General features: G+C 39.5%; 1 protein-coding gene across 2 annotated transcripts; it reads left to right on the top strand.

The window, feature by feature from the left end:
• Positions 1 to 47462: 47462 nt before the first annotated feature.
• On the top strand, positions 47463 to 71195 carry EDNRB (endothelin receptor type B). Of its 2 annotated transcripts, none has more exons than XM_028106126.2 (8): positions 47463 to 47734; positions 48529 to 49064; positions 64066 to 64178; positions 64313 to 64517; positions 65902 to 66051; positions 66638 to 66771; positions 67320 to 67428; positions 68907 to 71195. In XM_028106126.2, the coding sequence occupies exons 2-8, from the start codon at positions 48555 to 48557 to the stop codon at positions 69039 to 69041; spliced, it is 1356 nt and encodes a 451-aa protein (XP_027961927.1). In that variant the 5' UTR covers positions 47463 to 47734; positions 48529 to 48554; the 3' UTR covers positions 69042 to 71195. The 2 variants fall into 2 exon arrangements, with proteins under 2 accessions (XP_027961927.1, XP_027961928.1); XM_028106127.2 differs by having other exon boundaries at positions 47713 to 47801.
• Positions 71196 to 72089: the final 894 nt, after the last annotated feature.

The raw sequence follows: 72089 nt of genomic DNA, 5'->3' as shown, positions 1-72089 counted from the left end.
CTGCTATCCAGCCTCGCACATCATCGGTGCCTATTTACTTGTTGAAGTTGAAAAGGTCAACTTCTGGCCACTTTGAAGGCTTTCCTGACTCTGCGGGGATAATACCAGATCCCAAAAATGATTTTGTTAATTAAATCTTTGGGAAAACTCTCATTCGGGCAAAATTCCCATACTTATCACTCTGTAATCTCTTTTGGAGAGATTTATAAGAACACCTTGCCTTATAGGTTATCCAGCAAGGGAGAGGGCCAATCCATCTTCTGTGGACTTTAAAGGTGTGATTATTATTCTTATTTATTATCTGTAGAGTTCAGAAAATATGTATATATTTAGCGAGAACAAAATATTTGCTCTTGGCTCTAAACAGTTACAGCTTAAACTAGGAAAACAAAATATATCAGGCCCAAGACACAGCACCCGTGGGAGTGGTTAAATGTCAGAGGTGCAGGCCTAATTATTATTAATTTATTTTTCTGGCTTTGCTGTGGGAACCTTGGGTCTCGATTCCTCTGAGTCTTAGGATCACAGTATTCAGGAAGAGATTCCAGCCACGGCTCTCATCCTAATCCCTAATTTAGCTCAGGAAACCAACAAACTACAAATGGACACACCTGGATGTTTTCCTAACCCTCAGCAGGGACTCAAAGTGCAAGAGTGTTATTCATCCCTGTGCCTCTCCTTTCGCCCTTGTTGGGGTTAATACACTTCACAAGGTATCAATGTATCCACAGGAGAGGCCTGTTCTCATTGGGAACCAAATATGCTCTCTATTTTAATATAAAAGAGGAAAAATACTCTGTGAGTCAAGACAGGGAAGTTTAATATTCAGAGATGCTGGGACAGAGTTGGAAAGGGTTTTATAAACTAAAGGAAAGATCTTAAGGAGTCCCAGAAGTTGAAAAAGTACTTTTCTCTTAGGTCTTATTTCTCAAGCTGGAAAAAAAGAAGAAAGAAAGAAAGAGAGAAAGAAAGAAAGAGAGAAAGAGAGAAAGAGAGAAAGAGAGAGAGAGAGAGAGAGAGAGGAGAGAGAAAGAAAGAGAGAGAGAGAGAGAAAGAAAGAAAGAAAGAAAGAAAGAAAGAAAGAAAGAGAAAGAAAGGAAGAAAGAAAGGAAGGAAGGAAGGAAGGAAGGAAGGAAGGAAGGAAGGAAGGAAGAAAAGAAAAGAAAGAAAAAGTTTAATTTCTATGCCTCCTAGAATTCCAAAAAGAACACTTAAAATCTTCAACAATGAATCTATAAGCCATAAAATAGACTTTGCATTTAAGGCCCTAGGAAAATAATAGACTCTGTATTTCAACATTAGTCATTAAAAGAGATGATCTTTTTAAAATTACGAACCACTGACATTTAAGTGTTGGCACAATGTCCCACAAGTGTACTCTGAATATCTGAGAGGAGAGATGGTTGGCAGGGCTACACCTTCCCCTTAAGGCAAAACATATGTGCTTTTAAAATAAACTTGAGTTTTAAGTGTTTTTATTTACTTCTCCTTGGTCTAGATTTTATTTTATGAGTTATTTCATTTTTGCAATATTTTGAAACCCTTCTTTTTAAGCCAGGTGGTCAACTGTTCCAGAATGAAAAATATGCAGCTGAAATTTTAGGTTTGAAACCTCAAATCTATAAAGTTCAGCGATTTTTTTTGAAACTCAGAGGGTGTGTCCTTCTATGATATTCATTCTTCAAATTCTTAACTTTAGAGAAATGCTTTATTATGTGATTCTATGTACTATTCCACACACACAGGCATATACATCTCTAACTTCTATAGATATAAATATAGATATATATAAATGTGTAGATATAGTTGCCCAACTACTCTTACCTATAATCCAGATTTACTGTGATCAAAGTAGTTTTGGTCAAAAAGAAATTACCCAAAATTATTTCTTTCCATTTGCATCACTGATGTGTAAATTTGGTATCTGTATGTGAACAAGAAATCTAATTTTGGTCAGGTGATTATCAATCTGGCACTAAATCAAAATTGCATTTTTGGGAACAGGGGGGAGAGATGTTACAAATCATGTTCAAGAACAATTGCAATTATAATATGAGCTTTCTATATATGGGCAATCTGCTTATATTTTGACCAAGCTTTTGCTTAACAATTTTTTAAACATTTACTTATTTTTGTGTCTATTTAAAGAAGATAGAGAATATCTTTTTTATCCAAGATCTCTGAGTACAAAGAAGTCAACGGCTAATTGTCAGTCAGTTGCTTAGGAAAAGAAATAAAAGCAGCAAAGTAAACACAAAATTCTAATTTTTAATCAGTTGGAGCCATCTCCAAAATGTAGACAGGAATAAACATGTAATTTAAACATACTGATGGTACGGTGACAAAATAAATAAAAAATTTCCAGAGGACTTGGTCCATCTTTCAGTGTGTGTAGTAATTTCTAGTAGAGGCACAAATGTTGTTGTGGATTTGATTAAAAAAAAATAGAAAAATATGTTAATGTCAGAATAACAACAGCTTCTCATTTTTCTCCTTGTTAGAGAAATATCGTAAGTGACTTCTCCCTACTACTTTGAGTAATGAACCAATCCTGGAATGTCAGAGGGAGACTATAGCACAACATTCTAAGGAAATGTGGATGGGACTGATGTTCTATCAGATGCACTAAAAATATCCCTGTGCTAGGAATTCCTGTGTTATCAGACAACATGGGAGCCAGTTTCTTATCCTATGAACACCGGTGTGCTTTGTGGGAAATGGCCTACCCTTTTTATATTTAAAGCCTTTTTGTGCCTTGTCTGGAAATCCCAACAAGGAGTGCTGCTAAATTAAGAGATACGTGGCATCTTCTCTCCTTGAATAGAGAATATGCCTGTGATAAATACGGTCTAATATATTTTGAAGAAAACCAAACTGTGACACAGGAAGAGTGTATTTATACTCTCCTAGAGGAAAGAGGAAATAATTTCAAAACTTAACATATTTTGCAGGAGAAACTGGTCACAAATCTTATCACAGGTGATCTGGTAAGAATACTCTCCTTTTTCTTGCAGAGAGAAGATTATGATGATGACTTAAGTTGAAAGGAAACCTGAGTTTGGGCTGATGAAATAAGATGAACTGTGATAAAAGCTGATCTTATCCGATAAAATCTCTAGGGCAGGAAACCAGTTGCCTTATCCATTCTAAATTATAAGGAAAAGGCCCTCACACTGCAGACCATAAAATTAGGCAAAACATTTTGCATGTGAGAAGAGAATGTTTTAGACCTAGTCCCAAGGCAGATCTGTCATAACTCATAGATGTGTCAGTGATGAAATAAAATGCACTGGAATCTTCCTCACTGGTAATATTTACAGTCAGCATGAATGAACTTCCTGTGCAGACTCTTCACCTCATAGTGCAATAGCATCCTCTTTCAAAAGATAGCACAACATAGAAAGTATATCCTCATTTTGGGGGGAGGGTTTTTAATTCTGAAACATGGCTTATAGTAATATTCTAAGAGATTTATTAAATTTGGTTTCCAAATTGAAAATGGAATTCTTTATTAATTATTAATGAATGAAACTTTCAGAGGCTGGACACAATTATTCTTCATTGCAGGCCAGTCATTTTAAAATACTTTAAAATACTAGAGACTGAAGAATAGGAATAATAACACTTTTATTGAATCCTAGATGTTTTAGGCTTTTTTTAAAAACAAGTACCGGACGCCTGGGTGGCTCAGATGGTTAAGCGTCTGCCTTTGGCTCAGGTCATGATCCCGGGGTCCTGGGATCGAGTCCCGCATTGGGCTCCCTGCTCAGCGGGGAGTCTGCTTCTCCCTCTGCCTCTCCCCCTACTTGTTCTCTGTCTGTCTCTCTCGCAAATGAATAAATAAAATCTCTAAAAAAAAAAAAAAAAAAAAAACAAGTACCAACGATTTAACTCCTCAAATCATCAGTTAAAGAAAAAAATGAGAAAGTAGGTACAGTGAGTATTGGGGCTGTCATCTTGCAGATAAGAAAACTGAGGAAGCCTGCCCCAAGGTTGCAGGAGAGTTCAGGGGCAGTCAAGGTTTTAAAACAAGACAGTTTGAGTCTAACATCCATGCTCTCAACCACTGGGCTGGTTTGCTTAAGACCTTTTAAAAGATCATTAATTCTTCTTTTTTCTTCCTTGATGATAAGATCACACATTTGCTGTAAGCAATGGTTGTCAATTTTCTTTTTCAAAATGTTTCAGTTGAGTGTATATATCCTGTATTCCTCTTCTTCTTTTATTTTATGATTTTGTGTGCCTTTTTTTTAAATAGACATGCTAAAAAATTTACAATTTTTTTACCTAAAGAAAAAAGTTATGAAATGACCTATTGGGATCACATGTTAATACTTGCATTATTTTCAATTTTTTGGTAATGTGATTATCTTACTATTATAATGGGATTTTAAAAGTTGTAAGCTCCAAATGTTGCTTTGAAGACTGAGAAGAAAACCTCCATTCCTTGTCATTGCTCGTTCCCCTGAGTTCGCTTCCTCCTCTTCGCAGTGCTCACTCCTGCACTGACCGGAGTTTTAAAAAGAATTTTGATGGATTCCAAGTGATTCACAAAGGGGACCCCTGCATTTTTCCTATTCCCTGAATAACTTGAGGACTTCTGGGTGGGGACAACAGGAAAAATACTATCTGTGGAGCCTCACCCAGGCTTGCTGATGAGGAGAAAAGCTCCTACAGCTAAAACTAGAAACTGTGGTTCCTCCAGAAATGGAAGAACCTTCTGTCAACAACTGCAATGGGCTAGTATCTAGCTAGACCACCACAGAGGGTAGACATGGGGTAACAACATCAACACAGAGACCTGTCGTTAGTGGCATTTTAATCATTAAATTGAGCACAATTCAGTCACCGAAGTTATAGACTAATCCAATAAAAATTTTACATGTTATTATTGTTCCTTTCTGCTGAAAATTCGAGAAAGGGAGAGAAGAATGTGTTTGTGCTATAATGTTATGAATGTAAGAAAGTGTTGCAGATGGTTTCCATTTTCAATAGGTACAATATTATTTTTTGGTGTTTTGCTATTTGAATTCAACAGGCAATAGCTCTAATAAGTATATAAATAGTGGCCTTTAGAGCATAATAGATGTGACTAGTAGAGGTTTGTTCTCTCTGAAGCTAAGCTCCAGCAACTGAAAAACAAATTTTCTTTTTTTTTTTTTAAAGATTTTACTTATTTATTTGAGAGAGAGAGTGAGTGAGAGAGAGAACAAGAAGGGTGAAGGGCAGAGGGAGAAGCAGACCCCCGCTAAGCAGAGAGCCCGATGTAGGACTCGGTCCCAGGACCCTGGGATCATGACCTGAGCCGAAGGCAGACGCTTAACTGGCTGAGCCACCCAGGCGCCCAGCAAAACAAATTTTGCTGCATTCACTTTATTTCATAAATTTGAAAACGTCCCCTTCCCTTTTCACCTTGCCTGTCCCAAACCATTGATACCAATTTTGTTATTATGCCACATGAAGCAGCCTTTTAGGAAGGATGAATGAAGAGGCCCTTAAATGTACCTATTTTGTTGGAGTCGCACGCACCCACCACGTGTTCTGCTCATGTTCGTCTGAGTCTCCCTAGAGTGCTGGGAGTTTGGACACCGTGTGGCAAAAATGACAGGAGGGCCCACAGTCCACTGTGGCCTTGAACAGACCAGATCTGTTCCTGGGAGTAGAGCATTCACATTCACGCCTGAGGCAATGGACTGTCATCCAGTTATCACTCACGTACCCCCGCCCTGCCTTGGCAGCAGTCTGTACACTGGGGATGACCAGGGGGCCATGGTAGGGGGAGGGGTGACAATTCCACTCTTGTGGACACCTGTCTTTGGCATATCATGGGAGTTCGCTGGCTTTCAGAAAGTCCAACACGTGCCACAGTTGTTTCTGCTTCTAAGAGAAGGGCACTCTTCTCCAACTTAGCAGGAGCATGACAGAAGGGTGAGCAGTAGGAGCTCACAGTCATGGTAGCTTCCGTGAAGTGTCTAGAGACGAACCATAAAGATGGAGACCAATAAGCCCTACGTACGAGCACAGCGTAACCTTACCTTGGGAGGTTTTGTGTGCGTTTTAATAAGTTTTACCTTTTAAATCTCTTTTTCCAAGGCTAGCCTTCTTCCCAAGTTTCAAAACTAATGCTGAGAAGCAGGGTTTAGGGACATTTCTTCAGAAAACACGTCCTAAGCCCTTCTACATGACAGGCACTGAAGTAAGGAAGAGGGAAAGCCAGCTCCTGTCCAGGAAAGTTCAGTCTGGTGATATTTCAGCAACTGGAACTGAATTAAGGAGAGCAAATCAAGTTCCTCGTTTAACAACAGTGACAAGAACAAACAGATGAATTTAGTAATCAAGAAGGGATATAATTTTTGGCAATTTTTCAAACCCTGCAAGCAGCAGAGAACATCACTAAACCAGAACTGAAGTGAAGCCAAAGTGAGGTAAAGAACCACTAACTACTTTTCTAATCGGATAATACTCCAGGGTTAAAGCTTTTTGATACTATTAAACATTGGTCTAATCCTTAAATACAGGCTTTGGAAGTTAGTACTGGGCATGAATGAGATTCCCCCCGCCCCCACCCCACCCCACCCCGGCAATCCTGAAGATGGTGTTCGCATCTGTGTCTAGAAAAGAGAGCTGTGAGGCCATCCCTGGTTAGTATGGTTACACTCAATTGTCAGCTCTGGAAAATGTCTTTTAATTTGAAAAACATTCTTTTATGGATCCGTTGGTAGTTTCTGATGTTCAATAAAATGAAATTACTTTTAGTTGTTGTTTTTAAACAAACATGTTTGAAAATAGGCAAGCTTATGCACTCAGGGCTAAAATTCTGCACACTTTGGTAAAATACCATAACCCCAATTTCTGAAGGTGGTCAGCGTCTGGGAAGAACTCGGCTCCTTCCCACACAGTCTGCCAAGGCGGGAGAGCCAGAAAGGTGAGTACAGCGAGGCTGCTCAAAGCCGGGCCACACACAGCACACGTGTCCCTGCGGCCACCCATCCAAGGGACACCTCTCGGGGACTCTCTGATCCCGCCAGGCAGCGCTCAGGCCCGGAACCATAGGATCCCCCCGCCCCCACCATTGCCGCCACTTCCCACATGCCTGGAGGGCCCCCAAAGTGCCGTGGAAGGCCTTCTGGAAGTGGGTCCTTGAGATGGTGTCTGCCAAGCAGCGGGCGTCAGGAGCTTGCTGATCTCCCTGACCTGGATTTGAGAATCGGATCTGAACCAGGCTCGGATGCCAACCGTGTGTTTGTACGGTGCGGCGTCCCTTAGAGCCCGGAGCTGTGGCCATGAACCCCGAGCGTGTGGGATGCCAGCCGTGGCTGTGTGCTCTCCGAGAGGCTGCTGGGGCAGCTGGCCCACAGTTGTGCTCAGGCGGAAGGCGAAGGAAGCTGGACAACGGAGATCGCACCGCAGAACCCGCGTAAGATCTGTGCGTCCACCCCTGGGTCACGCGTCTCAAGGAAGAGAGAGCTGGGTCCCCCTCTCCTCCTAACAATTTCCATTCAGACCCGAGGTTACATTTTTTTCCTACTTCGCATGTAACATTTAAATTGCTCAGTCCCCTGCAAGTGGCACCTTGAGTGACGGGCAGAGTCAGATGTCACACCGCGGGCAGAAGGAGGATGCAGGGAGCCACCTCTCCCGGGGCTGGACTGCGGAACTCAGTCCTAGGATGCATGCCCCGTGAAGGCAGCTCGGGGGAGGGGAGGGGGGGTGCTCTGAGAACACAGATAGATGACTTCTGCGGTTCCACGCCAGTAACGCTTCTCACTTTGTTAGCTCTTATCTCAGTGCTAAGTCAAGAACAATTACAAGAGTAAACACTGACCTACTATTTATGATGTGCCAGGCCCATTCTAAGAGTTCTCATTTAATCCATCAGTAACACCATGAGGTACACTTTCTTGTGGTACCCATTTTACAGGTAAGAAACTGAGGCACAGAGAGGTCAGGTAATTTGCCCACATGGGGTAAATATTGTAGTCAGGAGAGATACTCTTAACCATATGAGTAGCTGATTCTTTTTTTATATTATAATTTTTAATGTGTTTGCTTATCTCCTCCAACTGAGCAACTCAGAGTCTGGCGTACTTGGATAAACACAGTGGATTAGAAAACTTGGTTTTGAAAATGTTGTATGTGGAGGAAACAGCACTTTTACAATGTGCGTGCTGATATTGGAAAGTTCTCTCTTAGACTCTCAAACTAGATGCAGCCTCCTTTCAAGTTGTCTGTAGAGGCTTTATTCACGAGGCAGGATACATCATGTCCTCTTGTGTAATACCTCAAATTTCAAGACCTTTTACCCAAAGTCCCTTCTCTATGTCACAGCTGTCATCCTTGTCTCCAGGGCACGTCATCAGAGCAGCACCTTGGAGAAGGCCATGCTCTGCTTGGCTCCCAAAATCCCATAGGAAAAGTCCATCTTATTCGTTATGATGACATTCAAAAATGCACCTCTCTGAAGTGTCCCCAGGCTCCCCCTTTCTCCATTCCCCCACAGTTAAGTTTAAACTCTTCATTGTCTCAACCTTTATAACCTTTTATTTAAAGATCTACTGTGGTATTTTAGTGTTGCATCATTTTATGTTTTAAATCTTTATTAGGTCTCCACTCTGAGCCAGGCATTTAGATATACAATGCATGGGAACCAGACAGGTAAACATTCCTGCACTCGCAAAGGTTTTTGATATGGGGATCAGACAGTTAACAGACAATACAACACAGTGAGAAATGGGCCATAATTGAACAAAGACGGGGTGGGGGGCAGCTGCCACAAGGAGGGCCTAGGGGAGGAAGCAACTAGAAAATACTTCTTTGAAGAAATTATTTCTAGGGCCCCTGGGTGGCTCAGTCGTTAAGCATCTGCCTTCGGCTCAGGTCATGATCTCCGGGTCTTGGGATCGAGTCCCACATCGGGCTCCCTGCTTGGTGGGAAGCCTGCTTCTCCCTCTCCCATTCCCCCTGCTTGTGTTCCTGCTCTCACTCTCTCTCTCTCTCTCTGTCAAATAAATAAATAAAATCCTTAAAAAAAAAGAAATTATTTCTAAATTGAAATCTGTCAATGACTAGGATATCCTTGCATGAAGGCGTTAAGATGTGGAAGCTGAAGGTGAGTGCTGGGTGAAAGGAGAAGGCTTTTTAGACCAGGGGAACATGATGTTCAATGTCGGAGAGTAGAGCATAAGGCATAGTAAGGAAAGCTCCCCAGTCTGACGGGAGGTAGAGTCTGAAGTGGAACTGCTGGGAAAAAAGAGGCTGGAAAGGAAAGCAGGAACCAACCAGATCATGGAGATGTTAAACCATCACAGGGAGTTTAGACTTTATCCCGAGGGCAATGAGGAATCATTGAAGGGTTTTAGGTAGTGATAGGATTAGAGTTGTATTTTAGAAAGATCATACTATAGCCTGAAGTTTTGTGTCCCCCACCCCCAAAATTCATATGTTGAAACCTAACCCCTAATGTGATGGTATTTGGAGATGGACTTTTGGGAGGTAGAGCCCTCGTGCATGGGATTAGTGTCCTTACAAAAGAGATCCCAGAGAGCTTCCCCCGCCTTCTGCTTATGAGGTCAGAGCAAGAAGGCGCTGTCTACGAGGTAGGAATTGGGTCCTCACCAGACACTGGATCTGTTGGTGCCTTGATCTTGGACTTCCCAGCCTCCAGAACTGTGAGAAATAAATTTCTATTGTTTATAAGCCACTCATTCTATGGTAATTTGTTTTAGCAGCCAAAACAGACTAACACAACACTTTCTCTGCAAGAGTGCAATCAAATTAAAGAAATACTCTGAAGTCAGAGAGATCTGTTTGGGGGATCACTTTCAGGGCCACCTGAACTAGGATTGTGCAAATATGAATAGAGAAAAAGGGCAGCTTCCCAGAAGTACTTAAGACATAGCATCTTGAGGAAATGCTGATCAATTCTGTTGGGCAACTGGGTTGGTCATTGGATGCCATTAACTAAAGTGGGGGCACAGGGGAGAAGCAAGTTAGGAGGGAGTTCAGAATAGTTGTCTGGCTTTAGTGTGGAATACTGGAGATGTCTAGTAACCAGAAAAAAAGGAGAAGAGGAAGAAAGAGAAGGAGAAGGAAAAGAAGAATTTGTTGAATATGCATATCTAGAATTCAAAAAATAAAATTCTGGGATGTATTTATGGTTTGGGAGTCAATAACAGAAACAAAATCGAAGGCACAGGAGGAGGTCAAATTATTTAAGGAAAATAATTAGCATAAGAAAACTGAGATGGCCCAGGAGAGATCCCCTACTTGAATCATAACCTCCTACACATCCATTTATTTATGTCACATTTATTGGGTGCAATTACTTGAGTTGCTGTGGGACTCAAGTAATAGAATATCCTATGAAGACCTCTTTTTTATACTCAAGTTCTAAATAAATGATCAATAATGAGACAATACGATCAAAAAAGAAATACAACTAGTATCATTTAGCATTCAATGATAAAAGTGTCAGATGAGTAAGACTGACCAAAGTATGATGCTTAGAGAAGGGACATTAGATTATTAGAGAATATTTTTGTTCCCCCCAATTCAGAGAGCAAGTATCTTTCATATTCACGGTTTTCTCCCTTGAAGCTCAGAAGCCCCTCACAGAACACCCTGCATGCTTACACAGACTTGGAGTTTCCCATGCTGAGTCATCCTGGGAATGTCACACAAAGCTCATGGCTTTCAAAGTTCTCGGAAACTAACTTCCGGTTCATCAAACACACGCAGTTTCTAATATACAGCCAGAAAATCCAGTGTATGGATTTTCTCCTGTTACACTCAGCTCATAACTCTCCATTTAAATCTTCCAAGTATTTATCCTTTCACATAACAATTTTCCTTTTGATCTGATTTTTTCCCCATGATGAAGTCATCTGAGTCATGTTTCTCAAATGTAGCACAAACCACAGAAAGCCCCCATGTCCACAGATTGTCTATATATTCATGTAATATTAATGAAACTCTGAAAGTGTTAAAATCAAAGTCTTTAATCTATTTTCATTGATTATCAACTGTCCTAATTTCTAAATGTGTATCACCTTAAGATTAAAAATAAGTATCTTATCATTAAGGATATATAACTAATAGAAATATAACAAAGCTCTTGTAAATAAAATCATGTATTTGTGTCTTTTCCCCCTTATCCTTTATTATACTATCCCCACTTTTTTTAAAAGAAGATTTTATTTATTTATTTGACAGAGAGAGAGAGAAAGCACGCAAGAGAGAGCACAAGTAGGCAGAGAGCCAGACAGAAGGAGAGGGAGAAGCAGGCTCCCTGCTGAGCAGAGAGCCCGGACACAGGGCTCAATCCCAGGACCATGGGATTATGACCTGAGCCAAAGGCAGATGCTCAACTAACTGAGCCACCCAGGTGCCCCTATGTTATCCCCACTTTACCAGTTCTGTTCAAAAGAAAAATCTCAACACTCAGAATTTGCTGAGTTAGTTTTTCTGCCTCTTTGCCACGTCCTACTGGTGTTTTGTTATCACTAGTCATACCTGCCTCTCTCCCCCTTTCTCAGAGAAGACATTCATCTCCACCCATCCTCTCTCAGCTTCTAGCTTCCTGTTGCTGTCTCCAGACACTGCTGCTGGAAGCCATCTTGCTATTCTGGATCAAAGAAAGAAAGTGAAATCCATCTCTCTCCCAGTCCCTTTCCCTCCTCCTCCTTCCCTCTTTTCCTCTTCCTTTTCTCCCAACTACCTTGGAAAAACAATTGCATAGGAAAGCAGAAAGACCCAAACAGACAATATTTTCCAAATTTAACCAAAATCAGAAAAGACACCTTTTTAGGTTTGCCTTGGGATGCATGGAACAAATGCATTTTCATGTGAGAAAAGCAAATACATTACAATGTTTGTTTTTGTTTTTTTTTTTTTAGATTTTATTTATTTATTTGACAGAGAGAGAGACAGCAAGAGAGGGAACACAAGCCGAGGGAGAAGCAGGCTTCCTGCAGAGCAGGGAGCCCAATGTGGGACTCGATCTCAGGACTCCGGGATCATGACCTGAGCCGAAGGCAGTCACTTAACCAACTGAGCCACCCAGGCGCCCCTACATTACAATATTTTAAGAAAAAAAAAAATCAAAATGTAGCTGGACTAGGCATTGTGCATGCCTTACAGGGGATCCCTTACTCTTGACAATCAGAGGCTGTAATCTATGGATCTCGTATTCCTAATCCATTCTAGAACACACTCTAACTTACTTATTATTCCAAAATTTAGTTTCTTGAACTATTCTTCCTGTTCTGCACCTCATTCCTTGCCACATTTCTCATGACTCTCTTTACTACAAATGTCATGGCCCAAATTACCACATTGCTTGCCTTTATCTTTGACATAAGCAGATATCCACTCCCTCAGTGAATCAACAAATATTTATCAAGAATTTACCATGTACTAGGCACTGTTTTAAGTGTTAGGTCTACAGATTTGAACAAGACAACTAAGAAACAGTCATACTAATAAACATATAGAATAATAGAAAGTATAGGGTGCCTGGGTGGCTCAGGCATTAAGCGTCTGCCTTCGGCTCAGGTCATGATCCCAGGGTCCTGGGATCGAGTCCTGCATCGGGCTCCCTGCTCAGCGGGAAGCCTGCTTCTCCCTCTCCCACTCCCCCTGCTTGTGTTCCCTCTCTCGCCGTGTCTCTCTCTGTCAAAAAATAAATAAAATCTTAAAAAAAAGGATAATAGAAAGTATAAAACTGAAAATAAATTAATTGGTATAAGGGAAGAGAGAACTAAGGTGTGGAAAGCTTATTTTAGAGCGTGTTCATAGGGAAGCCCTCTCTAAAGAGAAGACATGAGAAGGAAGACTTTAATGAAGTTGTGGATTAAAACAGTCAAAAGTCTGGGGTTGCACATTTTACTCTAGGGGAGTAGAGGGTGGTTCAGTAAGAAAAGACCCCATGGAAGGATTAATGTTCGAGGATCAGCAAGGAAGTCAGTGTGGTTAGAGTTGGGTGAGGGAAGGTTGGGCAAGGAGGTTAGAAACCTCACCAGGACATATCATTGAGGCCCATTTAGGCAGTGGCAAGGAGCTAGGAATTTATCTGCAGTTAATATTTTGGAAATATATTTAGACTGTATCAGTCACCGGAAGGCATTGAAAAAGCAGGGAAATGACTTGAACTGACTTATTCATTTGGCCTCTGGCTGGGGTATGGAGGATTGACTGCAGGGGCAGCAAGATGGCAGGAAGACCCCTCACAGCATCCCTTTATCTCCTGGTCACACAGCCTTGGATGGTTCTCAGATATGGCTCTAACACTCCATCTTAACAACTCATTCTCTGGCGCCCTTAAATGACATCCTCATGCCTCCCTTCACCTGCCATCCTCCTTCACCCTTACCAGGGCACTCCTCAGCTGGTCCCTGCCTCTGGGGAGCAATCCACATCCCACCAGTCAATTTACACTTATGGGGATGCACTCTATAGCCTCCCTAAACCAGAAAATACCACCAGGGCATTGGAATATTGTAGAACCTGTTTATTTCTTATATTTGACATTCCTTATTTTTCAGTGGGCCTAGAATTTCAAGCTCTAAGTTTCAAACACCCAAGTTCAATGAGCATGCATGGAAACACAATTTTGTTTTAGTATTGATTTTAGAAAGTTTTAAATAAAGCAGATGTTCTTTCCTAAACTTTTATATCAAACAATCTTAATAAGGACACAAACTCACTAGAAAATGAAGACATCAGTTCCTGAAAAGTCTTGGAATTTTGCCTTAATCCATAGCTCGAAAAGGCAAGCAGGAATGTTACAGAAACATTCCAATCGATTTTGCACAGGTCAGGGAAAACCACGTTTTTTCAAACATCTTCAAACATCATGTCCCTTATTTATTTACAACGCCAGATATGAGCAGACTTCTGGTGTTGGTGGAATGCAGCTGACCCCATAGAAATATTTCTGGCTGCTCAGTTACACTTTGAAGTCGTTAAAATTTTCCAGAGCAAATATCCAAAATTTCCGATAACGTGAGGTATGTAACGTACAGCAAATACACTAGGTTAAAACAGAGTCAAGTTCTTAGACACAAAATGGTAGTTTTCAGTTATAAAACCTACTACTATTATCCTTACTGAATAAAATGAAAGTGGCCGAGGCGGGGGAGGCTTTGAAAGCAGGATAAGATTCCTCATGACTTCCCTTGTGAACATGGGCCTCAGATCAGCCTGCAGTGGACATCAGAGAGATTCACGTTACCCCAGTGTGATAAATAATGAAACACAATGCATAATTGTCAGCAAGTTCTTAGAACCTTCTCAGACCCAAGCTACCATGCAGAATGCATTACCTCAGGCTCCCCAGGGTCACGAGGGAGGTAACCAAGTGTTGAGAGGAGTAAATAGACAGTATTGTACCAAACTCCTGTCGTTATAACAACCCTCTAGAAAAACTGGAATTCCATTTTCCTCAGCTGCTTTCCTGACTCTGTTGGAAAAGAATAAATGGTCTTTGCAAACAGCAATCCTGAGCATATAAATTTAGCTTCTAGTCTTAGTTCGACCATAGACCTGGCGGCTTCACTTGTGAAATACTTTATCTTTTATTCTCACTTAACCTGAAAATATTTTCGTAATATGGAAAATGCATGACAAAATGGAATACTCACCAAAGAGAGGTAAAGACACAGAAGGCCCAATTATGTCATAGCTGTTTAACCAGGAGGGACTCTGGTACCCAGAGCGGAAACAGAACTGAGTGCTTCTATTGGGACAAATGTCAAACTCTCCTCCTTCAGGGACCAGGGAGATATCATAACTCTAAAAATGTCCCAAATTATGGACAGGTGAGGGAAGTCTGCCTCCTGTTCCTCCCGCCTGTTTGACTTCAGGCGCAATGTGGGACCTGATAAAAATAGATGTCATTTCCCAAAGTGCCCAACTAGTTTTCAGGAGCAATTCACAGTTCTGCCCATCTAGCAGTTTACCGCAGTTAACACAGCGCTAGCTCAGGAGGCAGAAGACGTGAGGATGGCCGTGACTCACTAATGACAGGCTATGTGACCAAAAGCCTTAGCTAATTGTCCTATTTAAGATCATTCTCCACTCCCCCTTAATCCCGAAATGCATTCTCTTTATTTCCTTTAGAACAATACAACTTACAATTATTTTTATTTCCTTATTTATTTGTCTCTACCTCCAAGACATAAAATACATAAAAGCAGATAGCATGTCTGTCTTGGTCAACTTTCTGTTTTCCAGGCTCTACCTGGCACTTCGGTGGTACAAAATACAAACTTAGTGAATATCTGTTGAATGAATGAGTGAATGAGTCTTTGAACTCATTTTTCTCACTTGTGAATTGGGGGAAGGGGGATACGATCTACTTCACCGGTTTTTTAAAATATCAAATGAAATACTTTTTTTAACGATTTATTTATTTATTTTGAGAGAGTGAGAATGAGAGAAAGAGAGCACATGAGAGGGGGGAGGGCCAGAGGGAGAAGCAGGCTCCTTGTTGAGCAGGGAGCCTGATGCAGGACTCGATCCCGGGACTCCAGGATCATGACCTGAGCCGAAGGCAGTCGCTTAACCAACTGAGCCACCCAGGCGCCCTCAAATGAAATCTTACATCTAAAGCATTTTAGGAAGTAAAGGTGTAATTAAAATGAGATGTTGTTTCTATTTACTTCACAGGAACACCTTCTAACTCTAGAGAAAATAGCATTCCTTTCTCTATAACCAATAAACAAATATTCTTAACGTTGTTTACTGTAATAGAGAGCTGTTAAACATGGGTTTACTAAACTTCAAAGTTAAAAAAATAATTTTATTACAGTAGGCAAGCAGATGGGAGAAACTTGCTTATTTTATATTTTATGACTTTAATTGATATAGTATTTGACTTAATAGAATGCAGCACCACTATCAGGCAATCTTTTATCTGAGTTCAGACACAATTCTTCATGAATTGAGGGAATGAACTTGAACACTTATGGCACACCATTTTTTTGTCTCAAGTTTATATGAAAATGCATTTGGATGCCTTTTTAGTTGGAAACCAGATGTTAAATTTTAATTCAGTATCTTCTTGGAAAGGAAAGACATTTAAAATACAAACCAGTACTTTTAAGCCACATTTGCTAGTGGATGGACTATTTAAAGATTTCCTAAGAGCCTTGAATAATAAGACATGTCATCCAAAAACATCTTTGTTGTCCCTTTGGGAATTCAAACTATTTAGGGTTACATAATACTACTTCAATACATATGAAGCCAACTGCTAATAAACTGCACAAATGTCACCATTTCAGCTAGACGTTCTCAGAAGAAAACATAAATATCTGAGATAGGAAAATAATTTTATTGCCACAACAACCCCGGCCAGATCTACGCTTATCTATGTCAAAAGACCAACTGCATAAAGAAGTTCCAAATTTTATTTTTAGGAGACTATGAGAAAAGCATTCAAAAGGACATGCATGGGGCATTTCTCCCACGTTTTTATTTAAAATTGGCATTTCACTGCTTAAGAGTTTAGTTTATCTTGTGTATTCTGAATAATATCATTTTGAGAAATGCTTGCTGGAATTAGTTGTATTTTGTCATTAAAATCTGTTTTGGGTCAGTTCCATTCCATTGAACAGAAACATTTATTGGGCACTTACTACATGTTAAGCACTGCTCTAGACAGAGGGTAGGGGATCGCACAAAGAAGCTTGCACTGTAGTGGGGAGAAAGATACGCACTTGATGTCAGGACAATGTAGTTTGTGCAACCTTAGAAGGATAGAATGCTTTGGGGAGGAGCATCACTGTCCTCAAACTAAGCAGATGGAGAAATACTTCCTGGGGCAAGAGCATCATCCCTGTGTCCTGCAGGACAGATTCGTACTGAGCCCCATATGGTTATTATAATCAAACAATTCCATTACTTTACCAAAGCCTTTCTTGATTACATTTTAAAAGCCCATTTTCAATATTTAGATCTTTACATTTCCCTTCTCATGTTTTCCTTGCCTGTGTAATGATTTCAGGCACAATATTTCCAACACATGCAAACCAATAAACTGACTATTTCCTCACCACTCCTGCTTTCCACTAAAGGAGCTGAAAGAATGAGGTTTGGTTTGCCTTTGTTTTGCTCTTCTGATTGTTGCTTGGGTTGCTAGAACCTTCAGGACACATTGAAAGGCTCCTGGAGTTCTGGACAATAACAGAATTAGATTTACTAAGCCTCCACCCAATTCTCTGGTTATTCTCAGCTCTGCCTTCTTTCCTCACTTGACTGTTTCTCCTCCTGTTCTTACCTTTGATCATTCTGCCTACACACAGCTGCAGGATTCTCGGGCATTCTCACCCTCCTTGAGAAGGGTGAAGAACATGAAACATGAAAAGAGTATTTTTAACCAGTGTTCATACTCTAATGCTTACCTTTCACACAAGCTAAGATCAAAATATTCTTGGCCCCCAACACTTTGCACAGCAACAGCTAATAGGGGAATGAGGCTGAGAAAAAGTGGCCGGTGATTTGAAGTTGTGAGAACTGGCAGTCTAGTGATGACTCCAGGAGGACTGTAAAGAAAATGATAAGCAAATCTTTTTGTGCCTGAGGACACGTGCATTTTTTCGGAAGAAAGATCCATAGCTCTCATCAGATTCTCAGAGTGGTCTAGAACATGGGAAAATGGCTAAGCGTCAGTTGACTGGAAGTCATGATGCTCACATAATTCAGGGCACTTAACCATTCATATGGTGATGATGAGGCTCCATCTTTCATCAAGTCCTCCTTTCTCTTTCAATACTTATTTATTTTTCTCTTTCTGGCATAATTTTTGCCTCCTACTAGTCATGAGAGCAGCCTGGGAGACAAAAAGCACATAGGTGCTGGCAAATCTGCATGATTCTCAAGGAATGATGAAGGGTGACAGAAAAAAGACTTGACTACAGAAGGACCTATGTGATCCATGCTCTTCTTCATGTCCCTTCATCCGTAATTCGGAGTACCTGCAGAGGGTCATGTAGTTCCTCCTCCTCTCCTGAAACGATGCTTTGCCTCCACAAATATTGCCCTTCAGTTGCAAGCAATGCACAACAATCTTGTAAGTACATATCCTATACTGCATCCCCCTCAAAGCACTCAGATCAGATGGGAACAAAGTAGAAAGATGGCAGCACTTTGGAAAACACACTTCAGCATAAATCTTCACATGTACATGAAGTTCTTCCATCACAGCACTCACCTCAGGATGGCTCATTGCTTGAAAGCCTTGTAGAACATCTTCAGATCTCGTTTAGTCTTATTAGTACAAAGCGAAGGTTCTCAACATTGGCTACACTTTGGAACCACCAAGGAAGATTTAAAAATTGTTGACACCAATGTTCCAACATGAAGAGTCTGATTTAATTGGGCTAAAGCGATGGTTCTTACTCTAGGTCATGCAGCAGAATCACCTGTGGCTATTTTTAACTGACCCATTCCCTAACTCCAGAAATCTGAATATGAATCTCTGGGAATGAGATCTATACAACTGTAATTTCCAAAACTTCTCAGATGATTCTAATATGCAAAAAGGTGTTGGGATTCACTATTTTGCATTCACACTTCGTCATTGGTCCAAAATATTAATAGCCTGCTCTTTTCAAAGAAATAACCTCCACATGGATCCCGGTTTTTTCCAAAAACTGAAACTACCTCTCAGGATTTTTTTAAAAATTTTTCACAGACCTTCCCTAACAATATAGCAAAAATAAAAAAGTAGCCTCCGTGTGAATCCATTTAAAACCCTCCTAGGTGATTTCTTTTAAGGAGCCAACATTCTACTGGTTGCAAGTAGATATTTCTGATCAATATACACTGTTTTGAGGTCTTTTAAAATTACCCAAATGCATGGATTCTGCCAAAATATATGGCTTCTTCCATAAAATATATAATAGAATATGAGTGAACAACCATAGCACCACATGAAAGAATACCTACAGGACAGTTCATTCAGGATTCCTCACTAGCCAATAAAAATAATCAAAAGTCCCCAAGTCCATGTCCTAATTCCTGGTACTGATGACTATGTAATCTTTCATGGCTGAAGAGACTTTGTAGATGTGATAAAGGTTAAGAACCTTGAGATTGCAAATCATCCTGAATTATCTGGGTGGGCTCAATCTAATAGCATGAGTCATTAAACGTAGAAGAGACAGATAAGGGGATTTGAGAGATGTGGCTTGAAAATGATCCTACTCACCTTTGCTGATTTTGAAGATGGAGGAGGGAGTAACGAGCCAAGGAGTGAGGGCAGCCTCGAGAAGCCAGGAAAGGCAATGAGTAATTTTCTTAGAGCCTCCAGAAAGAAACACAGCCCTGCTGTCGCCTTGACTTGAGCCCAGTGAGACCTGTGTGGGATTTCTGATTTACTATACAACAACGAATTAGTGCTGTTTTAAGCAACCTAAATGTGTGACACTTTGTTCTAGCAGCAATAAAAAGCAAATACAGATATAGTCCTAGTTCTGCCATCAAAGCACCGTTAACTGCTAAAGAAATCTTCAGATCACAATGCCTTCAACTCTAAGAGGAGATCATGATGTTGCAGTTTTCAGAATAAATATATTCCTTTATTAGTTCTAGTGATTTTTAGTAATTATATGCTATTCTTTACATTCAGCTAAAACTATCATCAATCGTAACATCAGTGGTTATGTTGTCATTTGTTTAAATTCAGCCACTCTTTGAACTCCATTTTTATTGTTATTTCCACGGTCCATCGAGCAAATGTTGACTGAGGGCCTGTACTTGCAAGGCATTTTCATTAGGTATAGATGGAGGTTTCTAACCTGTAATGACATATTCCAAAAAATAGTGTTTCTGATCCCAAATAGAAGAAGAAACTTAAGCCATTTTCTTTATTTTTCTAAGTTTCACCTATGTAGCTAGGACTATTAACTGGTTGGTAGTTTCTTCATCTCTTGTTTATTTAAAATGAGAATATGCATCATGAATTTAAAACACTTATTTTATAACATTGATAAATTAAAAAAATAAAGAAGAAGATAGCAGGAGGGGAAAAATGAAGGGGGGAAAGTCGGAGGGGGAGATGAACTATGAGAGATGATGGACTCTGAAAAACAAACTAAGGGTTCTAGAGGGGAGAGGGGTGGGGGGATGGGTTAGCCTGGTGATGGGTATTAAAGAGGGCACGTTCTGCATGGAGCACTGGGTGTTATACGCAACCAATGAATCATGGAACACTACATCAAAAACTAATGATGTAATGTATGGTGATTAACATAGCATAATAATAAAAATATTTTTTTTAATTTAATAAAATTTATTGTGACCACTGTTGAATATTAGTGTGGCAAATTGTATATAAAAATAAGGGAGCAGCAGGTGTGGTTATATAGGGGCGGGATTGGTTGTACGTTGATGTTGGGTGATGGATTCACTGGGGTTCATTATAATCTTCTGCTTTCGTGCAGGTGTGAAATTCTCCACAATATGAAGTTTTTAAAAATACTGCACAGGAGGAAGCATGACCATATATTTTTTAGTTAATGCCAATTTAAAGGAAAGTTGAAAACTCCTATGAATTGATTCTTAAATTTGTCCTTTCCTTTTTATGTTTCCCGTCCCAGCCACTATAGCTCAGATATTTATTACTTGATCCTTAGATTCCTGTAATCAAATCCTACCTAGTACCCCTTATTTCAACACCTCCCCAAATCCATTCCTCTACAACAGCCATCTATGCTTTATGCCATTCCAACATCAATAAACTTTTCAAGGGCATTCTGTATGTAAGTTCCTCTGTCTTATTTTTAGTTTTCCCACCCTTTTGGTACAAACTCTATATTTCATTTCTCTCTAACCCAACAGATTCTAGGAAGTCCAGTTTCTTTATTCTTCCAAAGATGCCATTCATTCTTGTTATACACGCACAATCTTTCTCCTCTCTATGTATTCTAATTCTACAGGTCTCTTAAGATTGATTCATTTCCCTGAATAATTATTTTATTTTTGGACATTGAAATAAGCAGAGTATAAAATATATATATATATATTTTAAATACACATATAATATACAAATTTTTTATCTTAATAGGTCTATGGTATTTATTTAATTTGACCAACTTGATGGTGTCAATTACTGAGGAATTGGTCATCTGAATATGCAAAGTGAAGGGGCCTAATAGAGTTCTTTGCTTTTTTCAATCTACTTTTTGGCATTAAATCTAAACCAAACTTGATAAATTCTATAATTTTGAGGAATTATGTAGAGGTAGTGTTTTACTTTTTGGTTGTCTCAAAGTATCTCTAAAGATAAACAAACAAATGATAAAGATGATGAAAAATATAAGATAGATATTTTTATTTCTTTCTCTTACAGTTTGGAACCCAGTGCCCTTTTGAGATGTTTTTGCCTGCTGAGGACTAAGGCTGCCTAGAAAGTGATGAGCTGGCTGACTCCCTATACTCTGGGGCCATTGTCCCTTGTACAGTGCTTTCCAGAAAGGCCTACTTGGGTTAACCTCAAAGGAATGCAGTTTGCCTGGGGCCAAGACCTCTGCAGCACATCCATGAAAATCAGCAATGTAGCTGGGTATACAATATCAATCTACAGAGCAATACAAGGGCCCCTTGATAAGATAAAAAACATCTTAGGTCCAAGGCGTCATGAGATTAAGGGTAAAATTGGATTTCTACTTTAAAATGCAATCATATTGGGGTGCCTGGGTGGCTCAGTTGTTAAGCGTCTGCCTTTGGCTCAGGTCATGATCCATTGAGCCCTGCACTGGGCTCCCCTCAGTGAGAGGCCTGCTTCTCCCTCTCCCACTCCCCCTGCATGTATTCCTTCTCTTGCTATGTCTCTCTCTGCCAAATAAATAAATAAAATCTTAAAAAAAAAAATAAAATAAAATGCAATCATATTACCTAATAGTGGGTCTCTGTCCTCATTAAAAGATTCATGCAGAATATTTGCACTCTAAAAACACTAAATATTACAGTACTTTAATTTATATCAAGTTAAATTAACTTTTGCATATGGGCTTTACCATTCTTTTGCTTTTCTTGAAGACTTGGCTGCTCAAATAGACAAAGACGTAGGAAAATTTGTGAACAACCTTGGAATCTATGTGTTCATAGGCTACTTTGAAAACCTCAATGTAGTCTGGGCGTGACTTCCACATGCAATTTAATGAGCTCCCTCATTTCCTTCCCTTTTGTTTGTAAACTCTTCCTTTAGCATCCCTGACACTACTCTTCTTGTTCTCCTACATCTTTGACTTCAAAATGCTTTCTCCATTCACCCATTCATATGGATTTTTAAAGACTATAGTCCTTGACCCAGGCCCAACAAGCTCTCCCACTCTGTTCACTTTTAATTTCTTTTCTACCTGATCCAGCTACCAAGCACCCCATTTTCTCCCAACCAGCTCTCTCGGTCTCATTCCCTGCAGTTTTGTGCTCAGGTACCCCTGAGATAACTTTCTCACTCTTACTCTCAATACTAGTTCTTGCTGGTGAGGATGTGGAGCAACAGGAATTCTCATTTACTGCTGGTGGGAATGCAAAATGGTACAGCCACTTTGGAAAGCAGTTTGACAATTCTTACAAAACTAAACATACTTTTACCATGTGATCTAGCAATCACGCTCTTTGGTAATTACTCAAATAAATAAAAAAGTTACATCTACCCACAAACCTACGCATGCATGTTTATAGTGGATTTATTCATGATGTCAAAACATAGAAGCAAACAAGATGGCCTTCAATGGGTGAATGGGTAAACAAACTGGTACAATGGATACGTTATTCATTGATGAAAAGAAATGAACTATCAAGTCCAGTTTGCTAACTAAATGAGGGAACAATGAATACAATGAAAAACAGTGTGGCAACCACTATGTCTTACCTCCAAAAGTGTACTTTTTCAGCTTTGTGAGAACATTATAAATGATAAAGAAAGCATAATTTCTCTGACTTCCACTTTCATTAATTTCATCTCACCAACTATTTGACCGTGGTCTTCTTAGCAGTAAAATGTAGAGTCATGACTGCCACAATTCCCGAGATTGAACAAAAGAAACCAGAACATCAATATTCCTATAGTAAAGATACCAAGCTCATGTAGACAGGGGCACAGTAGCTATTCTAAACCTTCATTTCAATCTTCATTACACTATACAGTCTTTCTTATTTTATTTTATTTTATTTTATTTTTGTTTTGTTTTTAAAAATATCTGAAGAAAGAGAGCGAGCAGGGGAAGGGGGAGAGAAGGGGGGGAGGGGCAGAGAGAGAAGCGGACTCCCCTGCCGAGCAGGAAGCCCCCCCCATGTGGGACTCTATCCCAGGACCCTGAGATCATGACCTGAGCTGAAGGCAGAGGCTTAACTGACTGAGCCACCCAGGCGCCCCTATACAGCCTTGATAAGCTCCTACTTCATTGAGAAAAAAGAAGCCATCTATCAGATGTGAACTCCTTCCGGTTCCCTCATTATCTATCATCCACTGAAAAGCTCCTTAAAAACCAGTGGTATATGAAGGCAGGGAGAATTGCACAAGTAGCTATTACTGAGCACCTTCTCACATACCAAGCACTGCACCATGCAATTACTCCCAAGCTCCAGTAAGAACATGGACCTCAGGGAGGCTATGTGGGTGTCCAACCCAAGTAAATTCTATTTTTAGAGCAGAGATTTGAGCCAAATTTCTTGGACTCCCAAACCCAAGTATGTTATTCCCACACCATTGACTCTATTCTAAATTTTTTTTTGAACCCAAAAGAAATGTAGTTTAGTCAAAAGCAAATCTTACTTCCACCTTTCTAGAAGATTTTTATCTAGCACATCAGAGACTTAGGAGAATTAGACTAGTTGATCACTGAAGAAGGTAATATTGAATGCAACTTGCAAGGCACCATTGAGTAGTCTAGTTAAGGCTTAGATATTTTTAGGACAAAAGCAGTTTAGCATTCTCTCACAACCAGTAACCACTCCCTTCTAATTGCTATTAAGAAAGTAAGAAGTTCAGCAAATATAGTTGACAGGCATATGTTTAGAAAGTTTTATAAAACTAAAAAAAATTTGGTTTATCTTAATTTTGAAATGGTTATCCACATAGGTAATCCAATAAAAAACAAACAAAAAAAACCCAACCTCTTTATTCTTAGATGAATGTAAAGATAGTATTAAATCAATGAAATTATCTTTAGTGTTATTATTACTATACATGTGGTCATGATAACAAAGGGCTCAAATAAATCCCAGTTTAAATACATATTCTTTAATCTGTCACACCTGGAGTTGTTAGCAATGTTGACTTTAATAGAATGTCTTTTTATTTAGAAAAGCTTAACATAATTATGTTGAGGCTTTTAAGAATGGTCATAGATTGCCTTCTCCATCCTGTATCCCCATAGGACTTGTTTGAAAATTTTTTTCAAGTAAATGCTCATTTTAAAGAACCATTTCTCACTCTTGCAAGTGTGGCAGTAAATCATTTGTATAAACTTGAAACAACCTAGTGTGATTTTTATGGACATAACAATGGCAGTTCAACAATGGAACCCAGGGTGGGAGTACCGGCTGTTATAAATACATCACTAATAACGTCAGTGCATTTCCCTTGTCTTCCACACAAGTATCTCTGGGGAAATAGAAACTCTGTTACATGCTAACCTGAATTCCTGTCATTGTACTCTACACATCAGTCTCTCAAGTCTCGGGCTTATGGCCTATGGCTGAGGTTATCATCTTAGTGAGCCACACACAGCCACTGACATAGAATGGAAATCAATAGAAAGGATATTTTTTTTTCTCATATAGGAGAGACAAATGATTCACGAGCTCAGCAATAAATCAGAGTGAACCAAAACAACTGAGCAGTAGGACAAATCTTAGCTGGAAAAACCGGAGGTTTCCAGGGGAAACAATATTAAATATAAACCCTATCCTATGTGTTGATAACTATATTGGCTTCAAGTTTCTAAACCATTGAAAGTGATGACAAATCTAGCTTTACAACATGCCAAATGCATCATTTCCTTCCCTTTCCCCTCTACACCACACCCTCCCCCCACCCCAGCATTTAAGAAAAAAGCTGAGGACAGCAAACTCAGCAAGATTATACTCTAGAACTTCAGCCTAGCTTCTCTGAGATTTTGGCCTTTTCTTCAGATAACAACTGTTTTGTAGGGAAGCAGGTGTGTGATTTCTTTGTAGGACTTCCGACTTCGCTTTCTGTGATGTTTCTACATGCATACAACAGTTCATGTACTTGTGGCTTTTAAGAGTCTTATTCTGTAATTATCAGTGCTTTGCACATGATTCAGGATTTGTAGCACATAAACCTCAGGGAATGACTAGTAGTGCCAAATAGTGATAAAGCATGACTATCTGAGTCTGATAACTCCAACAATTGTGTCATATCTGAATCCGGTTCTTATGCCTGCTTTGTCTCTTCAGACTGCATTTTTTTTCCTTGGTTTTCCCATGCCTTGTAGTATTTTGTTGTAAGCTAAACAAAATGTATCAGATAATAGGAACTGAGAGAAATAGGCCTTTAGTGTGAGATTTTCGATCAATCAATTTAGAAGTTGGACTATCTTTAATACTTGTTGTTACTGTAGGTGCCAGAGGCCTGAAATTCCTCTAGTATCCTTGATTTTTGTCTTCTCTCTTGACTTGGGCTTCCCTAAGTATTCTTCCTGAAAGGGAGTCTGACTTTTGTAGCTCTCAGCTATAATTCACTGTTATTATAGGGAACTCGGTTTACATGACTTCTGTTCTAGGGAAGCAGATATTGGCTATGCCTCTCTGAATTTGCCTACCTCTCCAGATTTTAGTGTGTCAGTTTGTCCTGTGATTTGAGTTCTCTGATGGGTTCTAGAAAAATTGTTGGCTTTCACTTTCTCTTGCTGTAAAGATGGAAGTGACGACTTCCGAATGCTTTTCAAAATATTGGGGCTGAAACCATAAGTCCACTTATAGTCTTGGAAATCAGCAAATAGGTTCATTTGTTTGTTTAATTTTGCTTTTAGCCATAGGAAGAAGGATTTCTATGTTTTCAAAGCTAAAAATGAAAATCAAGTATATAAACACACACACACACACACTCCCACACAAGTCAATAAAGCTGTAAGTCTCTGAGATCAAAGTTATCAAGACAGGATAGCACTACCACAGCCCCCAGTTGTAATTCAACACCCTTCTAAGACAAAGAGCATTGAGCTCACAGTAACCCCAAAGCATTCACTCAGTCATTCAACAGGTGTACACCCTCCAAGATCTCACACTTGGAAATCTCCCTACCAAAACACAAAGCCCTTAAGCCCACCAACACTTCCATTTCTTTACTCCAGGCAGCCATAGCAAAAGTATGTACTTGCTGGCTTTTTAAATCCACTCCATGGCCAAGTAGTTAAGCTAAATTCATCCTAGCTTCTGGGGTTGGCTCCCACCCAACTTGCAAGCACCAATCCTCTAATACCTAGCTACAGTGGATGACTTGCCGTTCACTAAAATATGCCTTTGCACTTTCACTCATGTAGTTTCTGCTGTCTGGAAATCTCTTCCACCCTGCCTTTTGAAATTTTATTCATCCTTTAATTAATAACAACTTTATGAATCCACTCAATTCTGTGAGTTTCTGTCTTTAAACTACACAGCCCTTTACTTATATCTCTATTATGCACTTAATCGTACTCTGCCGTTTATTTAAATTTAGGTACACCAACTTTGTCACCTCTAGAAAGTGAGTTCTAATTTCTTTTAAGAAGTGGTTTATACATGGTGCCTTATACATAGTAAAAAAAAAAATCATCAATCTAATGCCTAAAGGAAAGATATTAAGTTTGTGCTGGGAAGAGTGAGTTACTAAGGCTCATTGAGTTACAGAATTCCAGAGTTAGGAAATGCAACATGTCCAAAGCAACATGTTAGATGAATATATTCAGGGAATGGATTCTACTGATAACTGGGTCCCTGTTTTAGATTGGTTCAATATCCAGAGCCAAGAATTCTCTAACTCTATTTGAGTGATATCACTCATTTTTTTTTTAAAGATTTTATTTATTTATTTGAGAGAGAGAGAGAGAATGAGAGCCAGAGAGCACGAAAGGGAAGAGCGTCAGAGGGAGAAGCAGACTCCCTGCTGAGCAGGGAGCCCAATGCAGGACTCGATCCTGGGACTCCAGGATCATGACCTGAGCCGAAGGCAGTTGCTTAACCAACTGAGCCACCCAGGCGCCCGAGTGATATCACTCTTGAAGTATTTTTGCTCATGCTGAGGCTCATTGACCAGCTTTCTATTTAGTCACACAACATGGTAAATCTTCCCAAAGTTAACTCGTATAAGATTGGCATTTTCAGCATCCAAAAGATGAGGGAATTTGAAATTTTCAAGATTTCACTTTGTCATCTGTTTAATTAAGTGTGGAATAAGAGAAGTTTCTCTGTGAACACTGTTTAGATTCTCTTAAGTGATCATTTAGCCTGAGCTTGACCATCTCCAGTGAGTGTCAGGGTTTCGTTCTCTCAGGTTTCCTGAAATTTCCTGTGTCTCTACCAAATTTGTTGGAATGTAAAAGAAAAGTTATATTATAGAAATTTTAGCAAAGTTCTGGTAACTGTCTTTTTAGAAACTTTATAGAAAAAAATTAAAAGAAAATTTTTAGAAACTTTCTAGAAAAAATCTATTTGCTTATTCAAAAACAAAAAAAAATTATGGATACGTTTCTGATTGCTGGAATCAAGAAATAAATAAATAAATAATGAAGTTGGAAAAGTCCATGGAAGAAAAGTTAAGATAATGAAGGGGAAGTTGAGGCTTCTGTGAGGAAAGGCCTAAAATAATTCGATATCATAAATCCGGAATGATAAGGGCCGAGAGGAGCATGAGATAAAAATGCATAAAGCCACTAAGTTATTAAATAGACCAAATATGGCTGAGTGTCTAAATTTTAGAACAATAAACTAAGGAATATATTTTGAAGTTTCACTGAAATCAAAAGCAGTACTATTTAGGAAACATTTAAACTGGTAAAATTACCTCAAAAGACCCACAGGGAAATTAAATAGGCTAAGCAAGAGTTTCAGTAAAGCAATACATGAATTCCAAGGATTATAAAGAAAGAGATGAAATCCATGCGTATGTAAGTAGTGTCCATTATGGAGATTACTCCAAACGGTTAGATTTCTTTAATGCCGTGGATTTTAACAGAAGTCGAGGCCCTACATAGATATTTAATCTGATGAGAGATGGATAATCTAATAGGTTCAAGTCTATATACTAGAGATAATTTAGGTAAATCATTGTTCTCAACTGTCATATCCACACAGTAAAATACTGCTCTACAGGACAAAGTGTTATACATTTTTAGGCAAGTTTAGTCAAAGAATAGCTTTTGTGGGAGAAGGAGGGGTATTTAACTTGAATGTAATAACTACAATATGTAGCAATTGCTTAAGTCAAGAATCAATTTCTATTTTAAGCTGAAGTTGCCTTAAATGGCAGCCTAACCATTTCCATCAACGAAAGAACTTTTATACAAGAGATGACAACTTATATCAGGCAGATCTTTGCAATGGCATAGTACTCCCTGAACTAATATTATCCATTAAGATGAGTACTATAAAATAATTTAAGGGTAATTGAATCTGTTAAGAAAAAGTTTGTATGATTTTAAAAAAGAACTAATGTACTAAATGCTGGCTAATTGAACATGATAACAAAAATTTTAAAAAAGAACTAATGTTGGACTAATCATAACATTTCTAAAAATGCCTCTATTCTCAATTTCCCTTTTCAGTTGATTTGAGATGGCATCTGCCCAACTACCTAGATATCTTCAACTAATAGAAAAAAATATGGTATTTCAGTTTTTATCTGGATGTTAGATGATACCTGGAACCTAGTGATTAACCAATAAGCATTTCATAATGCATGAATAAATAAATGAATAAATAGCTGTAGTAATAGCCAATGTCAACACAGTGTGCATTTCATAAGAACTTAGGACTGTATGTGAGAATTTAAGTCCAATGTGCTACCAGAATTTAAAAAAAGAGTCTAAGGAAGAGAGTCACATACATGTGTCAAGTGATCACAGCGTGCAAATCCTTTAGCATCATTATCTCATTTAATTTGCACAGCAATTCTTTATGATAAGCATCATGGAGCATCTACAATGTACAAAACACTTTTTATTCATGACCTCGTTGACCCTTCCAACAAATTTGTGAAGAAGGTATTATTTTGACAAATATACAAGTGATAATACTAAAGCTCAGAGAGATTAGAAAACTTGCTGCAGGTCACCCAAGTTAGCTGTGCCAAGTCAGAATTCCAACCTAGTTCTCTGTCCACAAGAATAAATGTTCCACAAGTTAAATTTTGAAGTTCAACATTTTCATGATATCACAAGTGTTTTAAGATTGGCATATGAGTTGCTAGCATTTTGAAATTACTACAGAAACAAATATTTCCAAAAAAGGATATTGCAAAGCCTTTAAAATAGCCCTGTCATCAACATTTCTTAAATATACATAATGCAGTACAAGAGAAATTTGCATGTTTTAATACTTGGCAAAACATCAAAGTTTGCTTCTTTAATGTGACGTATCCTTTAGTTGGTCATGACAGATTTATTACAACTGGATGTTTTCCCAAAGTCATTATGCTTCCTGATTTATTCATTTGTTTTAATCTTGGAGAGATTTGAATTGAACGCTAAATTTGTGTAATTAAAACATTGAAGTTGAGATCTGTCTAAACAAAGGACTGAAAGAAAAACCACTTTGGCAAACAATCGATCATTAGGAAATTTCACTTAATAATTCCGTTTTGATTGTATTCGTTGTCTTTCCCAGTAAGTATGTCAGTGGAAGACAGACAAGGAAGCTGTGAATAGATGTTGACATGTAGTGTCAATGTGAGTATGATCAAAACATTTGGTTAAGAGCATGGGATTGGAATCAGATGGATTTGGTCTCAGAGTCTCAACCTGTCACTTACTTGCACTGTGGCCACGGACTTACCTTCTCTGAGCATCAGTATCTGCATCTTTAATGCTGGGGAAATATCTACCTCACAGTGTTTTTTAAATAAGATTTTAATAAAGCAATACAGATGAGGAAATTAAGTGACTGATACATAATTGAGATGCCACTCAATAAATGGAAACTATTTCTATCATTATTATTTTAAATAATAAACCTTATTAAATAAGCAAGAGAGATTGGTGTTTCTCATATCTTTTTCATATGTTAGTGCATAGGTATGTCCTGATAAATTGGATAGAGGGAGAGACACTGAAAAGATTGGAAAAGAGGTCAAACTGTCTCTGATACCCACTTTACTGCAGAGTCATCTGCATTTTTGAGCATCTTTGGTTCCCCAAATCCTGGTTTCATCCCCTTATGTTTGTACCCTCTTCAGCCTTCTTTTCTGAGACAGACAACATTTAAACTTCAGCACTTCTGTCCCTAACTTTGGTTCTATTCCTACCCTGTTCTCAACTGGCTCTCTCTTCACATTTTTCTGATAATCTAATTCACCGAGATAGTTACATCTGTATTTTAAAATTGGACACTGATACTGTTTGTCTTATATTTTATAGAAGAAACAATTGAATCTTTCAGGACACGGTTGTATAAAAATTAGCTTGTGAACTAATACCTCTTATTAGAGAGAGCTATTACTGTATGATCCGAGCTACCCTAACCATTATATTTAACTAGAGATGATTATTTTTAGATGATGATAGGATATTTAATTCCTATTTAATAATAATGTGGAAATTACTTCATTTTATGGAGACATAACTAATAATCTATTTTCAGGATAAAGAAACCCCACATGGTTTCTTTCTCTTATTTTTTTTTTTTCCTTCAGCTCTTAAATACTGAGAAAGCAGCTCTTAGAAGTAGGGACAGAGAAGATACCGAGAAAGTACTAAAAATCAGATATGCATAAGTACAAACAAATGTTATCCATTTGAATAACTCAGACAGTCCAAGAAGCAATCAGAGGGAGTTTGATGCTAAATTGCTATAAAGACTCGGGAGGTAAGTCCTAATCATGTCAAAGTTTTGGCACAAATACACGTTTCAGGGTGAGTTAATAAACAAACATGCTGATGGACAGCAATAAGATCATGGTTAAGTTATTAATAAGACGGAAATTAGTGAACAGATTCCAAATATTTCCTACATGCTTATTTCCTTAAATATTTGTTTTATAAGAGGATAGTCTATGCCATTTTGTGTTTTCTCCACTCACATGTTTGAATAATTTTATTTTCTTTTTTTAAGATTTTATTTATTTATTTGACAGAGAGAGACACAGCGAGAGAGGGAACACAAGCAGGGGGAGTCGGAGAGGGAGAAGCAGGCTTCCTGCTGAGCAGGGAGCCCGATGCGGGGCTCGATGCCAGGGCCCTGGGATCATGACCTGAGCTGAAGGCAGACGCTTAACGACTGAGCCACCCAGGCATCCCTGAATAATTTTATTTTCAATTTTTATAAGCTGAGGACAATTTACTGTTGTATCAGGAAAAAAAGACTGCTTGTATTGTGGGTCACAGAACCTATTGGTGTGTGAGCTGAGAATTCAAAATAAAATTCTAAAATGATAAGGGAAATTCCTATTTGAAAATTCCTTAATACAAGTCTTTGTGGGAATTTTCACAAGAGTTCCTTCACAGTGGAATTCTTAACATCTTAAAAGCCAGAATCTTCCAGATATCATTTATGTCCTACAGTGTTGTGGCAAGTCAAGTCTCTGTCCCCTCATAATACCCTAAACATAGCCACTCACTCTTGAAGGTGAACCTTGATCAAAGGCATCACACGTGTGATTGGATACAGTTTTTCACCACAAGTAAAGAAGAAAGAGAATCTTCAAAATCTAAAAAATCCAAAGAAAAAAAATTTTTTTAAGATTTTATTTATTTATTTGACAGAGCGAGACACAGCGAGAGAGGGAGCACAAGCAGGGGGAGTGGGAGAGGGAGAAGCAGGTTTCCTGCAGAGCAGAGAGCCCGATGCAGGGCTCGATCCCAGGACCCTTGGGATCATGACCTGAGCTGAAGGCAGATGATTAACTACTGAGCCACCCAGGTGCCCCCAAAGAAAAATTTAAAATATAAGATATAACAAAGATGCTCCCAAATATGAACATAATTAGCATTATGTAAATTGATTATCTTGCAGATAGATTGACTTTTTCATCAGCACATTTTAGTGAGTGATCAGAGGTAACACAGAATTCAGTCCTGGAAAGAAGCATCATCTAACTTAACATGGGCCAAAATCCCATAGTCAACAATAAGAGACAGAAAAATCCTTGTCAAACCTAAGAAATAAATAAGATCTAATGGCTGTGGGAGTCTACAAACTTCTAACCAAGAGGGAAGTGGTTCAATATAAAATGTTAGCAAAGATATGAAGACACAACCAAGGACACATTAATAAGACTGTAGTGTGAACTCCTGAGCGGCCTGAACCATGCCTGCCTCTTCCTCTTATTCCTACCATGCATGTGGATAGTTAACACTTGTCTACTGGATGCATGGTTAAAAGAAGGAGATGGGGGAAAAGGGTCTGAGAGGACTGCATCCATTGATTAGCTAGTCAACCATTGTCCAAGTTCGGAAAACAGAATGATATTAAAGATAAATGAAAACAAAAACTCCTATCTGGGTGTGGTTTTGGTAGTTATAATAATTGGAGATCTTCATAACTACTTATGTTGGCTTTATTGGTTTTTTTGATTGTCTAAAGTACTTAGGACCAGGTAGAACCTACTTGCAAGCTGGGTTTTCCAAGACAAGAAATGATCACCCCAAATGGCAGGGCATGGACTCTAACCTAGAGTTGATACAGAGAGAAAGATGCAAAAGGAAACAGGTAAAGAAGTAGTATCCAATTAGGAACAGCAACATAAATAATTATAGGCCTGACAGACAGTCAAAATTGTCTCAGAAGACACTCTAAAGAATAAATAAATGAATGAGCAAAATGAGTATATGAGCTGGAGTCAATTCAACAAGAATTTTTTTAGGAATTTAAGCATCTAAGGAAAAGAATTATTATATAGAGGACAAATTACAAAGAAAAAGTGTAGCAAACCATTCCTCCCTCAGATATGAGATGTAATTTAAAAACTGGTAACCAAGCTATCATTCAAACACCATCCATGCTGATGTCCCCCCAACCCCCAATTAGGGTAACTCAGCATCAAAACAAGCACACACATTCATTTTGTAATTCACTAATATTTCTCAGAGATAAACACCTCCTCCCAACCCCCAGAAAAGAGATCTACTAATGGCTACTACCTTTAAATTTAGGCAATGTATTCACTTAACCAATATTCCTGAAAGCCTATCATACGCCTAAGGCACAATGAATATGATGATGAACAAGAAAGAAAAAGTTCTTATCTGTGTAGGCTTATATTCTAGTGGAGTGAGATAGACAGTCAAATAGAAAAGTATAATTGTAGTCAGAGTTAGAGGAGACAAGTATTAGAATAGGGTTTATTTTAGATGGGTCACTAGTACAGTTCTTACGGATGGATTTTGTATCAGTCATAACTATTTTGACTACTATATTTGCTAAAAGATGCCATGCTGAAACTAATTTTGTTGTTTTGCAACTTTGTACAAAACTGATTTTGTAAAAAATACTCCACTCTGCCAGCCCTAAGGAAAGGGAGGGCTAGAGCTAGGCTTCAAAAAAGCCAGATGGAGAAACTCAAAGTTAAAAAAGCTCTTCCCTACCCCCCTCGGCTAGTTGGCTACATTGTCCTAATTGTACACGCACTCCTGTCATTTAATGGAGGCCACCAAGATCTCCTACGAAAAATTATTTCCCTGATCTACTTAAAACAACAATCACCACGACAAAGAAAACAACAAAACCTTGAGAAGGCATTGGTAGGACAGCTTAGGTCTGGTACCTCCCCATCAATCAGCGATGGCTACCAAGGCAGGGTCATATGGTACAAAATGGATATTTGGAGGATCTAACCCCACATGTTCAAGACAGTTCCCAGAGAGGAAGAAACATCTATGGGTCAGAAAGCTTCTGCAAGAATATCAATTATAATCAGGTTGATTAAAAGTTTTGGGGTTTTTAAGAATATGCCTTGCTATGTAAACTCTGAGAAATTCCTCAGCACTCTGAGAAGAGTCAGATTTGGGGTCAAGACTTTAACGATAAAGTCTAATAAAATTAGCCACTTCATCAATGTCCTTATAGTACTTAAAGTTTCATTTTATTTTAGGCTCAATTGTGCATGTAAGTATTTTAGATGTCGCATTAAAAAACAGAAATCTGGCTTTACATAATGGCTTTAAGAAAACAGACTGGAATTAGTCAACAACTATCATGACATTGGGCAGCAACTATTTAGATGCTGCTTGTCAAAAACAGCATCTGGAGACAGAATTTCTGTTTCTCTTTGGCGTACAAAAACCATTATTTTGCTGCTAAATATAGGCCTATGCATGATACACATTTAGTTTGGGTCTTTACCTTATAAGGTAAAAGGAGGTGTGGAAGTGTCATAAAATAGATAGTGCTACAAATTCGACTGGCACCAATAATAAGACCCAGCTGTGCATGTTAAACTCCTCAAACTTTAGGCACTGCATGTATTTAGCAAGGTCTCATTATTTCTGAGAACAGCTCAGACTTGCTAACAGCTCTGTTTTGGCACATACCAGATTAATCAATAAATGCTGGATTTTTAAAAATAGCTTTTTGTATGTACTTTTCAAAAGTTAGTAAGTTACAAACTATTAAAATTTCTGACATGATTTAGGTCCCAGATATGCCCTAATGTGGATGGTCTATGTTCACCATCGTGGAAGTATCTATCTGAAACCATTTCTCCATCACAACACTATTGTCTTCCTGAGAACAAACATCCAAAGAATGAAGAAATCATTTATACTAATTTGTGGTGCCATGTCACAGATGTTTAATAATATCAAATATAAAATTAAAAAGAAGTATTTTGAAGTAAAAATTGGAACTAATACCACTGTGCTCCAGTTATTTATATATTCCTCTCCAAATGTAGCTTATTGGGGCACCTGGGTGACTCAGTCGTTAAGCGTCTGCTTTCAGTTCAGGTCATGATCCTGGGGTTCTGGGATCGAGTCCCGCATCGGGCTCCCTGCTCAGCGGGAAGACTGCTTCTCCCTCTCCCACTCCCCCTGCTTGTGTTCCTTCTCTCACTGTGTCTCTCTCTGTCAAATAAATAAATCAATCTTTAAAAACAAAACAAAACAAAAGTAGCTTATTGGGAGAACACTTCATGCATGATAGTACATTTTAAGGACTTGCTAAAGTTAACAAGGCATCTGAATCTATGTAGCTTTGTAACTGATGCTAAATATGTTATCTATATAACTACTTTTCACTGCTTTTTCTTTTCTTGATAGGTTTTCAATTGGTTATTGTTGAGTTGGTCATAAAGACCTTGACCACATCTTTGAAGGCCAGTGGAACAATCACCGAGGTGGTCAGTCTTGCTCATTTCACAATTATCATATAGTTCCTCATCAAAAGAAGGCAAGCGAGCACAGCAGCCAATACCAATGATTGCACCTATTTAGCTATGAATAAATTCATAAATACATCAAGCAAGCAAACTCTTGCTAAAGAGACTCCATCATGCAGGCTAAAAAGTATTAGAAAATGTATTAATAAGAATGATCTCTGGTATTTCCTAGACAGTCATTTTATTCCAGGCACCATAGAATTTAAACTTTTCAATGGAAGCTCTGGTCTTTTTCTTCTTTTTTTTTAAACAGAGAGAGAACTGTATGTGCACCGGTGCATGGTGTGGGGGGAGGGGCAGAGGGAGAGAGAGAGAATCTTAAGTAGGCTGCCTGCTATGTGTCCCACCTTGCGACCCACCATGCCACCCACCATGCGTGGAGCCTGAGGTGAGGATTGATCTCTTGAGCCTGAGCTCATGACCTGAGCCAAAGTCAAGAGCTAGACACTTAAATCAACTGTGCCACCCAGGTGCCCCAAAGGAGGCACTGGTCTTATTTTCCCTTTTACCCAAGAGATATATGGAGGTAAAATGGTTCACATGAAGCTTCTCAGCTAAGTAAATGACCAGGATTCAAAGCTGCCGAAGTTTGTACTCTTTTTTCTTTTCCACGCCACATACCTTGAAAAGGGACATACTTCTCTCCTGTTTCTAGTCCAGGGGTTGTTATCAGAAAGGTATTGGAAAATTGACCTGCCGTGTACAAGTCAGTTTTCAGGGCCTTGATAAATATGTAGCCCACATCTCTTGGAGCATTGGTATCTCATTGCTCCAAGATAGATCTTAGTCTAACAATTTAATAGCAAATACTAGCCACAGAAGGGAAAGTCTATTGTAATGTGTTTTTTAAAAAAATAAAGGTCACTTAAGAGAACAGAAGCTATATTGTAAGACCAAGCTGAAGCCAATATAATGCTAAATATCAAAGAATATTCACACACATGTATGGATGCAAAGGTACATGACCAGACTTTATATGTTTATCTTATCCCCTTCCAGATTTTATATGTTTATGTTACCCCTGTCCCCCGACAGTCCCCCGATTTGTGACTGGGAAGATAAAATCCTATATATTTTGGTCCTCTCACTCATATGCTATGAGAATTTCTAATAATCAAAACATTTCGTGGTATTGGGCCCACATTATATTTGCTCATGCCACAAACGAGACCTTTGCATTATTATTTTCTCTGTCAGTCACTTCCAGAAATCTATTGTAAGAAACAGCATAATGACAAGGGCAGGAAATGAATCACTAACTTTTTGACCTTCATCAGTGTCTGCACCTAAAATTTAAAGCTGTTACATGTTGAAGTACAACTGAGTTTTTCAACTCAAAATGCTTGTTGCTGAATCAATCATCGTTGCTAACGGGCTAGGCTCTAAGTAAATTGATACTTATAGAAATTAATTTAAAAGTTGGGGGCTGGAAAATGGTTGTTATTGTTCAATTAGGCATTAGAAATATTTTAAGAAATTTTTAGGAAATTATATTTACACAATTTGGTGAAAATGTTACTAAGACAATGACATTTTTGCCTTTGCTTCTTATCCCTACAGCAAATTCAGCTTTTCCCTGGAGTAAAGGTAGGGACAGCATTGTTCTCAGATTTGATTTTCTCTTGACTTCCCAGAAGCTGTGCTATGTCTGGAATTCCAAAGGAAAGAGGGCATTTTTGTTTTTCAGGCAAATACATTTGCATTTGTATACTTCAGATTAAATAACTTAAATATGTGTTTTTAGAGCTAATTTTAAACCAAACACACTGTTGATGCCTCCAGTGGTAAACATTTTCAGGAAAAGACATTCCCCTTGAAAACAAAGCTCCTTAAAATATCATGTGCTCTAGCTAATTTTACACCAAAAAACAAAACAAAACAAAAACACTGTCATGAAAAAAATATATATAAAATATTTGGTAACAATACTGAAGCCACCCTGGGGTGAACAAAAGAGATGAAACATTTCCTCAGGATATTTCTTGTTGGTAAATGAGGACCACCAAAGATCAGGTCACTTGGTTTGTGACATAAGATGGTGGTTAACATTACAGCTTTGAAAATATGACACATTACAGCAATATGCAATATTAAATCTGCACATATAGGTATATATAATAAAAATGATATCTTATTTATCCTCCAAATTTTTATGAAAGATTAATTTAATTGTTTATTTACTTGCTTGCATATAAAAGATTAAATATATCTAAGTAACAATATTGCTTTTTTTTTATAAATACTTGACTTCCTCACAACACATGGATTATTCATCGTGAATATTTAGATGGATGGATAAATGTACTAGAAGAAAAGAAATCGTGACAGTCTTAAGATATTATAGCTTTTACTCAGGATAAATTTTATCCAAAGCTTCCCAGTGATGATTGTCTTCACCTAGTTTTTCAACTCCCTTGAAATTGGAAAAATATCATGAAAACATTTCTATGAAATTCCTGATTGTCAAATTTACTAAATGCCAGGACCAGTCTCTTATCAAATTATCCAAAAGGGAGAATTTGTCTTAAATTTGCCTTGAGTAACCTCCACCCCCTCCACCCCCCTCTCTGCAGCCGTTTAATTTCCTTTATATGATGGGTGATTTCCTCTTCATGGTGTTTCTTCAAGGTTGCCAGATGTTCTTCAGGGCGTGCTCGGAAGTATCGTTCCTCTTCATTTTGCTCTCTCTTTCCGAAGGCCCCACCTGCCTCCCGGATCGAGCGCGCTGGAGTCTGACCGTTCAGAGCTGAAGCCTCGGGCTTGTACGGCCCTAACGCCCCACACGCCCAGCCGCACCTGGGCGGCCAACGTGGTGACAGCCATTGTTGTTGTAGCAGGACTTCTCCAGTCACCGCCCCCCGACCCCGCGCCTTGACCTAGTTCCTAGACACAGACTTGCCCAGTCCGCACTCTTCCCCCCAGATGGGTCGGGTAACACCCTTCTTGTGCAATTTCAGGTCTGTCCAGTTCCCACACCAATCCAGAACAAGGCAAGATATAGTTCAAGAGTCTAATCCTCAACCTGTCTCAACTTAGAAATCTCTGAAGTCACTCCAGCTTCCAGATCAAGGACCTGAGGTCTCACCACTCCTGCTGTGATCCTTGACTCTCAGACTTCTACCACCAGGAATGGAGAACTAGTTAATGGAGAACAACCTTTCTTTTGAAGATGAGAGACAGATAGATGATAGATATTTATCTTACATGTGCGTGAATATATTTTAATTAGACTGAAGCCATCAAAGTGTTAATAAACAATGAATTCCCAAGTTCTCAAAGAGGTGGGAAATCCAGAGAAATGAGCCTGTCCTTTTGAGATCACTTTTGTTGTCCCAAGCACTCAATCCTAAAAAGAGGCGGGCTTTTTTCCAGCCTTACAGAACCAGGGGGACAAAAAGTTGGAGTCCAAGACACTCTATGGGTGGGAGCCCTAGTAAATGGCACCATTTTGGGTTGTGACTCAGAGGTGTTCTTTCTTAAGAGTAAGGGTGGGTCAGAAGTAAATGAGCTCCCACATGGGCTGAAACTGAACTTCAAATCATGTGCCAGTAGCGTGCGCACAGAACATCAGTGGCTTCCCCCTTACACCCACCGCAGGGAAAGTTTTGCTGAAACCCTAGCAAACAATTCCTGCTCATCAGTCTTGGTCAAAGGTTTTTTTGCTCCCCAGTCCCTACCTGTGTTTTCCTGCTTGCCAGCCTCAACCCATCCTCTCCCCAGCAGGATGCTTCCTGCTCACCAAACTTGGCCGGTGGTTGTGGACCATCTATGGCCCAGGATGACCCAGTGAACTTCTCTGCTACCCAGCGGGCCACAGTCACACCCTGCACCTTGTGGAGGAGCCCTCCTTTCTAAATGTTGACCTATGTTTGGTGCTATCTCTCAGCCCTAGGGTATTCTTTAGAGTTCTCTTAGTAGTTGTTGAAGGCAGCTTGAAAATGTCTCTAAATCACCCCCACCTCCTGTCCATACCCTTGTGCAATCTCTTCCCCTGGAGTGTGAGCTGGACCTAGTGTCTTGTTTTAATAAATAGAATATGGAATAAGTGATGAGATGTCACTTGCAAGATTAGCTTACAAAAAGACAGTGAATTTCATATTGGACACTCTCATTCTCTGGCTTGCTTGCTCCGAGGAAAGTCAGGTGCCAGGCTGTGAGCTATGCTATGGAGGAGCCCACATGGCAAGAAACTGATGTGTCTGACCAGTGAGGACCTGTGGCCTGCCAACAGCCACATGAGTGGACTTGGAAGTGGGTGGGTGGGGCGGCTGCCTGAGTGAGCTGGAAGTGCACCTTCCTCTGGTCAAACCTTGAGATGACTACTGTCCCAGGCAACCCCTCAGTGTGGCCTGGTGGCAGACTTGGAGCCAGGATTGGACCATCCCCCAGTTCGCCTCTACTGTATCCTTCCAGCCTGCCTGGTATGTGGCACCCAACAGCTTGAGCCTTCTTCCCAAACTCCATTCTCACATCAGCCGGCCACTGTCTGGCTGTCCAGTGGAATTAATTGTCCACCCTGCCCCCCACCCGGCAATTCTCTTTACTTTCTCAATAGGAAAAACCTGCTCTCAAGAAAGGATCATAAGTATCTTAGTTCCTGAATGTGGAATTCTAGACATCAGAAAACCAGAGGAAAAGGTATGCTTCTGGGTGGCAATGAGAAGTGGTAAATCTTCTCAGAAGTCCTGATATTATCATACCACATTATCAAGTCCATCACAGGCCACACTGCCCAAGGGTAAATCCCTTCCCATTGCCAACAACCAAAAGATTTTTCTTTTCTCATGTAAGCTATGGAAAATCATCAAAGACTGATGTTGCAATTTACATTGGAAATTAATTTATTGATTTGTTCATTTGTTTGGCATCAATCCTCCCCACTGTATCAGAGTAGGAAATAAGAGGGGGAAAAGAAAACAGTAATTTCAATCCTGATATATTTAGAGATAGATTTATGTCATTTTTTATTTTAACCATTCACATTTTTCTATCCAATGATATTATACACAGTTTTCTGAAAGGAAGTTTACTTTAAAATATAAATATTGTAATTATAAAATGGTACACTGCTATGGAAAAGAGTATAGCAGTTCCTTAAAAAATTAAACTAACTAATTAAAAAATTAAAACTACCGTAGTATCAAGCAATCCCACCTCTGGGTGTATGTCCAAAAGAATTAAAAGGAGGTACTCAAAGAGATGCTTGCACACTCATGTTGGAGCTGCTATAACAAAAAACACCAAAGACGAGGTAGCTTTTAAACAATAGACATTTATTTCTCACAGTTCTTGGAGGTTGTGAAGTTTAAGATCAAAGTTTACAGATTCAATGTCTGCTGAGAACCCACTTCCTGATTCATAGACCACCATCCTGTTGTGTCCTCACTTGGTAGAAGGGGCAAGGGAGCTCTCTGGAATCTCTTTTATAAGGACACTAATCCCATCCATGAGGGTTCCACCTCCCAAAGGCCCCACCTACAAATACCATCACACTGGGGATTCGGTTTCAACATGTAAATTTTAGAGGCACACAAACATCCAGTCTAAACATATATTCATTCTAACACTATTCACAATAGCCAAGAGGTGGAAGCAACCCAAATAGCCATAGACAGATGAATGGTTACACAAAACGTAGTATACACACAGACAGAACATGTGAAATGTTATTCAGCCATAAAAAGGAGGAAGTCCTGTCACGTTCTAAAATATGAATGAACCCTGAGGACATGATGCTGAGTGAAATAAGGTAGTCACAAAAAGACAAACACTGATGGCTTCGCTTACAGAAGCCATCTCAAGTAGCCGAATTCACGGAAACAAAGCACAATGATGATTACCAGGGCCCACAGGGAGAGGCCAAAGGGGAATTGTTATTTCAAGAGTACAGAGTTTCAGCTTTGCAAGATGAGAAGGTCATGGAGGTCTCTTACACAACAATATGGATACACTTAACACTACTGAACACCATAAAACAAGTAAACAAAAACAATGTAGATATTCAAAAGATGAACCACTCATCTGGATTCCCTATTGCCATCCCTGTCTGCTACTTGGTACCCAGTACCTCTGCAGTGGCCCCTCAAATATCAACCTCACAAACCCTGGCTGCCCTTGGAGGAAGCGTGTCTCCTGTGCATTTCCTGTAAGATTATGTGAACAATTTCATTTGGATAACCCATAGCTGATGAAGCCATTTCAGAATGCCTGTCTCCACAGGTAGCAACAAATGTTCTTCCTAGAAGGCCTGAAAGAGAAGAGACACTTTCCTGTATTTTCATCTCTAAGAGGCATCCCTAGAAACAGCCTGGTAAAAACTGGGCACAGCTTTGAAAGCCCCTGATGATCCCTCATTTTGATAAAAGGACACCATAACTCTGAGCTATTTGCTTTAGATGAAGCTGGAAATCAAAGTACTTGTATAATGTAAACTAGAGAAACTTTCAGGGATATCACTGTTTCCCTTGACATTTTGGTTCAAGTAGATCTATTTTCCTAAAACTGGGTCTTAAAAAATAGGAAACTTTTAAAAGATGTCAGCAGATTTTGACTAAAAAGATTCCATTAAAATCCAAAGCTTAACTATTAGCAGAAATGACATAAAAATAACTTACTGATGGGGCACCTGGGTGGCTCAGTTGGTTAAGTGTCTGCCTTCAGCTCAAGTAATGATCCCAGGGTCCTGGGATCAAGCTCCATGTCAGGCTCCCTGCTCCGTGGGGAGCCTCCTTCTCCCTTTCCCCCTGCCCCTCTCCCCCATGTTCGCTCTCTCTCTCTCTCTCTCTCTCTCAAATAAATAAACAAAATCTTTTAAAAAAATAACTCACTGATAAAACACAATCGTTTGGGAAAAAAAAGAAACTTGATGTGACAATTCTCCATTTCTTTTTATTTTTCAATTCTCCCTTTCTGTGCCTTCTAGCACATTCTACGTTGTACTGCAACGAATTTTTCCTTTCTTTAAAGAAGTAGCAACTCTCCTTGATTCAACAGCAGATTATTACATCTCCAAGTTTCTCTTTCTCCTCTATTTCTAACTTCTTACGACTATTTCACAACCTTTTAGACACTCCATTAGGGTATTAAAAGAGTGGCAGTAAGAAAGATGAAAATTAAAGAAAATAGTTGGAGGTAGAGATGACCCATAAATTCATCATAAATCATTTCCCATATGAAATAACAGCCCCCGAAAGGAGTGCCTTACACATGATAGAATTGTTCTGATAAAAAGTACTGCTAGTGTTTGGTCCATGATTGAATGGCCTGAGAGTAATTTACATAAATGTCAAGGGTGCGTTGACAGAGCAAGAAAGCACAGGCCGGACTGCCTGCTTAGACTGGAATTCCTAACACATTTTCAAAGTTGTGCCAAAGAGCTCTTGTGACAGGTTGAAGGAGTTTGCAGACCAAGTTACACTCTTTTTTTTTCTTTTGTCAATGCTGGTATTAAAAAATACATCAAAGGAGGAAATACAAAACTTACTTAAGCTATAAGCAGGAAAGCAAATTCTTTAATTAAATCTTTAATTAAAGTAGACCATGGCGTGAAGTAGCTGAATTATGCTGCTTTCCTCAGACAGAAAAAAAAGGAAGTGTGACCTTCCTGTTTCTCATATTTTCTATAAGCAGAAAAGAACTAATTAGGTCTTATTTCTAATTACTCTAAGTCTATCAAATTTTCATGACTATGGGGGCATGGACTAGAACTAGGCACTATAGAGGAACATCGATAAAGTTTCAAGTCTTAGATTCTTTCTTTTATAAGCACACTTCTAATTTATGAATTATGTTTCAGTTACAGAAGCTGATAATATGTATAAAACAGGTTGATAAAGCAGGAAGAAAGTCTTAATAAAAATTTTAATAGGAAGAGTGACCAAATCCAAACTATTCAACTTTTGCTGCTTTCAAAGAGTAAATGCATTTTCAAAAAGCCCCATTAAGTATGGGTCCCAGAGGTGTACACATTTGTCAAAACTCTTCAAACTGTGCACTTAAGCCCTGTCCATTTAACTACACCTAAAGTATACCTTAATTTAAAAAGTATCCTTAACCCTAAGGCCCAAAGAGCTATGGTCACATAAAATTAGAGAAAAGTCCAAGAGACAGAAGTGCTCAGACTGTTTGCAATTGATTGGTGCAGTCACTTTAAATCTTCTTTATGCCCTTACTTCAACCATTATTTGATCACTGGATCTGTTCCTAGGGAAATGTGTGGAGAAGCACACACCTTGTCCCTCAGCATTCATGATTTAAAGAATGCGAGGTAGATTTCGAAGGGTACATTCATATCAAGGGGATTACATGAAAATATTCACCTTTTTTGTGGCTAAAAGGTCTTTTCTTTGTTCTCTTACCAGGGGAAAAGGTTTGCTTTGGGCAAGCTCCCCATGGCAAACCTCTTTGAGGAATGAATTCTGAAGTGCATTCAACCATGTCTTCATGACCTTCTAGTTCAAGCATTTAAAGGGGATAGTGGGACATTGTCCTTCCCCACTTTCTGTGTTTGATGGGTGATTTTAGCCAATCTGGGATTTTGATATACTTCCTAGGACACTTGAAAAAGTATCTTTGTAAAAGGAACTTTGTAAAAGATTCCATATTTACTAATTAAACGACAGAAATGCTTCATAAATGCTAAATTCAAAATCAATTCAAACAAAAATTTTCAGGAAAGGATTCTTAAAATTTGATACAATTTTTTGCTCATATTTACAAATTAAATTTATACTGTGCTTTACTGGTAAACTAACAAATAGTTTATCAATAAGAGATTTTAAGTCACAAGGTGAAAAAAAACGTCGTATCTGTAGTAGTATGGCCCAAGGCATGAGTAGAGAAAGTAAAAAGAAGAAGGAAATTAAAAAAGCACGGGACCTCACTTTCTGCTTGTCAGGCTGCTCTTCCAGGGTCACTTTGTCCGTCAGACGTCAGACTGGCATATGAGAGGAAGAAGTAACTTGAGACATCACCTAAGCCTTTCCCTCCATTTTACAAAAGGAGAAACTGAAACTCAATTTCTGTGATTTGATTAAGGTCCTTCATGAGGATCAAATAATAAATCTTTTACAAGGGCATCTTTATATTTGCACTCAACTCAAAGTTAAACTTCAGTTGAGTATTACTGATGTCTAAAAAACACTGCTTTATCCAAGTAAGAAAAAAATCTCTTTAGACTCAATGCAATTAAATTAATCAAAAGCATCGTCTGTGCAACCAGATAGTCTTGGGTTCGAATCCTAGTTCCACAACTAACCAGCCATGTGACTTGAGTGAATTTCGGAGACTCTGTTTCATTTCCCATAAAATCAAGAAAAACATCCATCTCAAAGACTGCTGGCGGGGAGGGTGGTAAGTGAGATCCTATGAAAATGAGGTGCCCAGTACAGGTTGTAGGACCCATACATAATAGGTAGCCAATATTGTGTTTTAAATTCCAGATAAGGAATGTATATGTTTACTTTAAAATTTTTGGCTCTGCTTCTGACCTTGAGTACAGTACCAAAACGTAATCGAATACTTAAAATGTAATTATCAGACCTGTAAAAATTATTTCTTGAGCTCAACGGTGGCAGGTATTGCGATGGTACAGAAAGAACCTGTCATTCTGTTCCTGTCCTGAAAAAGGAATCAGTTCACATGAAACCAGTAGTGATCCATAAAAGTCTCAATGTAATCAAGTGCTCAGTTGTGTTTAACAGTCTTAAAAGAAAAGAGAGAGATCCCAGTAAGGCTCAGAACACCAGCATACCTCGTTTTACTGCATTTCCCTTTATTGCCCTTCCCAGATGCTACGGTTTGTTACAAATTGAAGGTTTGTGGCAACCCTGCATCGAGCAAGTCTATTGACACCATTTTTCTAACCGTGTCTGCTGACTTCCTGTCTCTCTGTCACATTTTGGCCATTCTCACAATATTTCAAACTTTTTCATTATTATTACATTTGCATCACTGCAATCGCATGATAAAATTTTATCAGGTGAAGAGTTGCTTCTCAGATATGAGCCAAGAAAGTGGTTTCTTGAGAAGGAACCGACTCCTGGTGAAGATGCTGTGAAGATTGTTGAAATGACAACAAAGGATTTAGAATATTACATGAACTTAGTTGACAAAGCAGCAGCAGGATTTGAGAGGACTGACTCCAATTTTGAAAGAAGTTCTACTGTGGGTAAAATGTTATCAAACAGCATCACATGCTGTTGAGAAATTGCTCGTGAAAGGAAGAGCCAAGTGATGTGGCAAAAGTCACTGTTATCTTATTTTAAGAAATTGCCTCGGCTGCCCCAGCCTTCATCAGCTGTCACCCTAATAAGTCCATTAGCCATCAACATCTCCACCAGCAAAAAGATTACTATTTGCTAAAAGCTCCAGGGATGATTAGCATTTTTAGCAATAAGGTATTCTTAAGTTAGGGTATATACACTGTTTTGTTTTGTTTTGTTTTTTACATAACACTATTGCACACTTCATAGACTATAGTATAAACATAACTTTTATATGCACTGGAAAACTAAAAAATTCATTTGGCTAACATTTTTGGGGTATTTGCTCTATTGCAGCGGTATGGAGCCAAACCAGCAAGATCTCTGAGGTGTGCCTAGACATCCAGAACTTTGTGCACCAAATGTGAATGAAGGTGGTGGTGAAGATGGGAGAATGAAAGGTGCCTCATCAGCAGGGGCTCCATGCATGATGTATGACGAGAAGTCTTATGTAAGAAGGGCAAATCCCAAGCAGCAAAACAGTCATACTCCAAATGCATCTATATGATTCCTTATTCACATGACACTTTATATTTTTACTTAGCTATGAAGCAATTGAATGCTGACCTTGTTTTTTCCCAGACAGGGAGGATAAGTACTACGCCCAAAGTAGCCTGATTTGGAATTAGCATTCACAGCCCTAGACCACATTTCTCATTCCTTTAGCCTTACGCTTTCATTATGTTCTTTAGACCATATTTCACACTTAAAGTTCACCTTTTTAAATAGAAATTGACATTCTACTTCCACTTTCCCAGGAAACATTGCATAGAAGACAAAACTCTTAAGATTCTTGTCCCATCTATGCTATTAACTGGCCGTGAAGCCAAGAATGAGCCCCCTAGTCTCTAGGTGAATTATTGCATGGGATGGTTCCTCCTGGGCATGAAATTTTACAGACAGAATAGGGATTTAGTGGAGTGGAGGACAGCAGAGTAATATCCAATGTGCACTGCGCAGCCTGAATCTGACCTGTTTTATACAATCTTTGGGTAAAACTGCCAATCACCATTGTTTCTCTCTATCCCATAAAAACTGAGTTCAAAAATGGATAAGAAGAATTTATTTTATTGCTGAAATACCACCTTGAATATGAATGGCAGCTTTCTGATTATTTATATGTCCCCTCTGGGTATCAAATCCCTGAACAGTATAAAAAAATCCCAGAGATGGCCTGACAAAACACTTGAGGACTAGCAGAAAGAAAGGAGAAGTGCAGCTGCTAGAAGAAATGAAGGAGGGATTTTAGTCCTCTCCTAGGGCAGTGACAGGGCTGGAGAAGAAAGAATCATGCTCTTCTGTGCTGGGAGCAACGTGGACTTGAAATTTGCCGGCAAATCAAAAACAGCAAAGAGCAGAGCCCCCCAAATCAACCAGGCCCATATATCCCCGCGGGGTACCTAATGGAAAGCAAAGTCACACTCCTCATGAAGAGTCCAGGTTAACTTAAATACAGAACCCTGTTCGGGTCTGGAGCCCCCGCGCGTCTCTCCGGCTGCGTGAAAACTTGCCCTTGGTTTAGGCCGGTCGTTTGAAGAACTCAGAACTCCGACAACCAACAGGCCCTCGGGACGCGTCCCTGGCCGGGGACTGCCCTCTCCAGCGGGCAGCTCCTGCGGATGCTGTCCAGGCATCGCCCAGGGGGAAAGGTTGCAGAGCGGTCGGAAGGCGCGGGAGGAGTCTGGCGGTGATTGATGGGGAAGGGACGAATGAATAAAAGTACTTGTCTAGGGACAGCAAAGACCCCGACCGAGCAAGCTGCGGAGGCTACTTGCTCTGGCATTCCCTCAGCGTTTCGTCAGAGCCAGACCCGCCCGCGGCTGAAGGGAGGCGTGCTCGCCCCCGGAGCCGGCTGCAGGCGAGCTGCGAGCAGAGCTTCCCGGGAAGGAGGTCCCCGCTCGTCGCTGTGCGCCTGGTACTCCCGGTTCGCGAGGTAAACACTCCGGCTTGGTGTGGAATTAAAATCAGTGATTGAACTTTGCCCTGGGGCCTCAGCTCGGGTTAGTAGTTGGGGATATATATATTTTTTAATCTAATAAAAAAAGATGTATAGAATACAATGAATTGTGTTGTTGGAGTAAAGGAGGTTGGAGTAAAGGAGAGCGCATGAGAGTTAGAAGCCACTTAGAGGGGACAGAGGCTTCCGACTTAATGCTGATACTCCCCCAAGTTGGACGAGTTGCGAAGTGCCAGAGTCAGCCGGTGCACTCCGGGGGGCTCTGGGGCATTCCGAGCGCAGGCAGCTGGGAAGTAGCGGCTTTCACTCGCCCGGAGGAGTCTTGGCGTTCAGACACCGGGTATCCGCGCTCCCTGCGGAGCAAAATGCAGAGATTGGCATATGCCCTTGGCCTCTAGCTGCCTTGATTCCCCAGTTCCCACGCGTCTCTAGTCAGAACGTGCGTGTTTCCTCGGGGCACACCAAGGAACTCAGAGCTCTGCCTTGGACACTCATCCTTCTCGACCTGGCACACCCCTTCCAGAATGCCCCGCCCCACTGCGAGTCACTTATCCCTCGGGGGAACTCCAGGGAGAAAAAAAAACACGGGGGAAGCTGGATCGGGAGGGACAGTGGACGGGCGCAAGAGGGTCAAGCGCACCAGTTCAGCACTGGCGCGCAAACTTGAGTTACATTTGCGCGCGGCTGCGCTCTGCTGGAGCGGGTGTGCAGGGGCGTGGCTGGGGTAGCTGACCCAAGCGTCCTGTCTTTCTTCTCTTGCTGGTCTCCAGACTCCAAGCTGCAGAGCAGCCACCCGATGCCCACTGGAGCAGGCAGCAGCATGCAGCCTCTGCTAAGCTGGCGCGGACGCGCCCTGGTGGCCTTGATCCTCGCCTGCGGCGTGGCGGGCGTCCAGGGAGAAGAGAGGGGATTCCCGCCGGCCGGGGCCACTCTGCCACTTCTGGGGCCCGGAGACATAACGACGCCCCCCACTGAGGTTTCCTGGCCCAAGGGTTACAACGCCAGCGTGCAATGGTCTTCTGCGCCGCCGCAGATGCCTAAAGCAGGGAGAACACCTGGAGCCCCGCCACGCACCTTCTCCCCTCCCCCCTGCGAAAAATCCACCGAGATCAAGGAGACTTTCAAGTATATCAACACGGTGGTGTCCTGTCTGGTGTTCGTGCTGGGCATCATCGGAAACTCCACACTGCTGAGAATCATTTACAAGAACAAGTGCATGCGAAACGGCCCTAATATCTTGATAGCCAGCCTGGCTCTGGGAGACCTGCTGCACATCATCATTGACATCCCCATCACTGTCTACAAGGTAAAGGGTTAATATCGACGGGAGGGTACCTAGTTAGGAGGAGGGAGATGGGACGCTTACTCAAGAAGATCCATCGCCTCCTAAAGTCAGTTATCCAGGGAAATAAATTCCCTACTCGTCTTCAGTAACCTTAGGCTAAGCCTCTATCAAGTGTAGTCCTCAGACCAGCAGGATCAGCATCACTGGGGAACTTGTTAGAAATGACATTTTATGGCCTCACCTCCGACGTGCTGATTCAGAAACTCTGGGATGGAGCGCAGTAGTCTGTATTTTAACAAGCTCTTCATGTGATGATGATGAACTGTAAAGCTTGAGAACCACTGGTCCTGAAGTATCTAGTCCCTAAGCCCAGCTCACCGGGTCCATTCTCTCTGCAAAGGTGTGGTCCGTGGATTGGCAGGATTGATATCACCAGAGAGTCTGTTAGAACTGCAAGTGCAGTCCAGACTTAGAAAAGCAGTATCTGCATCTTAAAGATACCTAGGTGATTCATATGCACATTAACCTTGGGAAGCATTTTTGGGGAGGGCCCTGGAAGTTCAGGGGATGGAATGGGTTTTTAGGAAACAAATGGGCTAGAAGAAAGAGACCCAGACAAGTGAGTACACCAACACAGTTCACCTGCTGTGAATGACTGTAGTGTACCGACTCTTTATTGCAGGTGTACAGTGGGCCAAGCACTGAAATGGATAGGTTACTTCCCTTTACTACTTTTGACAACCCACAAGAAATTATTTCTCCATTTTACAGATGACTGATAAGATGTTCAAGGTCTCACAGTTAGTAAGAGATGGAGGTGGGAATCAAGCCCAAATCTATCAAGTCCAGAGTGCAAGTTGTACCCTCATCAATTACCTTGTGAACAAACCAAAGGGGGCTCAATACAAAGTCTCTAAGGATTTCAGTAGCTAACATTACTGTGATTACCACAGGTATCCGAGGAAACAGCAGGGAGAGCTAGGGCTGCACATAAACCCCCACACTATTTGACTCCAGGTGGCTTTAAAACTCTAGACATATCCCAACGTCACTGGGCCTCAGTCTCCTCAACCCTACAATGAGGTTGTTAGTGCCCACTTACTGGGGTTTTGTGGTGCTAAGAAAAATAGCCTAAGTGAAAGAACCAGACTATTTTAAAGGCCCAACAGAAGGTTTTAAAGGCCCATGCAAGTATGTAAAACTCTGCTTACCCATCTTGCTCAGTAATAGGAAATCACACAGAAGAACAGAACCAAAGTGTAAAGGAATGGGAATGTGCTTTGGGAATTTGCCTGAAGGTAGTCCAGGGCTCAGTACAAGGGGAAAATATGGCATGGAGGGCTAGAAAAGCATCGTTGGTGGCGGGGTGGGGGGGGCGGGGACTCAAGATCTTTGTTGAGAAGGAGTCACCATAAGGCATGCCTTTAAGTCCTAACCCAAATACCCATTCTTTAAGGGAATTTTAGCAATTTCTGAAGTTTAGAAATAGAATTCAAATTAAGAGCCAGGCTCTAGAAGGAAACACTCCCACAAATGGTAGATAAATAGAAGAAATCCTAAAATCTGTATGGTAACTGGTTCTTTGAAGTCTGAGTGTTTCCTGGGAGAGGCACAGTCTGAAATGGGTCCCTTAAATGCAGTGACAGTTCTATTGGAGCCAGAAGTGACGCACTTACTTCTTTAGGGAGTCCCACAGACCAAGTCTTACCATTCCAATTTTGACAAAGGATTCCAATTCAATTCATCAAAACTAACTTGAGAAACTATAGAGTACAAGGGGTTGAGAAATTTTTAGATAAGCACAAGAAGAGCCCTCTGAAAAGGGAGATTGCGATCTGGGTTTGCTAGGCTTGCAGAGAACTTTGTGAAAGGTCTCTCTGGGGAGGTCTCAGAAAACCCCACATGTCCAACTCAGTCTGAGACCTTCTTAAGTCAGCCGGCAGCTGAAGTGCTATATGGAAGATGGGGTCGAGGACATTTTCTTATAGATGGGTTGCTTCTAGGCCGGTTGAAATCAGCTCTTCCAGGACGATCTTACTTTGTCTGTCTGGTCAAATGATTACACTTGATCAACCTGAGGATATCTGACTCCCAGGGGCACATAGTTTTTACTTTCATTTCAATTTTCTTTATGATTTGCCTAGGAAATTACATCATTTTGCCTGAAGCCATTCAGTCTGCTAAAGCTGTATTTTTACTTCTGAAGTAAACAGACTAATGAGTCATTACAAATCTGGCCATCTAGTCATCTATGTTGGTCATAAACAAATCCATTGCAAGGGATAAGGTCCCATTGCCAGGTTTGCCAGCATGGAATCTTACATGGGAGCCTTTGGTTTATTTTTATAGTGTACATAAACATGTGTCACTTGAAGCATAATATAATAATAATGGATGCCATCTATTATGCACAGGTTCTTGGTTTATTTCACTAAATCACTGCAAGAAATCCTATGTCATCCCCGTTTTATGGGAAAACTACGTGTTGGAGAGGTGAAGAAGTAACTTGCCCAATGTCACACCACTGGATAGTGATGAAACTAGAGCTCCAATGCATCCATCTGGTCCTAGAAACTGTGGTCCTCCCTGTCCCTCTGCACTGAGTGAACTCAGACCCAGCGTGCCCTTCTCCCATATGGAGTATTGTTAGAACTTCATTTGAGTGCACTGGTGGAATTATATGATACACTAACACACAATAAGATACTTGGCAAATGTTTTCAATTCTAATCTGAGTCATTTGAAGACTTCTTTTTTTTTCAAGATTTATTTATTTATTTGAGAGAGAGCATGAGTGGGGAGAGGGGCAGGGGGAGAGGGGCAGAGAGGCAGAGAGAAGCAGACTCCCCACTGGGCAGGGAGCCCAATGCGGGGCTCGATCCCAGAACACTGGGATCATGACCTAAGCCGAAGGCAGACTCTTAACCGTCTGAGCCCCCCAGGCACCCCCATTTGAAGATTTCTATCTCCTGAAATCCTCTTCAGATGTTCTGCAATATATAATATGGATAATATCACTGTTATTCTAGAAGCTTTATTTACCAAACACCCAAATCAGACTAGTTAAAAGCCACTTATTCCCCTAAAGAACTGTGATAACATGTAAGTAAGTTTTTAAAAATGCATTTAGAATTTCAGCATAGTCAGGCATGATACTTAACACAAAGTAACTTAAGTGAATTATGAGTGCCATTTCAATTTATCCTAAAGTGGGAGACTTGAATCTCTAAACCAGTGGTTTCTCATTTTGTTTCTGTGGGGTTTTACAATTCTCTTTCAGAATCCAGTTTGTTGTATATACTACATAAAATTTATATATATATTATAATTAATATGGCATATTAACTTTATGTATCTATATATAAAACAAACAAATTTTCGTTCTTATCATACACACACACACACACACACACACACACAACATTCACAAAATTCTGAGGGGTTCATAGAACCCACCCATCCCATCTGTTGGCACACCCAAAGGACCAGAAACGTCAGTGTGAATCTATTACATTAATCTGGAATTCAGTAAATCCAGTGTTCAAAAAAGTTGGCAAACCCCAAAATGTCATAGTCGTTGCTACTGCTGGAAATTGAGACAGAACTTCACAGGGAGGGGCTGCTGTGAGATGCTGACAAACCTCAGGCTATAGATCTGTTCTGCCTTGACTCCCTCAAGGCACTGGGTCTATGGAAACTCCCTGGTAGAGTCAGTCCTTTCACCAGGTCTCTTGTGTCGGAGAGGAAATCCTGAGACAAAGTCCAGAGCGGTGTCTTAAGACACCCAGCAGAGAGAAGCTGTTGCAGTGCTTCACATATTCACCTAAATATGCTGAAAAGAAGAGCCTGGCTTACCCTTCTCAGCAGCACATGCTAGGGCTCTAACATGCTACGATACGTCAGGCCGTCCAGGTGAAAATGAAAAATGCAGCCATTCAAAGAGGACATTTAAAAGTATATATGTATATTTAACACATATAAACATACATAAACGGACAGGTGAATATCATTTGGCACAGTGCCTGGCACATAGTAAGCAAAGAATAAATGTTACTAGAATGTGTGTGTGTATGAATAAGAATGAACATTTTGGGTTTTTTTTTCAGCTTTTGCCATTATAAACGTGACTACAAATAATATATTCATACAAATGGCTTTGCACACATGTGTGACTATATCTGAAGGGTAAATTTTTAAACTAGAATTCCTGAACCAAAGGATATATGCATTTGTGATTTTGATAGATATTTCTATATTGTGCCCCAAAGTTATTATGGTCCTCTTAGTTTGAATCACTATTTTATGTAACTTCTCCATACAGATATACATGTATTAATGCTTATCTCTAATACATACACAGATCACCATGCCAACATGTGCATGGTCCATATCTATACTTGAACTAAAAGCCAGGATTTATAAGTATCTGTCGTGAGGATGAATCTCTCCTCATTCACAAGCTAATTGTGTCCTTCCTGTATAGACTGCAATGAATGCGGTAACCTAAATGTCTGTTGCCTATGAGAACCTACCTAACTACTAAGTTGTAGTAGCACCAATATCAAAGTTGTCAAACCTGTGTAAAAAGCAAAAAGAGCTAGGCATGCTTCTGGATGCTGTGAAGGTTTTATGTTGGTTGGTTGGTTGGTTAGCTGGTTGGTTGGTTTGGCTTGGTTTGGTTTAGCAGTGGTATTTAACAAAGCTTGGTTGCAAGTTGAAGCTAAAATTTATTTAACTTCTTTTAACTTTTCAAGCAATTAAAAATTCTTGAGCAAATAATAAGTTTTTAAGTTATCTCTGGATTTTACTTAACAGTTTCACTCTGTGCTATATTTGCATGGGTAACTGAGTTAATACAGTTAATTCTCAAATACAACTTCCTTAATGTGTAAGCAAACTGCATTTGCAAACAAATCTGCCTGTGAACTGCAAGACAGTAACCGATAAGAACATTAGTTTGATAAAGATCCACATTTAATCAGCTGTCCAGTGATGGTGGAGTGCCATTGGATGGCTTTGCTGTTAAGATTTTGTAGTCTACTATTAGAAGCAAAGGGCCTGCCTTCGTAACTCTGATAGGCAAAATCGCTGATCTTTAATATTTAACTAGTTAAAGTAGGGTACACCTAACATTTAAATGCTGGCATGTAAAAATGTGGAATTGCTTCACTGAATCCACAAATGAGTTTTGAGTGAAGTGACCTTGACAGGTAATCAGACATTTCCTGCTTGTGACACTGTATTTCTGAACAAACTTACCTTTCTCACTTCCAGTCTTAGACTACTTCTAGTACTTAACAAGTTTGTGTGTAATTGACTAGTTTCACAGTTAGAAGTCAAAGTCAATTGAACACCATCAAATTTAACTTTTGAAATTATAATTTTCTGGTCAATAAGTGGGGGTTTATGCACATAGAACAATACATGAAGTAAAAGTATCATTGGATAGGGAGTCTGATTTCTTCCAAGATAATAACACTCTTCCCATCCCCAGTTAAGTAACTGAGCTATTTTGCTGAAATTTTAGTAATATTTAGAGATGTTCTAGTAGCAGAGGTTCTTTGAACCTAAAACAGAACCTAGATACCTTGAGATTCATTTACTTAACGCAAAGAAAATTTAAGGAGCACCAGTTCAACACATTTAAAGTATAAGCTTTTTATTAAAAGTACTAATCAAGAGTTAGACTATTAGTTCTGAATGACCTAGAATCAACTAACAAATAAAACTAATACCCCAACACCCACCTAGCATAGTGCCTGCAACAGTCAATACCAGACAGATGCTTGTTGACAAAAGATGTTATGCATAAAATGTAAGGACAGTGGACTCTTCTAATCATATTTTTTATAACTGCTCAGATGAAAAAAGGGGGAAGTTTGCTCCTGTTCTTATATGAGGACATTAGTCATAATTAAATAATAGGTCAATAGCATAATTCAAATAACCCAGAAACTCGAGATTTCATATTCCCAATCCATTGCTCCACACGTGGATTCCTGTGACAAAATGATTGGCAAACTCTTGGCCTTGGGCAATGAAAGTTCCCTAGGTTAACTTTACCGTACTTCTTGTATTTGCCTTTGATCTGCCACTTGGTCACTCCATAGATCCAAGCCTCTTAAAATATCAAGGCAATGTTTCTTTTAATACACGAAGGCTTATCTATCAAAGGTTTACATCTTTTCTTTACTCACTTTAAATGAGTTGGTCAAGATTGAAGATATTTCCATAGCTATACAAGAGGATGACAGAGCCAAAACCCTGTTGTTTCAAGGCTGGGGAGCCATGTTCTTCTTTTCTCAAAGAAAAACCATATAAGGTTATCTCTGTGTGGCTAATATGCTATAGTTGATTAGTTTTAGAGAAACATGCCAAATGCTAATAAATGATTAAGTGCTTTAAAGGGTGTTGACAGATAGAGCCTGAGTTGAAATAAGATTCAAGATGTAATTTATGATGTGAAACATTCTCTTTCAAGACTTTACAGAGTTAAGACGAGGTTGATTATGTTTTGGAAATAGCCGAGTGTGGTGTATTGGGTATACCTTAGCCAACAAGTTCTCTCATTTTAGACTTCGGTTCTTCCCAGTGCTTTTATCTTAGAGACTGATTATTGCTCTTTTCCTGTAGACTCTCTGGTGAAAATGTAAACGAATAAGAAAACAGCCAAAGTGTGGTGGTACAAGAGAGAAAGAGGCTCGTGCTTGAGTCAGAAATGTATTAGCAAAGTGGACTGACACAATTCTCCGCCGTTCTCTGGCCCCAAGACTCTCAGCCATACCCGGGCCCCCTGACTTGTGTCCTCTCTCTACTTCTTAACTCTTTAGCTCCATTGTAGTTTCCAGAAAGGAGGAAAATTATTCTCTGGATGTTTACATTGTACATATCTTCTTCCCCCCCTCACTCAGTGTTTTCAAATTATTATAAAGGGCTTTTAGATTCCAGAGTAATCAAATGTCTTCTCATTGTAACTTACCAGTGTCCCCTAAGATAGTGTCTGGATAGAATTCGGTTTAAGACGTGAAATGATTTAATAAGGTTTGTGGACTTCACAAAGTTTGCAAGTCTCTTTCTGAGCCATGAGACCATCGAGTTGTAATTTGTGCTTCTTCAGGTGTCATAGTGATCTTAGAGGATACAGTTCAGATAAGTGAATCTACTAATATGCTAGGTTTGGAAAGAGCATTTCTTAATGCTATTTGTTGAATTCTTCAGAATATTTAATGTGTCAGTGAGTTTTTAAGCACAAATTATGGATATGTTTTTAAGTTCAGATAATAGGAGAGTTGTTATTGACTGTTATAGGCTTGGAAATAGATTTCATTGGCCTGTTATAGACTTGGAAATAGATTTCATTGTAACACTAGTAGGAAAATATATTTAAAGTGAACTTAAATTTCTCCTAAGACATTTATTTTTGATTTTCTTCTCTCTTTGCTTCTCCTGGAGATTTTGTTTCAAGAAACTTAATTCATCTTCATGGAGTCATCATTCCATTTCAGCAAGTCATAGGAATGTTTCCAGAGCAGGAAACACCCCTTGTTTTGGGGTGTGCCTGCAACAGATTCCCGGAGACAGAGTCTCTGTCTCACACAACTCCAGGGGGCACTCTGTTTCAGTGTCACCCTGGGGGGGATAAGCTGGCATTATTTCTGGCCACATATTTCTAATTCACACGACCTAATCCTTAAGTGATTAAGTGTGTTTTAATGGATACAGGATGGAACTTGTAATTGATACGTGTCTCTAAGGGCACAGGTACACCGTATGTCAAAAAAATATTTTCTATGTACTTGACCATCAGCTTACTTTAAATTCTGTCCCTATATGTGATTTTAAAAAGAAATGGAAATCCTTGAATGAGGGTGCTCTACCTTTAAAAAGCCAGTTCAAATGCAGGAAAAACTCTTATCTGCTCCAGGAAACAGAGATAAAACAGAAGAATACACCCTTTCCCAAAGTTGTGAAACACAACTGCTCCATTCTTTACCTCTCTTGACTCTTATTGTAAAAACATTTCTATAATACCAGCCATTTAAAGGAAATGTTCACAGCTCATCACAGCAATCTGGCCAAGTAACCCTGGTTGTTGTTAATACGTGGCTCACCCAGCCTCTGAAACGATCATCTCCTACAGCATCTCCATTCTTAGGGCATCCATCTCCACCGAATTTACAACTCACGCTCCTCGTAGGGTCTCATGAGATGGTGAGAAACAGTAGGTTTGTTTTATGTCAGTCATTTCCCTGGCAGCTTTGAGTAGGAGAGGACGGAGAGGAATTTTTGCTTTTCACCTTTTCTAGCCTGCTTGGAAGGCAGAACTCCAAAAAGAGAAGAGCCAGCCGTCACTCTCTATCCCTCAGGACCCTGGCTTCATGTGTCAGGAAGACCTGATCTGGAAGGAGGAAGGAAGGGCATGAACTAGATGATACAAAAAAATAAATGCATAGCCATCTCCGTTCTCTAAAGAATTTGCTTCAAATGTGAGAACTGAAAGTTTATGACAAAAATTTTAATCACAAGATTTCTGCCTTACGATCGCATTCATTCTTTTTCATCCCTCCACGCGCTCATTCACTGCTAATTAACAAGCTTTTAATGAATGACCACTGTGGGTGCCAGGCACTATGCTGGACATTATAAATGTTACAGAATATTCTGAAACGCAATAAACAGTTAAAGCTCAGTATATAGTCTTAAGTAAAAAAAAAATAGAAAAAGGAAATAGTATATATATGGTTAATGAGGCGATTGAACATTTATCAGTGCGGGACCGTTAACTTTCGAATTTCCTGACTTTATGGGGCTTGATTCCTTTGGGCATTAACACTGGTATGTATTAACTGGGGTTTTTTTCCATTTAATTTCTCAAGAGTGTAATTTTTAATTAAAAAGAGAAATGAAAAATGTAAATCCCCCAGTTGGAGAGACTTTGTAGGACTCAACAATACTTATAAAGAAAGGATATTTATTTCCTGTTCAAGCAATTTATCCTTTTAGAAATTAAGAAAAAAACTCCATAATAAAAAAATAATTTTTAGGGTGCCTGGGTGGCTCAGTTGGTTAAGCGACTGCCTTTGGCTCAGGTCATGATCCTGGAGTCCCTGGATTGAGTCCTGCATCGGGCTCCCTGCTCTGCAGGGAGTCTTCTTCTCCCTCTGACCCTCCCCCTTCTCATGTGCTCTCTCTCTCTCATTCTCTCTCCCTCAAATCAATAAATAAAATCTTTAAAAAAATAATTTTTAAATGTAATATAAAAATAATGTATTTGGATGCTATGGCCTTTTATCTTTCTCAAACAGCTATTCCAACATAAAGTAATGAACTCATGGTCATCTTTGAGTAGAAACCTTATAATCAGTATGATCACGTCTTTTTTTAAATCTAGTGTTGATTATTTGTTTTTATTCATACATACAAAAGAAATGTTCTAGAGAAGCAGGGTATAAGCTGTAGGGAAAGGGATCAGCACAAGCGTGGGCTCTCATTTGTCAAATGGACACCACACTGCTATAGGACCTAACCGTAACAAAAGCTCTTCTTTGGATGAGCCACCATGATGTGAAAACCAGTAACAGTTAATGGGAGTATTTTCGAACTGGCTCACATTTAATAAATGGTAGGTAATATGTATTCAAACTTAATTTTAAGCAAGGGCTAAAAATTTAATTCATGTGACAGGGACCTGTAAACAATACAGAACTCTAACATTGACTTTGCAATTAGGGAGACCTGTTTGATTATGTGCTTGATTTGTGTCCGGTATTCAGATCTTGCCCTTAGGTTTTCTAATTGAATGGGGTAAAGTCTCAAAAAAAAAAAAAAAAAAAAACTAAGCATAAGAAATAAGAGTGTATTATTGCTGGGTTTAGAGTTAAAATTGCTTCCTCTTGCAATAAAGAACATCAATTTCCCCAACAAAAAAGAAAGCTATATTGTTGGACTTCAAATTAGGTGTAGGATGTCATAATTTTTGTCAACAAATAGTGAAATAATTAATTTCCAGTTATCATAAAAATCTCTAAGAACATTGTTTCACCAAAATGTAAAGATGGCATTTTGGTTGAGAGTGATTTTTGTTTTTAAACTTAAGTAGCTTTTCTCTCACCTTCACTCAGAGTTTTGTTTACCTCTAAACAAGAGGTTGGTGTCTTTGCATTTTAAATAAGCTCCCAGCACTAAGCTGCCCAAGACTTACTGGAAGGCATTAAGACCAAGATGAGCATCAGTAGTGGGCCTGGTTTCTGTGACTGGGTGTCTGGCTTCTCAGCATCTCCACAAGGCCTTCTGATTGGAGAGAGGCAGGGGTTGCCAAAGTCACCCTTCTCATTACGAAACAATAGAAGTGACAGCCTGCACTTTGTCTCTCATCTTTTGTGGCCTCTCAGCACCAGCAGCATTCAGGCCTGAATTGAAAGTCTGAAAAGCTAAAAGCTGATGAAGGTTAATTAATACTCCCTAGTTCGCAGTTCCTTTCCCTTTGGAAGGGTAGATTAGAAAATTGTAATCCTTCAGTTATGATTAGGTTTCTGACTATCTCTATGTTGAACTTGAAGAGAATAGTTACAATTTTCAGTTTGTGTTTCCCTGTGCCCTGTGATAACTTGGGTCAGAGGTTGGGCTGCAGGCCTCCCAGTGGTATGAAGAGCAATCATCCAATTTCTAGGTTGAGCCAAAAACAATAGTAACCTCAAAACAGGGCCGGGATTCAGTGCAGAGCTCATTTCCATTGGCCAGACTTCTTTCCCTTCAGTGGCCTGAACACTCATTCATCTTGATTCATCTGATGGCTGTACCTATGTGATACTAATATTTGCATATTTGGATATGATTTGAAACAAGATATTTGAAAATTTCCTAAGTTTTGGATATTATATGAATAAAATAGCTAGGTGAGGGCGCCTGGGTGGCTCAGTCAGTTAAGCGTCTGCCTTTGGCTCAGGTCATGATCCCAGAGTCCTGGGATCGAGCCCGAGCCCCACGTTGGGCTCCCTGCTCAGTGGGGAGCCTGCTTCTCCCTCTCCCTCTGCTGCTCCCCCTGCTTGTGCTCTTTCACTCTCTTTCTCTCTCTCTTTCTGTGTCAAATAAATAAATAAAATCTTTGAAACATTTTTTAATTAAAAAAAAATAAAAATATTCTAAAGAAATAAAATAGCTAGATGATTAAGAGATATTTTATTCTCCATCTAGATATTTTACCATTGACACATAGCTATGGGTTTACAAATACTAATATTGATTTAAGTCTAAACCATCTTTTTTTTTCTATGGTCAGTTTCTGCAAAACACTGTATAGACTCTAGAATCAGACCGTATGGGTTCAAATGTGGATCTGTTACTTAAGTGAGTAATAAACCAAGTTACAAGGACAAGTAACCATATCAGTAATAAACCAAGTAAACCAAGGCCAAGTATATTACTTGTCTAATGAGGTAAAGCAAATAACCTCGAAACTTAGCGGCTTGAAACAATACACATCTATTATCTCACACTTTGTCTGTGGGTCTAGAATTCAGGAACCAGAGTGGGTGGTTCTGGCTCAGCGTCTCTCTCTCATGAGGGTGCAGTTAAGATATTTCCCAAGTGCTGCAGTTTTCTGAAGATTTGCCTAAAGCTGGAGGATTCTCTCATTCATACACCAGACACATTGGTGCCAGTCATTTTCAGGAAGTCCTAGTTCCTCACCGTGGTGGCCTGTCCATAAAGGGGCTTGAGTGCCCTCTTGATATGGCAGCTGGTCTCCCCGAGAATGAGGGATCCACCAGACTGCAAGGAAGAAGCCACAGGCCTTTTGTGAACTAGTCTCAGACATCACACCTCATCCCTTTGGCTACTTTCTGTTCACTAAAAGCAAATTATTAAAGCCAACCCACATCTCCGAGGGAAGGGAAATGAGGCTTCACCCTTTGAAGGGAGGAGTAGCCGAGAATTTGTGGACATACTGAAAATCAACACAGCATGTTAATAAACCCCTAAGTGCCTCAGTTTTCTTCTCTATAAAATGTGCACCAATAGTACTATCTTATAGGATTCCTTTGGAGATTTCAGTGATATTATATGTGTAAAGTGCTTAGAATAATGCCTAACCCATCACAAGTGCCATATAAGTGTCAGTTTTTTTCCTTTCTTTTTTTTCCCCCAATTCATCTAAGGATAATCAGAATTGTTAGAAAGAATATTGTCTGGTTAATTTATAGCAAGCCGGTCTGGTGGAGTCCTTGGAACTGGTTGGAAACTTTTTAGTCTTATGTTTCCAAGGGCAATTGGCAGTTCTTAGTTGGTTCAGACCTGAGGTATCCTGAGTCTTCCCCCATTTCAGTAAACGGTTCCACCATTCATATGACAAACCTCTTAAAATGTCCTGACTCCACATATCTTATATCCAACCCATAACAAGTCCTGCTGGCTCTACCTTCAAAATATATTTCATCTATAATAACCTGTTCTATTCAGCCCCCGGTCACCACAAGCTCCAGCTTGACCCGACATTCTATTCCACATTGAGCAGCCACAGTGATCTTTTTAAAAACATAAACAAGACTGTGCCATTTCCCTGTTGAAAAGCTCGCAATGTATTCCCTTAAAAAATTAGTCCAACTCCTCCTTCTAGAACTTCATCTCCTAGCCAGCCTTGATAGCCTTCTTCCTGTCCTTTCAGCCCACTAAGCTTATTTACTTATTTTTACCCCAGGACCTTTGCACTTGCTCTTTCCTTTGTCCAGAATGCTCTCTGCATGGCTTACTTTCTTATTTTAGTCTGGTCCCTTACATGTTGCCTCTTCAGAAAGACCTTGCTGAGAAACCTATCAAGAAATTACTTAAAACCCCACCATACTTTCTTCATATGATGATTATACCTGTGTGACACCATATTGAATATTTGTTTGTTTTTTTTAATGTACCTCCCTCATTAGATTATAAGTTTTATGAGAGCAGGAAGTTTGCCTGGTTTATTGATATGCATCCTGTACTCAGAATGGTGTCTGGCATATATTGAAAGCTCAATAAGTGCTTATTGAATGAATGAATGAATGAATGAACAGAATTCTGAATCAATTGATTAATCTAGAAGTCACAAGTAGAGACTAGTCAGACCCACAGATATATTTTTGTTAAGACAATATTATATGACAGTGTTTTTTAAAAATATGAGTTAATTGACACCTTTTATAATTATGAGGTTTTATATAAAAATTCTAACTTTTTTGACTAAAATCAAGAAGTTTTTTGTTTTGTTTTGTTTTGTTTTGTTTATTTCTTGGCAAAAATCATGTCATGGTTTTTGGCAGCTTCTCTTTTTAGCTGGGATTTGCCCCATACCTCGCCACTCTCTATTACTGACATACCAATGACTTTCCTACACCTGGCTCCCTCCACCCTCTGCCTGGCCCTGTCGATTTCCAGGACCCTAGATTAAGCATATCTGTGGTAAGTTTGCCAACATCTGGCCTACATGTCAGTGTAACTTAGAAATGAAATTGATCTCATGCTGGGGCTCCAAGTCATATTCATACTAGACACAGTTCAGCCTTTGGTGCCATTATAAAACAATCATTCAGCTTGACAAATCCACAAAGGACCCTCACTAGTGAAAGGACGGAAAGACTCAATTGTGTTTCAAAATAGTTTTCACTTTGGGAAGATTATTCTTTAAAACATTTTTTAAGGGCGCCTGAGTGGTTCAGTTGGTTAGGCGACTGCCTTCAGCTCAGGTCATGATCCTGGAGTCCCGGGATCAAGTCCCTCATCGGGCTCCCTGCTCAGCGGGGAGTCTGCTTCTTCCTCTGACCCTCTTCCCTCTCGTGCTCTCTGTCTCTCATTCTCTCTCTCTCAAATAAATAAAATCTTTAAAAAAAAACACATTTTTTAAAAACATCAATTTGAAAAACTTTATTTTCAAAACCTCCTGAACACTCAATCCAGATGTTTACCTAAAGTGATTCATTAACCAGTGTGGGGCACACCCAGTTGTCCCAGGAAAGAAAATAACTGAGCTTAACAACAGATGGTTGCATAGTCTGAAGTCAGACGAAGAGAAATATATGTATAATAGCAAGAACTCTGTCTTTTTGCTCATTGTAGAGCCGGTGCCTATATATTTTAGGGGTTTGATTATTAAGCATCTGCTACGTGGCAGGAACTACATTAGGCAGTTGCATAGGCCTTATTCTGTCTTATACTCCAGGGATTCCAGAGAGCAAAAATGAAATAAAACAAACAGGTAAACGTTATAATACATGCAATAATTGTTGATAAGTGCTATACATAAAAAGGAAAGTGGAGCAGGGTAAGAGAGATGGGAGCCTGGCCGGGTACTGTACTAATAATGTGGTTAAAGTAGCTCATGTTGAAAAGATTAGCTTTGAGCAAAACCTGAAGGAGGCAGGGGAGTTCACCAAGTGGATCTGTGGGGAAAGAGCCTTCCAGAATAGGGAGACACCTAGAGTAAAGCCCGAAGGCAGGAGTGTGCCTGGGGCGTTCAAGGAGCAGTGAGTAACTATTCCCGCTGAGTTATTGGGCCGTCAAGTTGACTACAGTAAAGAATAAGTATACAAATGCACACACTGTTCTCCGTAGGAGCAGACTAGTCTCCCCAGCTGAGGAACGTTTATTATCTGTTATTACTGTTTATCGTCTGTATTTTGGTTTGGCCATGACCTGAGCATGTGAGAGACTCCCTGACTGTGTAAGAGCTGTTTGCAGGGCAGCAGGCTCCGTTTTCTAAGGGGAACTTACACGACTGACCCCAGTTGGCCCCATGGTAGTGATCCTGAGCCTGAGCTACTGTGTATGCATAACAAATTCTCATGAACTGGCTGCATTTTCTTTATTCCCAACCACGCTCCTGATCCATATATCGAACACTGGTGCTTTTCAAAGGGGTAGTCCATGAGGAAAAGAATAAGAACTGGAATTGCTTATCTTACTCTGTATGTTAATTATGGCCCACTAAGTAATGCGGTTCAGAGGGCACTATGTGGCTATCTCCCTAACAGACCTTCATGTCTTCACAATGCAGCTGCTTGCTGAGGACTGGCCCTTTGGAGTTGAGATGTGTAAGCTGGTGCCTTTCATACAGAAGGCCTCCGTGGGCATCACTGTGTTGAGTCTATGTGCCCTAAGTATTGACAGGTAAGAGCGTATATTTAAGCCAGTTATATCCTGAACACTATACGAGTGATTGCTGTGTTACTTAGAAAATAAACTATGTACTTCAATAAAACAGGCTCTGCCAGCTTGACAGATAATTCTGTTTTGTTCTTCAGATATCGAGCCGTTGCCTCTTGGAGTCGAATTAAAGGAATCGGGGTTCCGAAATGGACAGCAGTAGAAATTGTTTTAATTTGGGTGGTCTCCGTGGTTCTGGCTGTCCCTGAAGCTGTGGGTTTTGATATGATAACCTTTGACTACAAAGGACGTTACCTGCGAATCTGCTTGCTTCCTCCTACTCAGAAAACAGCCTTCATGCAGGTGAATTTTATCTTTTTCTTTCCTTTCTGTTCTTGCCTTATACATATTTAGCTACGTTCCCCCCTGATCCTCCCTTCTCGGGAAGCTATTGATTGATGACTGTCCTTGGCATAAATTAAGAGTGTAAGCCCCAGGACTGTGGGGCAAAGGGTGAATAATGACCCATGCTGCAGGAAGCTAGGTCACTACTGTGCAAGAATTCCCCAGTGCCCATGGATACAGATAAACCAAGTTCACATGAGAGAATCGATCTGAATTTATAGCTTCTCTACTCAACTCCCCCAGAAGGACTGACAAGTACTGCATGTTTTGCATAAGACAACACAGCGGTCATCAGAGGGAGTGGATGTTTCAGTGAATTATCAAGTAGAAGATGCCCTGATGTGGATGGATTCTGAAAGGCAAGCCTGTCCTCTCTCTAAAGGGAGAGCCGCCATTGCAAAGAATTTTTCATCTTGGCCCTTTATTCAAGAACGTTGAATCAGGAAATAGGGGGGACATGGCAACATTGGTATTTGTAGGCAGATCTTAATTTAAGTGTAAAAAACTCTTCCCACCAGAATGGGTCAAGAGGAGTTAGTGTACTTGGTCCAGGTGTCACCCAGGATTATTTTCTGTTTTACATATAAGAAGACCATGCACAACTTTAGGGATTGCATGTATCATGGTAATGAAAAGAATTAAGAGGGACATTAATGTGAAATTGAGAATAAGATTGCTGAATTCTTGTTTCCTCTCAGTTAAAAGGGAAAAGTACTGCATAGATTACATAAATTCTGCTCCAACAAGATATATCTGGAGCAACAGTTTAAGAACAAAGAAAAAAGAGCAGAAATAGAATAAGAGAAAAGGCATAAGTCATAAGCAGCTTTGATTTTCCAATTGGTAAGTTAGATTTATACATTTCTTAGCAAAATGGTTTGTATAGACCTTTCCACATCGATTTTTTTTCCAGAAAACAGGTTTGTTAAAGAGTGAAAGCTTCCCTTAAACACAAGGATGTCCTCACATATTCAGATGTGGTATTTTGCACAAATGCATTAAGGATAATTTGCTCATGTGAAGGCAAACATATTTGGAATACCATATATTTTTAATTTTGCCCAATTGCTTAAATTTTTGTGCATAATTACAGCACACTGCCTTAGAGAGTTAAAATGCTCTTTAGGGAAAGTTTGTTTCGTTTAGTGTAAGTATTTAATTATTTGTTCAGTAGATGTGGCCTGAAAGATTCTATATAGCCTTTATGAAATGGATCTACTCTAGAAGATAATTATTCCTTGATGAGTATGTTGGCTGTTTTTTTTTTTAATTTAGTATTTGGCATATAAGATTTTTTTTTTACAGAGGGAATGTTAATCATATAATTCTCTTTTCTCCATAGTTTTACAAGACACATAAAGATTGGTGGCTATTTAGTTTCTATTTCTGCTTGCCATTGGCCATCACTGCCTTTTTTTATACCCTGATGACCTGTGAAATGTTGAGAAAGAAGAGTGGCATGCAGATTGCTCTAAATGACCACCTAAAGCAGGTAAGAGAACAGAAATATGTGCTGACCCACGATTACAATGACGATTATGAATAAGAAAAACTAAAATTATTATACACGAGAGCATATTTCCTTTTTCTTGCTTCTGGTATTTTTGAATATCTATCTAGAGATACTCTATTCTACATAATCTAAAAGGATCTAGAGGGAGCCTGGGTGGCTCAGTTGGTTAAGCAACTGCTTTCGGCCCAGGTCATGATCCTGGAGTCCCGGGATCGAGTCCCACATCAGGCTCCCTGCTCGGCGGGGAGTCTGCTTCTCCCTCTGACCCTCTTCCCTCTCGTGCTCTCTATCTCTCATTCTCTCTCTCTCAAATAAATAAATAAAATCTTTAAAAAAATAAATAAATAAATAAAAAGATCTAGAAAGAGCCATTACTTTTTCAAGGTGAATCTGTAGTCATTTTGGTTCTAATTCATATTAACTATTCAACTTAAAGCTCGGTGTTCAGGATTTTTACAAACACCACTGACTTTTTGTAAACAATATTAAAGGCTCTGTTTGGGAAGAGAGACCGCTGTGATTATCTGAACGATCTATTTAGTCTCTTACTATGGTTTTATTTCAGAGACGGGAAGTGGCCAAAACAGTCTTTTGCCTGGTCCTTGTCTTTGCTCTATGCTGGCTTCCCCTTCACCTCAGCAGGATCTTGAAGCTCACTCTTTACGATCAGAATGATCCTAATAGATGTGAACTTTTGAGGTAAGAAAGGGAAAATAGCCAGAGTTTTGTAGGTAAATGCCATTCAGCAGGTTTTTCTCATCGATCCCTTTCATAGGCAGAGAGAGGACCATTTTGCCAGCCCTTAGGGAGCAATTAAGATTCCCGTTTTTTATCTTCACACCTATTGTAGAGGAAAGAGTCAAGGGGACTTGTGAGAACACGGGGAATGGAGAGGCAGAGCAGTTAAAATGATGAGCGGGCGCCCCAGTTGGAAAGATCAGCTCCGATTCTCCTTGGCACTTTGCAAAGCCTTCTTCGCAGCCAGCTCAGTACTTCCAAATGAGATTTTATTGTAAAAGAGAGAATTTGGGCATGGGTGGAGGGGCATGATGGCAGAGAGAGACAGAGGGAGAGAGACAGAGAGAGGAGTCATCCTTAGCAAAGAGCAGTGATAAAGCCATAAACTATGTATATGGATAATTTCTTTTCTTCACAAAAGTCTGTGAAGTTTTCTTCAGCGGTCTGTCAGGAATACATGCATAAAGCAGCATATTATTCACAGACATGTTTTGGGTCATTTTTTGCAGCTTTTTGTTGGTGTTGGACTACATCGGCATTAACATGGCTTCCCTGAATTCCTGCATTAATCCTATAGCTCTATATTTGGTGAGCAAAAGATTCAAAAACTGCTTTAAGGTAGGAGTATTTCAAAATAAAAAGCTCTTTTTGGCCTAGCACCAAATATAACCTTTCTAAACTATTCATACTTCTATCTAAAGAGATTTAGTGAATTGTTTTACAGCTTTCCCTTGCATTACATCACAGATGATTTTTTTTTAAATATGAGTTCTATTTCAATCACTGTACTTGATTTCTGCCTGTAAATCCTCGTCACCTACTCCTCACCGCCTCAACTGATCAGTGGTACTCATAGAAATGCTCAGAAAATTAGCAAAAAGTACGTGCATTAATGTCTGACAGATATCATCTGATCAAATAAGAGCTAAACATGAATTAAATGCACCGTTGCCATTTTTTGGTAGGTTTTGGACTGTGCAGCATGGTTTGGATTATAACTCAGTCAGTTGCAATATTCATCTGGACATGAGAATAGCAAGTCAAGTGAAGACATTTAATTCAGGTTTTACCTCCTCTTTCCCACCTTCCTGTATAGCCCAGATGCGCTACTTGATGTGGAATATGTGTCATTATTCTTGATTTGGTTGCTTGCGTTGTGCCATCCATCCATCCATTCCTTCCTTCCTTCAACAACCTAACATGAATGAAATGGTCCCCTTCCCTGATATGGACATGATCCATTTGTCCCTGGTAGTTTGTTCCTGGAAAGAACTAAGCTTCCTTGTAAAACTAAATTGGTCTTAAATCCTTTGCCCGCTCATAGACTCATGGATCACAGAGTTAGAATAGAACATTCATCAAGTTCAACTCCCTCATTTAATAGAACAGAAAACAATGGACCTTCCACTTTCTTAGACATAGAGATTCTCAGAAAGCAAACAGTAGGAACAAAGTTTTGGATTTAAAAAAAATCCAAGAAAAGAAATTTGGTTGAATGGAACTGAGACATTTATATACTCTATAAGTTTATTGTGTGACAATATTGAAAAGGCACATGAGCATAACATGTTGCTGACAAAAACCGGCAATGTAATATTAAGTTCATTGACATGGGAAGATGTTTATGACACCATCAGGTGAGAAAAAGCAGGCTATGGAATAGTACACACAGCCCAGTTTTATTAAAATAAATTGTACACACACTTCTACAAACATGCACATACACAGTCGTGTGTATTGATGTGTGTGATATTTCTATTTGCATAGGAAAACGTCTTGAGGTATGTATTTATCAAATATTATGAGAATTTCTCGAGTAATCAAGAGTAAATATCAAGCCCTAAGTGGCTTTCCCCTTTAAACTTAATGAAAAGATGAGTTTTCATGATAGACATTTTTTCTCTGTATTTTCTAGTTTAAAAAGTTACCAGACACGACTTACACGATTATATATTGTTAAAGGGAAAAATAAGAGAGCATGGAAAGAGGCCGAGAACTCCTGATCATGCCAAGAAAGTCAGAACCCTAGAAAGTAGGAAGAGTCACCCCTGTGTCACTGGTGTCACTGGTATAACGAGTTCCTTTGCTTTGTACAGTCGTGCTTATGCTGCTGGTGCCAGTCATTTGAAGAAAAACAGTCCTTGGAGGAAAAGCAGTCGTGCTTGAAGTTCAAAGCTAATGATCACGGATATGACAACTTCCGTTCCAGTAATAAATACAGCTCATCTTAAAAGAAGGCATATTCACTTAATGCCATGTTCTCTATTCTGGACAGAAGTCATTAAAACAATGAGGCATTTGCCAAAACAAAACAACTGTGTGCTTGCACAAAACAATGTAAGAATGTAAGAGTGATTCTTCTCAACACTCACAGTGACACATGACATTCTGTGAGCTGTTTACATCAGGAGAAGATGAGCAGTGAGAATTAAGAAAGCCTCAGCGTGAAAGCACTTCCTGTTTTACAATCAGCACTTCAGCGCAGCTCCTGATAGCTTCCGGTATACTCGTGCCCCACTTCCGTTTAAGCTGAGCTCACTCTGAATTCCTATTAAAGAAGTTTATTTTTTAAATTAATGTGAATCTGATAGAAAGGAAAATGGTGTCACTGTAAAATGGAATTTTTAAATAAAGTTTAAATGACTCAATTTAAAATTTAAAAATAAAAGCCTTCGAAAGAACTTTTTTATTCATGGTGTCACACCGTTGGTTGGACAATGTAAAAGCAGTTTAGCTAGTGTATTTTTGTGACATTAGAAACCTTTTTGGAGGATCAGGAGGTAGTATCAGAAAGAGAGATTGAGGTTTTTGAAAATCATTAACCTTTCTACGTTCAGATAAGATCAGATGTCACAAAGGGAAAGAGAGAGGAGCTTTGGAATGCTATCCCCAAAGACTGCTTTGAAATCTCCCATTCATGTACTCTGCAGAGAAAATGTTACCTACAATTTGGGGGGATTATTAAAACATTCTTCCTTCTTTCACTATTGTAGTTCAAACACTATTTGTTTAGTTTTGTCATCTGTAAATACTTAGCTACAATATACGACATGCAGATGATTAAACAAAGGGCTGGCCCCAGCGTTCATACCTTTACGGTGGAGAAATGCCAGCAATGCCATCATGGACAGGATGCGTGGTGCCTGGAGCCGTGTCCACAAGGCCCCGGAGAAAGCAGCATCCTCTCCCACAGGCAGGGGTTAAAATGGTCTCTGGCATAGGTCTAATATGATAATGACAATACTATTTTTTAAAATCACACAGATTAATCCATTTAACAGCTACCTGTAAAGCTTATTACTAATTTTTGTCTTGTTTTTGTAAATAACTACTAGAAAACAGTTCTCGACGTGGTGCTTTTTTGTCACATACAGGCAAAACTGCTTTTTGGGACTGTAAGAGCTCTTTGTGTATTACTGCCTCATTCTTTCATCTCCCCAGCAAAGTGCCTTAGGTTAACTTGGGATGATATGTGTGTGAAAATATGTCCAAGAGAGAACGGAAGGGAGAGGAAATGAGGTGGGGTGGGAGGAAACCCATGGGGATAGATTCCCATTCTTAGCCTGACGTTCGTCATTGCCCCGTCACATCAATGCAAAAGGTCCTGATTCTGTTCCAGCAAAACACAGCGCAATGTTCTCAGGGTGACTTCAGGAATAAATTGGGCCCAAGAGCTTTAGCTCCGTCTTAAAATATAACAGAGTTTCTTTTTTTTTTTCTCTTAGTAACCCTGGGCCACATGTTGGAAATGAGCTAGCAGTGTGGTTCTCTGTCAGCACCTAATGTGATAATACAGTAAACCAAAACCCAACAATGTGGCCAAAAAGAAAGGACAATAATTAATTCACATGCCACATGGATTCTATTTACAGATCACTCACGGTCTTGTTGATTATTTCCTCCCCAATCATTTTTTCAGATGCTTGTCAACACAAAAGACATTTCAAACTTTGGATTTTAAATTCACTTTGGGTGACTAATATCTTCCCAGTTCATTAATATACTTTTTGTTCTTAAGTTTTAGCTCCTTTTTATTAACCTTGTACTGAGTTTTGGTTCTTCTTCCTCATTTACATCCCAGCACCCTTTCCTTCTCCATATCAGACCGTGGTCTGTAATCACATCTTGCCAAGTTTTGAAACTGCACACGAAGAGTATATACATGTACTATTTATAATGAAATTGCATTCAGTAACTTTTCTAAAAATTTTTGATTTCAAAACATTAACAGACTGATAAAAATTGTTAAGAAACAAACATGATCTCTTGACATAAAACCGATATGGCCAAAGGAATACTGTTTATAGCAAAACATGGGTATGCTGTAGTGAAATTTATAAAATTGTAATATAAGCATGTAAAATAATTATATATTTTGTTTTCCTGTGGTCACTTAAAGTGGCAACTACTGTAGTTGCTGATTCCTTATTATGTAAACAAAATCAATAAAAATTTAAATTGTTTAAAAAAAAAGACCAGCTTCTTTTTTACTGCACAGGAATGATTTCTTAAATACTAATTGATTAAGTGTTTAAAGGTAATACAAATGTTACAAGTAGACATTATTTATGTTAAGCATACAATAATCAAGGAAGTATAAAAGTTATTAAATTAAAATGCCAGGTTTCTGATCTCCGGGCCGGTTGCCATCCTTGTTGTTGTTGTGTTTGGTTGTTGTGAGTAACCAGATATACACACAGACATTCAGTTTTCCAAGGCTGATTATCTGGATGCTAGTTTCCAATGGCCCCTCCTATCTACCTATCTCTGGCTGCCTGCCTTTGGAGCATTTCACTGGTTAATCATTATTGTATCAAAGGTCAAAGGTGAAAGGTTGAAATGAGCTTTTGGGATTACTCACTTCATTTCACAAGTTTCTTTTGAGTGTTTGCTATGTGTGAGGTAGGATGAGATTAATAAAATGCAAGTTTCCTATTTGATAAGAGACAAAGTAATAAAAAAATTTTAATACAATGCAAAAGGAAATGAGCATTAAATAACCATCTACTGAATGCTCTTGAGGTTCATGGGTTGTGTCTCTTAGCACATAATCCTTTTCTTTGTCTGACAAAACCCAGCCTAGTGTTCCAGAGGTTTCTATGAGTGACGCCTGACCTTTGCTGGATTTCAGCTGCCTAATCTCAGCTGAGCATTAAAGATAGAGGAGTTTGGAATTCCTGTGCTCTGTGAGAAGTGAAGGAAGGGCAAGCATAAGCAGTACCCTATGCGGGTCACTGACAAGAGCCTCCCTTCTCTTGAACGGTTAGTTGTCAAGTTAT

Source organism: Eumetopias jubatus, unplaced genomic scaffold (assembly GCF_037043125.1).
Source record: "Eumetopias jubatus isolate StellerSeaLion01/CBP00866 unplaced genomic scaffold, mEumJub1_p1.0 scaffold_3, whole genome shotgun sequence".
Lineage (NCBI taxonomy): Eukaryota > Metazoa > Chordata > Mammalia > Carnivora > Otariidae > Eumetopias > Eumetopias jubatus.
This window is presented reverse-complemented; position numbering and strand designations above follow the sequence as displayed.

What these genes read in the sequence shown, in the direction of transcription:
- EDNRB (XM_028106126.2), top strand. Translation starts at nt 48,555, where the DNA reads ATGCCCACTGGAGCAGGCAGCAGCATGCAGCCTCTGCTAAGCTGGCGC. An exon ending in TCCCCATCACTGTCTACAAG is followed by an intron (nt 49,065 to 64,065) that starts GTAAAGGGTTAA and finishes TTCACAATGCAG; the next exon opens with CTGCTTGCTGAGGACTGGCC. An exon ending in AATAGATGTGAACTTTTGAG is followed by an intron (nt 66,772 to 67,319) that starts GTAAGAAAGGGA and finishes CATTTTTTGCAG; the next exon opens with CTTTTTGTTGGTGTTGGACT.